Below are 60,884 nucleotides of genomic sequence, written 5' to 3'. Positions count from 1 at the left end.
TATTCACAGTTTATTCTCAAATTGCTCTGTGGCTCCCTCACACTGATGTGAAAGCAAAACCGTTCGTCCAATAACACAATGCTCGTTTATTCGATGTATGTTACTCTGGCACATGGATTAGGAGGTTTTGCGCAAGAAGCGTCACATACAAATAGAGTGCTTTCCACTCGTCGCTGGACTGATGGTGTTGTAGAAGAGAAGGCATCGTACAGCGCGCTCCCCCCGCGCCACTTCTGTAGTACAGTGTTTTCAATGCTACGCTGGGGAGGAATCCTCTCCTCCGTCACAGATGTTGCCGGAGATAATTTTCTACCCGCAACTTAGTGCGCAGCTCAAATGTTGCTAGGCGTTTTGGCGTACTTTAGCGAGCAGACCACGTCCAGATCATCTCCGTTTACATTGGCCTATACTCTTCAAGATACATAAGAGTTCCCGTTGTGTCGGCTGTGCGTCATCCATGGCTGATTAGACTTGTAGTCTGACGTCGCTGAGCACCATTGAAAGAAAAGCACCTCATACAACGTTGAAAATCTAAATTGAAGAGAAAAGAACAGAAAGAAAGACAACCACCACCTTAAAACGCGGATCAACAAGTTGCCTCCAGTGCGTAACTTCCATCCGAGCGGGCTTCAACCGTAATCTGCGACGCACGTGATCGACAAGATCGCTTCATCTGCAAATATTTATCATTTGTCAAGAGAAATAAGACCCGTGGAGACACATCTTGTCCGATTACGTCGGGAATCTACAGGAGCTGACCGGCTCCATGCCTCGCTGCGTGTCCAGGTGCTCGGCTGGCCACCACATGGTAACTTTGCGCTCACAGCAGGCTGGAAAGAGGACATACAGAGAAGGGATCTGAATGAATGGGACTGAGATTCATTCGCATTTCTCTTCTCGCCTCCTCCAGACTGTTGTATGGGTTGTATATCCTGCCGGTTGAAGGTGTCTCACGTTATCAGCAGATATCGATTCAGCGGTGGATAAATCCATCACTCGAACAGGGAGCAGCAAATGTCGAAGAAACGGAAAAGTCCTGACGACCAGGACTTTGAGGAACCTCCGCCTGCAGGATGCAGCGACCAAGGTAGGAGTCATGATCACAAAATAAACTGTGAAAGTTGAATTGTTGCCAAAGTGCAGGCATGTGATAATCTCCAGGGACTGTTGGATGAATTGATATTTCTACAGTGCATAGGAACCACATGTGTATTATTGCAAAGTCAGAGGCACCATGACTGGGTCATACCTTCAGAATGCACAGCCACTATAGCTGATGTAATAACTAAATACATAAATAGAGTATTGCACCTGTGCAGTGACATGTTGCCATGCAATCACCTCTCAGTCTCCACTAAACTAAGTATTTTAATCCCTTGAAAACAATCTTGTTGAAGATTACTTTTGATAATCTCTCATGAATCCTCAGTGGAGTCACATCTGTGTGACACCAGGTTTGGTTGCAGAACAGACTTTCATTTACAGCTACGGAAGGAAGTATAGGAAGTGTGGCATCAGAGTTGCTGAGACTTGGTGAACTCAGCTTGGTTGGTAGTAGGGCTGGCATCAAATGGCCTAAAAGAAAAGCCATGATTGGCAATATTAATCTACATTTATAACGGTTGTATTGTTTATTCATTGGAAATAAATGCCAAATAAACAATGTTAAATATTCTAATATGACACAATATCAATACATAACTGCTACTTGTAACTCCAATAGTCTACAGTCATGGATGGATTATGAGTCAATGTGCGCTGTCATGTTAAAGCAATACTTCACCCACAAAATGACCATTTGTATATCAATTACTCACCTCGTCTAACCTTGAATTCTTGAATAAATGTTTTCTCGCATGCCTCTACGGTGAACGAGGAATCCAAAAACGGAGAAAAGTTGTGATGAATTAAAGTGAAAGGGTGTGTGTGTTTAACAACAGCGAAACTTTATTAAAAGACCCGTTTACAAACTCTCACACAACTCGTGCAGTATAATCCAAGTCTATTTTATCCAGCCGTATGCTCGCTACTTCCCAAACAGATGCGTTAGACATTAGCACATAGTTTTACTTTTCTCAATTTTTTGACTCTTCGTTCACCGTGGAGGCATGCGAGAAAAACAAAGTATTCTTCAAGAATTCAAGGTAACACGGGGTGAATAATTGATGTACAAATGGTCTTTTTCTTACAGCGGCAGGGGCATTGGGCCTGTTCAGTAATCCTTCGATGGTAATAACATCAAAATACCTACTGACTCTGGTAGGGGGTTCACCAGAGGGAGTCCCTCTGGCCCCGCCATTGGTTGGCTCTTATTGATTGATTTGGGTCCTGCAATGAGTAGAAGAGGGTTATTGTCAGTGCTACTTACTTACTGCTCTCTGCATCAGGTACACTTAACAACAGACTCTAAACGAGGCCACTACACACACTAACTGTGTTGTTACAGGTCAGATCCCTATGAGATTAAACACCCGGAAGCGGAAGTCTTAATCCAGTCATGGCGATGATCACAGTGGCTTAGTATAAAATGTTAAGGTGGACAAATTGTTGCGTGATCATGAGGTGGTAAACAAAAGCCAGTAATACAAATCTGTCCTGTTCTGATGAATGTTATGCTTTACTTTCCTCAACGTGCCTGAGATCTGTGACCTGTGTCGTTGAAAACACTTGGTTCAGCTCATCCTTTAGTTGGAAATTGAAGCATTCCTTTTTTTCAAGAGGGCGCTTTTGAAATACCTCGATCGGCTGTTATTCTGGCAAACACATGACATGAGTTGTAAGTTCAAGGCCAAGAACAGCATCACCTTCAAGCAGAGAGTCGTGCCTGCTTGCATGAATAGTGCTGTAGCAATGGAAATGGCTTGCAATGAAGACTAGATATGAGAGGGGTTTTCTTATGATCACATTATACAAGTTTAAAGCTGCATTTGTCATGTTTACATTTGGAAAATAGTCACCGCAGTTTTACAAGCGTGTCTGAGCACTATGGTGACCTTTAGGTAACTTAAAAGTGCAAAAGTAAAATTTAAGAAGGTAAGTGGGTCCAATAAAAACTGTTTGCGGTGAGCTCTAAAAAAAGAATCCTGAAGAATTAATTAATCCGCATGGTTACATATCACTGGAGGTACATTTGTGGTAACTTCATTGACCCTTGAAGACCTCTATATAAACTCACAGATGCAGTGCAGGATTTACGGTAAACATTATGGCTTCCTCAGGCCAGCACACTTGTTTGTTTGCACTGAAGACGTGACCTGTTTGCCTCACAGTCTTTGGCTCTGTATATATTTGGGTCCGTGCCCAAATGAGAGTTTCCCTTGGCTAACACGGAAGGAGAGCCGGGCGCTTCCTTCCCCAACTGTGCCTGGCATCTGTGACTACTTAGGGGGTACACACCCACTGAACCCCTCCCACTCAAGATTCTGCATGCTTCCATGCAGGGTGGCAGCACTATATCGTACAGCACACGTCATAGCAAAAGAACACTAAGGCTTTACAGACACTATGAAAAGATCAGAGAAAACCAGGAAATATATCAAGACAATCAGTCAGTGATGCATCATTTTTAGCATTCAACAAAACAAATGAAATAAACAGTTTTGTGATAAAATTGTTGGTCCAAACTAAAGCTGCTATTACAAAAAAGCAGAAAATTACAATAAAGACATGATATATTTGTGCATCAAGAACAGAATTGTGAAAACTAGCTGCTACTGTCGCTGCTTCATTCACTGTCGCCTCTGAGGTCTCGTATTTCCTCATGGAGATCGTTTTTGTTCACTCAGATATCCCCACTGAGGCCAGGAGGGGAGGTGTAGAAACAGGGGCATTGAGATTCATATCAGAACCACAAAGCGGTTTTTTGTCTTGCCTCTTGGTGAGCAGCCTGGAGCTGTTGATTACAGGGCCGCTCCTGGGTGCCCCCTCCAGCCCTCCGCCTACCAACAACCACCACAGCTGGTCAACAGGCCTTCAGCTGTGCAAAGCTCTCTTCCATTACAGTAAAGATATCAGTGCAGAGCTAGGCATGAACCTTGATGTTTGAATCTATTGCTAATTGGAATAGTTGTGAGTGGAAATGTGAGACAAGGTGATAAAGAATGTGAAGAAATATGGAGATTTCCAGTAGTATCAAAAAATAATAATAAAGCCATCCTACAAATAATAAAACAATAAGAGGTTATGTATATATTTGTATAACTGCCCAGCCAATTCAATGCAGCATTACAGGAAGCAGTGGAGCAACCAGTAAACACAACATTGGCATTGGCATGTCACTGTATAAAGTTTTTTGATGCCGAACATGTGAGCAAACAGTTTCCTATTTACACATCCAGCAGTTACTAAGCAATATTAGCATTCATTTGGAGTCGTGTTTGTGTTTTATATTATTATATTATTATTATTATATTATATTTAATATTGATTTGTGTAGCTTTGAGGTATTTTATATAATTGGATGTGTTATAAATATGCACATTATTTATACTATAGAATTGTATAGTACGTAATAGATATAATACAAGTTTCAAATAAAAGAAACAAAAAGTCCAGGTAAGCTCAAGTATAGCTATAAAATACTGTCATTAAGACACTTAACACAGCGCTTTATTACCTGTTAAATGAAACCAGCAGAGCTTGAAAAAAGGGAGTTGATATGAAAGGTGGCAGGATGACAATTTGACTGTGTCGTCTTTGTTTTTTCTGCATCAGAACCATCAGAGTAAATAGTCATATATAAATGCCATATATCTTCTCCACTGTAACAATGATGGTGTTCCCACCTCATTGACAATACATCAAGAAGAACATTACAAAATGGCCTCCGCTCACAGGAACAAAAACAGCCCTGTTCCTATGAGACAGAAGATCAGCATGGTCAAGGCCAGATAGAGTTTCTCTTTCATTTTCAATTGAGACTGTTGAGAGAATAGTTCCAGATCTTGTGGATTGGTTTATCCTCACAAATTAAACGGAGGGAGCAGCTCGGCGTCATACACCGTCATGGCTTTCCAGCGATGCACCACGTGTATCTCTTTAGCTTGGCTTTGTGCCCACGATGCTGTGGCAGTGCAGCAGGGTTGCTCGCTCTCGTGACGCCACAGAGCACTTAGTGTATAAACCACATGCAACTTCACACACATTCAAACACTTGCGTATCCTCATGAATATTCTCATCCATGTTCTTCTCCAGAGACAACTATGAGGGTCGGAGCTGCAGACAGTTTGGAACAAGCTCAACTTGTACAAGAATACCACTTAGTGGTCTTAACTTGTATTGCATTTCACAACAGATTTGTATAAGGATATATTCAAAATGTCGTCATTTAGTCATATTGGTTAAATGTTTACATGTATACTAAATGTTGACCTTTGCCCTCCATGTAATTTGACAATAGAGTTTGACGTCACTGTCTTCAGACAGACAGACGGACAGACACTAGGTGGGGCTAAAGTATAAAGCAGGGAGCGGGCGTCAAAGAAATGGAGCAGGCAACCCGTAACTCTAGGTTAATGTTTTTATTTTCCTTTGAATTATTATGATCATTTGCAGACTTTGTAATAACTGCTGAAAGGTTTCACATACAATTATAGATTTAATAATAAAATAAAATAAACTGATTTCAATGTTAACTAGCAGAAGGAAAAACTATTCAATTCTATTGTTTAAATGAAATCCTTGTCGCTACATTACACTGACATTATTGTTTTTACATTTTTACAGCTTCAATGTACAGTGCTGAATAATGTTATGTCTTCTCGTTGCAAGTTTGGATAGAATAATTGGTTTCAAATATAGTTTCAAATTGAAGTGTGAGTAAGGGCTATACGAGGCTTGAGAGTGTGTGTGTGTGTGTGTGTGTGTGTGTGTGTGTGTGTGTGTGTGTGTGTGTGTGTGTGTGTGTGTGTGTGTGTGTGTGTACATGCGTAAGTGTGTTTAGTTCATGAATGGATTGTGTCCATGTGTTATCAGTAAACAGTCAGACCTGACGTCTGGCTGCTCGGCCGTCTTGGCCTGTTCTGATGTCTGCTGTGCAGAGAGATTGACAGGCCTGTACGTCAGCACCCATATTTCTCACCTATGATTCATACTGACTTTGTTTGGCTTCTGATGAGGGCTGCAGGCAGCCAGCTACCGCTCGTCCCCCCCAGCCACTCCCCAATGTCTTAGAGCTCAATAGGGAGCTCTCTTTCTTTCTCTTTTTTAAAAGCATTTTTTTCCTGAGGCACAATATTGATTTATATAAACTGGTACAAATTAAGGGTAAAGTCAGCTACATTTCATTGACTCTGTTTTACTCTTGCATCAGTCACTGGGTTCCCCCCCCCCCCCCCCCCATGTAGCTTCTGTTAACACTGAAGGGAACAGAAGAAGCACAGTTTGAACATTTGATCTTTTATAATTTTTACAAAACATTTGCACATTTTGAACAATGCAATTATTTAAATTGAAATAATGTTGAGATAACAGATAAATATTTATTTTGCTTTGTACTTCTGGCAGGTTTGGGGGTAAAATCAAGGTTGAGGTTAGAAAACACAAGCATCAAATGTGATCTTTATTTATTTATATATTGTTATGTTAACGATAACTTCCTCTTGGTGTGTCTGTGTGTAATGCTTGCACAAGGCACAGAGTCAAACATTCGGTCAGCAGCGCCTCACTGTACACACACACCGTACAGCGTCACAAGAAATACATCACTCAGCTGTAAGTAATGATCCGACTGAGTGTTTGGCGGTTAAAAGGCTTACGTTTGACCAGGACGTTGTTGGCTTCTCAGCTCAGAGATCAGTGTTCAACAAGCATGAGCACAAGAGTGGTAGCATCGCACAGCACTGAGGAAGAGTGTTTGCCTTTTGTAAAGCAGGTAGAACTCAACATTGTGTTTGTGTGTGTGTGAGGAAGAGAGCAGAGTGATGGTTTGATGCAGCGGTGGAAACAATATCCAGATGTTTTACTAAAGTAAAAGTAGTAATATCACACTTTTAAATATTATTATTTTTAAAAAGGTACATAGTATTAGGATTGAGATATACTTAAAATACAAAAAGCAAAATTATTCATTATGTAGAATTAATCTTTTCAGAAGCAATATATATTATATATATTATGTGTGCACTTATAGTAAGTTGGTTTGGACAAAAGCATCAGCTAAATGAAATGTCATTGAATGTAAAGTAATGTATTACTGAATTATAATTAATGATGCATTAATATGTAAGTGTCACTAATGTTGCAGCTGGGTTATAAGGTTGAAGGTGGGGTAACTTTATGTACTACATCTATATTATAATGTACAAATTGATTATATTTCAGTATATAGCTGTCAAATAAATGTAGTGGAGTTAAAAGCACAGTATTTATAAATAAAGCAGTATAATATGTTTAACACCCAAGTAAAGTACCTGAAAATGTGTACTTGAGTAAATGTATTTCGTCACACTCCCCCGCTGGTTTGATGGGGAGCTGATGAGGTCATGGCTTATGTCTCCTGCTTGCGTCATCACCTATAGGATGTGACTTCTGCCAGCAGAGCTGCAGCTGCTGCTGCTCTCATTTGTTCCAACAGTGTCAGATGCAGGGGAAAAAACCTACATCGGAATCATGTTTTAATGGACATATTGATAAAAAATGATCTCACCAGCAAACCTGTGGTGAAAAGCAACATTTCCCTGATGAAGAAAATAAGATGAAACAATAGAAGGAATGTTTTTCAATTCTAATTTAAGTATAGAACAGTGTTTGCAGCTGCCTCTATGTTTTTTATGCATGTGTGCGCAACACAAGATCACACATGCCCCCCCACTCTCATGCGAACATTTGAGGAGACACATCTGACCTCCTGTTCTGCATGCAGTTTTACAAGATTGCACAGTGAAGCATTTCACATGGCCGAGGGATGTCAGCAAAGCGAATGAGCACGGTTTTGTTTTTTTTGTTTTTTTGTTTCCCCTCCACTGACCTCTGACCACATGTTCATCATCATAGTCATCCTCTAGAATTACTGATGTGATAATCTAGGTCAGAAGTGGTGCCAACAGAAAACAATGCCTGCTAATCTAAATAACCAGGATCTGCATGTGTAAGAGATGAATGTGTGTGTGTGTGTGTGCATGTGCGTGTGTGTGTGTGTGGGTGTATCTGTGTGTGTGAATGAATATCAGTCTGTGTGTCAGAGACAAAACATTTAAAATATATGCTTCTTGTGAATTTATTTCTGAATTTGTGAAAGAAAAATATTTTGTATTTGATCAAGACTGCACTTGTTTATTTTTTACCAAAAGAACAAAGAAAAATCTCTAATAAATCAGTTAATGCTAAGTACACCTCAGAGCCAATCCTCAGAAATACTATTTAATGCTTTCATTTTATTATTAATATTGAAATAATCAGAATTCAAGTTTTTTTTTAAGCCTATTTAAGTGTGTGTGTGTGTGTGTGTGTGTGTGTGTGTGTGTGTGTGTGTGTGTGTGTGTGTGTGTGTGTGTGTGTGTGTGTGTCTGTGTGTGTGTGTGTTCTGAAATGCAAAACAAATTGAGACAATTTATCAAAACAACACTATGTTGATTGGCATTCCCTAGATAGCACAAAAGAAACATGATTTAGGAAAATAAATATAACGAAGATATCAATTCTGGAAGTGAACCCTTCACTTCAAATTAGCCCTTTTCTCTTGATTTGCGTTTGATATTTCATTTAGGTACAGTATAACACTGTCTAGCAGCTAATTGAATTGATGTCAGTTGCATTGTTTTATGTATATTATGTGTTGAGCATAAATATTTTAAATACATGTCTAATATCTTTCTTATACATTTCCTTGTGTTGTTCTTTCACATAACTAGGACTAAAAAAGTGTAAAGATTAGGTTACGTCAAATTATTCCAGGGGACATACATTAGGGGGTCCCTGGTATATTCTCTAGTAAGGACTCTTTGACTGAAAAACAATTGAGATTCTCCGGCATAAATAGAACGTATAATGTAATTCTGCGCCGGTTGCTTTATTAGCAATGCCTCCTTTGATACTGACGCAAGAAAGCCATTTGGTTCCTCTGGAAATATCGGCAGTTGCATCAGCTTCCAGGCTATATGCATTTACTTAAATACATAAACATTAGCTTGATGCTGAACAGCTGAACGTTATGTAAGATGCACAGAATAGTGTATGTTGCTTGATGAGGAAATGTAAAAAGCTTGCACCTTTTTCAGCACTGTATATTTTTCGGTTGTGCTTCGAAGGGAATAAAATGTATGTCTGCTTGTGCGGTGATTTAAATGTCATTGAACGTTGCAGTATATGTGTTTAATGCACATAAATTACATCGAACCGTGTGTGTGTGCATGTGTGTGCGACAAATGTTCAGGCAGGCATAATTTGTGCCAGCTCTGTGACGTAGAGGACATGAGGCCCAGGCGGGTGCTGTGAGTGGCAGTAACAGCATCTCCTGCTCGAGCCTGCCCCATCTCTGACTTCATTGGCTCCAGCTCTGACGCAGATACACGCACCACCCCCTCCCTCCCCCTGCACACTTCTTTCATCACGTTTTTTTTCACCCATTTAAATGTTTTTTTCTTCTCTTTTTTTTTTTTGATTCATGTTCTTTTTGCAGTTCCCTTACTGCAGCGCTCCACACCACATATCTGCACCACCTGTCCGTTGTGCACTTTCTCTGTTTTCTCTAATGCATCGATATAAACCTTATCAACATTTATTTCTCGCCATATTACCCAAGTTAACCCTCTTTTCTTTTTAATTCAATTGTGCAGTGCGAGGTCTGAATTAACGGTAAGCTACTGAAAGCATTAGAGCTGTGATACGGTCACATTCAATTTGTCAGCATGTGGCACACGAGCAGACAACGTTTCAGCTAACTGCTGCATTAAAACTGTTCAAATGTGCAATGAATTACAGTATGTTCATCATGGATTACGTCATTACATTTTGTCTGGCTGGCCAGTGTGAACAACCTTTAAATAAACAAACTATATATATTTCGTAGGGAGAGCCTTTTTGCATTTGGCCAGGAAAATTAATTTACAGTTTTTCTGTTGACAAATTTACTTATAAACCAAAATAATTTAAAATGAAATAATGGAACGCAATATTGTCCAATCACAAAGGTGTAAGTAGTCATTTGGCGAGGTAAAAACATCACATTTGACATGGTGTATCAGTCTCTCCTTAATAAGAAGAAACCGTATCGCCCACAGTTTAGCTCTAAAGGACTGTATTTTTATACTGTACAAGCTATTTAGCATGATACTATTTATTCACAGTTGTAGCACAGTCGTCCACATTGTCTGCTAACAGCGTGTCTGATGCTCTGAATTTAGGCGGAGGAATTCTGGCACTGCTCTGACTTTACAAACGTTTCATTTTGCAGTCAGAGTAAGCTCTGCTGCTCCGAGTGTTACCTTATAAACCTACGATGGATGGATGCTTTTTTTTTTTTTTTTTTACTGTCTAGAGTGACCTTCTGCAGGCTGCAGTGATGCACAACAATACCTATCAGCTGCCAGGGGGGTGCTACAGTTTCCCCTGACCTTTGACCTCCATATAGATAAATGGGAAATGATATGAGACTTTAAATATTTAATCATTCAGAATAACATTTGCTGCAAATGAAACATTAATAGTTTTTGGAGGTGTGCTACCATACACTGTATATATAAGGGTGTTACACAGTACAGTGATTACTAGGTTACAGTAGTAACATGTATACTTTCATGAGTTTTCGCTTTTTTTCTCCAACCTTTCACACCTAAGATTTCCAGTTCTGACCAGTTTATTCTCAAATAAATAATGTTTAACACCACAGTTAGACAGTTAATCTATCCTACATTATGTGTAATAATGGGAATCTAATTACAAATATGTATTTATTTATTTACTTACTTGAATGTTAAGTCTTTTACATTTTAACACTATAAAACTGTAGCCTGTTTATTTTTAAAAACATTTATGTTTCTCTTCTTTTGCCTTTCCAACCAATGTGGAATGGTAATTGTCTTTGCCCCGCAGTCTTTGTTCCTAATATCCCACTGTTGGTCTTGTGAGGGTGCAGACAGCCATGTCACATGGAACGGCTTCACTGATACAGCTAAAAGAAAAAACATAGTTTATTACATACAAATCTTCTTTTTCTTTTTGTAGCTCTGGCCATTTATTTTCTTAGTTATAATAACATTGTACTCCGCAAGTTAAGGGAACAGTTCCGTTGAGCAACAAACATGAGACGTCAGTTTAGCTAAACTTAGGTAAAGTAAAAAAAACTGTCCAATTTCCCAAAATGTATTTGTATAGGGACAGGTATATAATGATGCAATGCCCGTCCCTACAGGGGCCTTTAAATACATATACATGAACAACAAAAACACAAACTCAACAACAAGTACGTTCATTAAAACACAAAATTCTAAAACTCTCAATACAAGATGAATAAACCCCTGGGTTTTTTCCTTTGCTGCCATCTTGACTGTAAGGGAGCCAGGATAGAGAATTTAGTGAGATTCAACTCTCGTTTGTTTGTTTGGGAGGGTAGACACACCGGGCAGAGATCTGCTGAGTGCACTTCTCTTGTTGCTTTGGTTTGACTGACTGAACCATTCTCGGTTTTTGGGGTCTGACAATGATTTGATTAGATTATTGTCAGACTTCAATTAACCATCATTACCCAACAAAGTCCTGTTGTAAATAGGATCCTTTTAGTTTCAAATAGAATATCTCAATGTCACGTTACAATACAGCCTTTCAGCAAGATCAGTTTAACAAACGGACTTTTGGAAGAAAGAGTAATTAAATGTCTAGCCCGAGTTAGACTCTGGTATTTACTGTATAAAGCCTTCACCAAATTGGGTTGGATTATCCAGTTAGTCAGTCCACTCAGCGTGCATGCTGCCTGCTGACCTTAGCAAGAGGCTTGACATACTGGAGATGCTGGATGTGCAGACCCTGTGTCCTTGGCCTGCTGCTAAGAAAACTCCAACCATGATGTGTCTGAGAAACCTGCAGATGAAGCAGAGCAGAGCTGAATCCTATATCAACTACACCATAATAGAACAAACAGGTCTGTGTTTCAAATGAGAACGGTCAAAGGTTACCATCATCCTCCTGTCAATTAGTCCATAAAAGGCTAGCTTCACCAGATCAGCCCTTTTCCTGTTGACTGCGCCTCTTCTGGAGGGACATGCAGGCAGCTGAAGAGCCAAGTTTTATTAGTGGACACTTGCACCTCGGCCCCTTGGGGACACAAGATGAAATCCCTGCCGTGCTTCCACTGATGTGACAATGCCGACAAAAAAATCATCCTGTCTTTAATGGTTCCATTGCATTGGACTCATAATTTCCCCTTAATTTTGCCATGTTCAACATGTGGAAGGAAGTCCTACAAGTTACAGTCGAGGCAGTAAATGTGGCAACTGTGGGCTCAGTCCTACTTACTGTATCCACTGAGAAGATGCTGAGCTCAGACAGACTCATGGTCCTCATAGGGCAGACTTGACCATGTATCTCCTTATCTGGAACTGAACAAACCAGCTAATGGGTCATTTTGGGCTGTCCAGGTAACTTGACTGATGCACCTTCCACATCCCCCAGGCAAGACACATCATGGTCATGATTTTGATAATCCAACACCCTTTGGATGGACTTTCCTATCAATTTCAACAGACGTGAGTGGCTGTATATGAAAGCCAAGACTTTGATGCGCTGTATTGACACAAACCACAGAGTGAGGAGTAATCTCAGGAGAAAAGCCTTTCCCAACACTAACATATTAACATGCTTCCTTGTATTCTCCCTTTTGCCATTTTCAGCGAGAAACAAATTGCTTCAGCTAACAAGCTACAAGCTAATGGCGGAATAACTTTATTGCACTTGCATCACAACAATAGTGGGAAGACAGATCTGATAAGTGTGGTGAGACTCAAGCTGCACTTTTTCTCCACACCACTAACACTTGTTATGTTTAGTATTTATTTGTGTTGCTTATTATTGTTTGATATAATGTTTTTTCATGTCACAGCAATCTAATGACCATGCTGATTTAAAAAGTATATATAATTGAATTGGTTAATTGCGGCACAAATTATAGTGTCAATTGTGTATTCTTATTCTGAGATCTGCTGCAGGGAGAAATTCAAGTCTTTAATTTGTGGAAAGGTTATTCACTTTGTAATAAAAATAATAAATCTCTAACAAAGTATGTTCAATGGACAACATCTGTGTATTTTTGCGACTAACTAATTTGAGTACTTGTATTACTGTATTAAAAATATAATTATATTTACCCACTGCTATGTTTCTTCTTACTTTGTGATATCTAAACACACACCTCCTCTCTCCCACACTCCTTCAACGTAGTGACCCTCTACTGTATCACTAACAATAGCCTCAAATAATCTATAGGGTGCTCTACCCATTCAGAACTAGATTAAATTAGACACAAGCAATTTTATTTTTATTCTAGTAGTCGTGTGTTATTTATTTTTACAAGAACACACATAAGACCCCAGCAACACATACTGCATGTGGTTACATACAACAAACCCAAGACCCATGTTACATAATGTGCCATAGACAATCTCAAAAAAGGTGAGGATCAGGGGAATGAGAGAGAACAATGAGATTAATGGCTCTGATGTCCTAATGATGTTTTAGAGGGAGAAAAAAAACAGAAAGAGGTTGAGAACATTGAGCGGTAAACAAAGATGTCATCTTCTCTCCTGGGACTGTGAGGACGTCTGAGCGAGCAACAAACCTTTCCTCTGCTTCAGTCTAATATACTACAGTCTGACAGCAGTTATTCAAAATGGCAATTATTAAGACGACAGAGGGCAGGCAATGATGTGCTGTGATTTGTGTTGCCATTAACCTAAATTATGCACCTATCTCACATTTGTCCTAATGGATCACAGTGCAATGACGTCCATTGACGTCACGTTTCAGACGATCCGCATTGCAGTCGCATGCAAATTTGTGCATGCCAGGCTTTGTGTAAATGTGGAACTCCTTTTTTCTTTTTTATAATTGCGTTTTTCAACAAATAAGAGTAAACAGAGGCAGTAATATGCTCATTGGTTGTTGAACTAGTTGCGAGCCAAGCTGTGAAGATGTGCATAACTCCCTCAGCCCCCCAGGGACCCTGTATTTTCATGGGCCTGCCTCTGACGTCAATGCTCCGGCTGTCCTGTGGATTGTCAGAACAGACTATTCAGTTGGGGGGAGGGGACTGAAAGTCTCTGTGGTGTGTGTCTGCCGCATGTGATGTGTGTGTGTGTGCCTATGTGGATGTAACTATGCTCCTGTATGTGTGTATATGTGTTCATGTTTGCGTGTGCTTGCATGGGATCTGTCAATGTTTCACTTACATCTGGGGCGTGTGTGAGTGTGTGTGAGTGTGTGTGTGTGCAGAGTGCAAAAAGCTTGTACAGTGCCTTGAATCAGAAATGTGCTTAAGTGGATGAGGTCTGTAATGTGGGGGTAGGGGGTGAGGTTGTGTGTGAACAAGCTCACACATGTCTGAAGATGTGCAGCTCTTATGTTGGGAGACAGAGGCCGTAGTCATCAGGAGGTTGTTTGCTAAAAAACAGCCGTGAGGGGAGAACATTTAAGCATGGCTGCCGACCACTTCGCTCTTTAGTCAGCTGTTGATCCCCCAGCGGACGATAGTAAAGCTGCTCTTTCACCAACAGCTATAGGAACCCTCTGCATGTGACACACACACATACCATGTTAAAACACATGAGATTTCAGCTTCTTTCATCATCACCTTTAGGATTTCCATTAATATTTCTGTAACACACATGCTATCCATTTACTGATGGATATAGGGTTTGGTGGCAGGATAATGTTGACAGAGAAAAGAATGCGCACTGCCTTTCCAAATTGATACAGATCAAGCCGGGGAGAGACATTTTGAGGTTTTCTTGGGTCTGCGGTGCTTAGTTCATTTATTCCAAACGTATATCAAAATAAATAAAAAGATACTGTGATGCCAATTAACAAAATCCATCTGTCTGCCTATGATCTATCCTCTTCTTTAAATACATATGTTTGAATTATCCTCTATGCAGCACAACCATTAATGGACTCTAACAAAGTATATTTACCTAAGTACTATACATGAGTACAAATTAAATGTACTTTACATGCGTATTCCCGATTTCATAGGGAAATGTTGTACTTTCTACTCCAGTTATTTGACAGCTGTAGTTATTAGTTACACTTTAATGTTTAAATACCAAACATATGATGAGCTTATAAAATATGATGCACTTTAATAGATGTAATTACCAAACAGTAAATACAATTAGAACTCAAACAATTCCAGCTTACTTGGGGAGGAAACAATTTGAAGATGTCATTTTGTGATCTCATCGAAAACAATTAGCAAATTAATCTTTATTGCAGGCTTTTATAAAATTGTCACAATGTGTTCCACCATCAATGGAGAAGCCATTCAGCTGACTACGACTACCACAATTAGAAATTAATGTCTGGGTCACAGCAAGTTGATAAACTAATCCTTAACTTGTCCACAAGAGATGCCAGGCGCCTCCCTAGCAAACATCAATGCGTCCCGAACAAAATGCAGCTTGCTTTGTGTTCTTAAAATAGTGTATGAAACATGTGACAGCTCAAGATTTGCTGGGATCATTCAGTTGCTTCTGTGTCATTTTCTATATGACTCCCCTGTGTCATCTATGCATACATTCAAACAGAATACATTTTAATGCCACTATATGCAAGGGCAAAAACACTGCTTTCTGTGTAGATAAAAACCATAACTTAAGTATAATTAATGTTTCTTTTTCCTACCTAGTGGACTTATATAAACACAGTTGAAATATGAGTTTGATTAGACAGGTCAAGCTGGTCAGTTCATTTCCTGTTATGTAATAATCACTCAAACTTTAAAGCAGTTGCTCTGCCACTTCGGAGAGCCGTGGATCAGAAGGGTTCACTGGTGGGTCACAGACAGAGTTGCGGCATCCCTTGTGATCTACTGCATTTCCCTATAAGTTCTTCACCCATAACCGTCTCACATAAGCTCATAAACTTCCAGTCATGAACTTTGCTGGGAACGTTTGAAAGCATTTGTTTTCTATCTAAATTTCCGTGCATAAGCTACTTGAAGTGCAGGGAGGACGCACAGTGGTGAGCCCTGAAGGAGCTGACAGAGAGCTCCTTTAACTCGGAGCACTGTCTCGTTTTTTTGTGCGTTTTGCAATGAACAACAATTTTACAACACCCTTTATTTATTCTCATTAGTCAGAGTAAAATACCATCAATGTTAATAGGATGAAAATATTTTATGTGAATTTTCTGATGAAAATGGTAAGTTAAGGATGTGTATCTATCCTCCAATAAAAGGCCGACAATGTGTTGCATGTTCGTTGTTTTAGTTCACCTAAATGTTTGGATTTATTTAGCTTTCCCTTCATCATTCAACCTCCTGGGCATCAGAAAATATTATTAGATTAGTATTTCAATAGCACATGCATGCTTTATTGCAATACTATTATACTTCAAATAATCAAAAGGCAACATTATGCATGTGAAATGAACTGATGTGTCACCGTGAGACGCATTCCTCATTTAAGGGCTTTTCTCATCGGGCAGAAAATGGAGGGAAAAGCGACAGAGTGTGTCAGAGAGAATCCATTATGTTATACGTGACCTCTGAATGGACCAGCTGCTCGAGAGTGTAGGAATGCCAGTGATTGATAGCGCGCGTGCTGACGCAATCCGCCACAGCTCCCACACCTCTCTCTCTCTCCCGATATGATCAGTATGTAATGCTGCGGCCGTGAGGGAGTCTGGCACACTGTATGCTGTATCATGTTGCCGACTCAGAGCTGTTGAGGTGCACTGTGAGCACTGATAACACGAGCACACATCTACAAAGGTTGCAGAGATAGGGAGCTCACTTCATTTGGAACTTGATGTGGGATCCTCACTTAAACTATTCACACCAAAAGAAAAACAGATTAGCTTTTTTTTTTTTAAACAGGAACCGTTTACACACATGTTGATGCTTGCTGACACTTTGTATCTGATCTAAGATCTTGTCCTAAGATCTATTTTTGCTGCATGATGTGTATAGTAACACAATAATAGTAAATAGTAAAATTAGTTCCACGTCAGGATTGTTTTGCTCTCTGTAAATGAGTTATGCGTCTCTTTTCTACATGGATATTATAAGTGGAAATATAAACATCAGTGGCGATGCATTCCTTTGCTAGCTTTAAGCCAAAAAACGGTACAGTTAAGAGGAACTAAGTGTGGCCTTAAAGACGTCAGAGACAGGACAAATTGACTTTACAGGAAATCCTCTGACTAACACTTGATTCTGAAAGTAACAAAAAGAAAAACTTGCAGTGGGGTTATTCTGTCTTAATTGTGCCATTTTCTCATCTCAACCTGAAAGAGACCAGAGGATTGTTCCGCATTCTTATAATTTTGCATCTGTGTATTCAGCTTCTATTGTTTTTTCAGCAGATTGTCTTCTCCAGTCAGTGCAGAATGTAAAATGTTCATGTGGTTGACCTGAATTTGAGGTTAATTAGGTTATTTTTATCATTATCATTATGGGATTGGATATTATTAGTATAGGATTATAACTCTAGTCTTAATATTTCCGTTGCACTGCAGATGTGAAGTTTTTGCAGTTAAGCTTTTGCTAAATGAATGGACTGCATTGATTTATTTTATTGTTCCAATTCAAGGCGATATTTACAATTATAATTTATGTAAATGTTCGCCTGGTGAAATAAATCAATTGAATACATTCTCTTAGTAAATGCAAGTCTTTGCACATATTTGAAGTCAGGAACTGGAAAAGGCAGAGAGACTAATCTTATACACTTCACACAAAAGAACATTGTGTAAAATCTCACGATAGATAAGACACGAACTAGGCCTTGAATGTTTAGAGTCTAAACTTTGGACTGACCCTGCTTGCTTGCTCACTCTGACACATACACATGTTTTGTGTTATCTGTACATTAAATATGTTTCTTTATGCTGCACCATTATGAAAGGGTGTTCAAATGTTTGACATTTATCTCTGCAGACAAATCTCTTTTTGTCTATCTGAATATGAAAGGTTGTTGTAAAAATGATCGTGCTTCCTGGACACAAGCCATTCATAAAATGCGGTTTGGTAGTACCCAACCTAACTCTGCAGATTGATCCCTGTTTCTGAGGAGGTCAGAGGTCAGGGAGGAATTTGGTGCCTTGCTAAATGGCACCTCAGTACGACAGCAAGATGCTCACACTCTGTACTGGGACTTTTCAGTCATAGCATTCGATCCAATTATTTGTCCTGCCATGCTGTACATTTGGAGGTTGTCGCCGTCTCCTCCTTGACCACTGAGCCGTGGATCAGGAAACAGCAGCGAGTCTCTGGAGAGCGCTGGGGCAAATGGCTCTGCCCCTTTCACGCAGCCAAATTCAGGAACCGTAACAGCAGTTCAGCAGCGTCAATAGTGCGCTTCCCAGACGCGTCAAATACGCTAAAACACCGGAAACAAGGACAATGTACCTTTCAAAATAACCGGTTGGTGCGTAGAAAAAAGCTAATTGGGTGATTGAGGTAATCTTTGCAAATTGTAATAATCCGTTTTTTTAGAAAATGAAACACATTCTGTCATGGTGTTTGGTTTCTTTGTGAATGTTTAGAGTAATATCTCACATAAACAATGGACCAAATTAGCCACAGGCATCAAAACTGTTTGTCTGTTTAGATAAAATTCCTGAAAAAATATTGTCGAACCTACATAAATTCTTGAAATATCATTATGTACATTATTCAGTATTAACAGTAACAACAGTAACAGTATTCCTCACAAGGCTCCTTTCACAAAAATTGCAGCGGTTTGGCTTTTATTTTGAAAATTAGAGTGAAAGTCGTGCTCGATAGTTGCGGCTGGCTTGACACTGACGCGCTCCTCTCTTTCTCCGCGCTAGCGTGTGTGTGTGTGTGTGTGTGTGTGTGTGTGTGTGTGTGTGTGTGTGTGTGTGTGTGTGTGTGTTACTCCCGTCTCTCTCTCTCTGTCTATACGTCGTCGTCTCCGCTCCTCCAGTCTGTTGCTGCACATCCACAGCGGAGGAGGCGGGCCGACTGTAGCTACACCTCGGCCAGCGGTGCTGGGTCATAGCGCTGGTGGAGGGGGGGCAGTACACTGCTCTTCTTGCCCTTCCTAAACCGTGCACAGCCTGAAGCATTGAGGACACCATCACCTCAACGCGTACTGGAATAGTTTTGGTTTTTGCCGAGACGCACCAAGTTGCAGCTGCAGAGGCGCACTTTTCTCCGTGGCTCCTCTCTCCTTTTGCGCTCACTGTCCGACATGGAAGATGGCCCGTCTTCAACAAGCTGTTTCAGAAGGTTAACAGACTGTTTCCTGGGTGCAAGTAGGTGTTTTTGACTAAAAAAGTGAAACAAAAATCTAACTGAATTTTACGCAAAATATAACAAGGGCGAAAACACATATTTTGGTTCTGCAGGCGTACGTTTTTGTTGCCCATGTGTCTACCCAACTTTGTGAATGACAGATTGATAGCTGATCTGGATGGGTGGGGACTTCATTGGACGGGGACCAGACAGGATTGCCATTGGGAAATGTAGCTTCTTTTTTTACAATCTTTTTTAATGAAATATAGAGCGGGTTTATGAGTCCCATCTCGGATATGAGCTGGCCCGGTCTGTCATGGAGGGACAGTCAGCAGTGCTGCAATAAGACATGGCATCAGAAAGCGAAGCGAAGTCTACAGCTCGCGCCGGAGTGAGGATAGAAAGTGTACAGTAAATACTGTTGGAGGAAAATAAAATGTAACAATATTTCTGTAGAAATGTGAGTTCAGGGTTAGTAATGTTATATAAATTAGTTTATTATTATAATAATAATAATAAAATAATGTGTTCATGATTATTGCAATACCACCAAAGCTGCTTATCTTCATATAACACTCATAATAAATCTTATCTTATTCCATGGCTGTGATAAATGTCCTACTAAAACTCATTATGGCTTTTATGTCAGTTGTTTTGCTTATTTGCTCATTTTTCATATACCTTTTTTTATTGTCAGATACAGATATAACCTCCACAATTTAACATTATTCTTATTGAAATATGTTTTTATATATTGAGAAATTGGTGCCAGAATGACAAAAAATATGCAGACATTTTATTGAATACATTTAGAAGTTCACGTAAATATTCAGCGTTAATATATTTCTTTATCATGTCGGTGCCACTCAGTAGTGAACGTGCGGTCCATGGTGCATGTTTTGTCATTTGATCTGTTTTTTTATCTTTGAAATGTTCCTTTGGGAACTTCTACTTTAGGAATTATTGTGATTTATAATTTCTGTGATCATAACTCCCACTGTATGTGTTGCCATATGAATAATTCCGTCAGTGGATCCAGTTGTTTAAGTGGCACCTCAAGTGACCTTTAGTGGCAACCCTGTAATAACAAGTTAGCAGTTTGGAGCTTGGGATACTGAGTGATGCCAAAATACACACATAGCAGTAAACTACAGTCATGGAATGTATTGTTTAGGTACAGTATGTACAGTAGGTATCCCGCCCTCATACTGACCAAAAAAGGACAAGAATTTAAGATTATACACAATTTACACACTTTTTGAATTTACAAAAAAAGAAGATGTGGGTGGTTGCAGCTGAATAAATATTCAACTATATTAAACTATTGTTTTAATACTTTAAACAAGTCGACAAATACGTCGACCAGAGGAAAAGTTTCACATTGACTGCCTGCTTCCACTTTTGCTATAATTGTCATTATGTGTGAGTATCATAGCTCACATTTATGATGTAATGGTGTAATGTACAGCTGTCAATCTAGGTTAAATGTAGGATTAATCTGACACACTGTTAGCCTCCCCACTGCATGTTTCCCTGTGATTGGTTTGGGATCAGGGAATAATTTGATTATCCAAGGATTTTTGTTTTTAAAACACATGAACACATAATTCTGTTTATATATACGGCTTTCTAGACATGTGATAAACAACTTTAAATGTTTCCAACTCACAGTAGTTCTGTTTTGTATTCTAGCAACTGGTACCATGTTTATCATCCCATCATTGTTTGTCCTTTCTGACTGTCCAACGGTTTGTAAAGACGTGTTGGCTCATTCACTTTCTGGTTGCTCATGTAATGCCAAGCAGCGAGTTAGTCCTGGGTTATTATAAATAGCTACTTGTAGCCTCATATTGCAGGGAAAACATATGAGCGTGTGCGTGTTTGTGTGCATTGCTTGTTGATAGTTGTGGTCAGATTCGGAGGTCAGTCTAGGCCAGATCTAATGTGATCTCTCAGGCATTTCAAACCCAATTGGTTGTCGATGAATTGCTTAACTCAGTGAAGAAGGCTGTATTGTCAGGCAGGAAGTGCTCATGCTGGACATTTCCTGCCCAACCGCACGGCTTCTCTCTCACAGTGAGGACTCCTCTCAGCACAGTCACTGAACATATACATACATATAGTGCTTATATGATCTCATTTGAAAATTAAAGCTTGATTGGAATTTGAATGGTTAAATTATTCCAGACCGGGCTGAGCACATGCCAAATGGTCTCTCTTGGTGATTTGTCTTCAGTGTTTATTTAAACTCTCAGGAAATTCAAGCCAAAGAAAATTAGCTTGTGATGCAGTTTGAACTCATTTTTTATATCAAGATCTGTGGACCAGTGCCAGTTCACAGTACGCATTCTGAACGGAGAAACAGATGACAAACTCATCGCTCAAGGCGTCCGTTGAACCCTAGTCAGCTTGTCGTGGGTTGGTATCTGAGGGGATGGGAAAAGGCCACAAGCATTTAGATTTCTTTACAACTTGTCCTTGTGTCAAGGCTCATAAAAGAACAGGGCGCCGGAGAAGACGCACAGATCTGTGGTTCTCATTACCAGCTCCCTATTGGCCACTCTGCAAAGCGGCTGCAGAGTTCAGCATCAGCCCAGATGTGGAGCGGGGAACATGACCCCTAAACACTGATGTGGCTCTGTGGGAAGGGGGGGGGGGCTACATCAAACCACCAGTTGGGATGAGATGTTAACTCCAAGGCAGCAACTGCAGCTTTCCTGGTGTAGAGCTGTCGTTCAAGGTATGCGGCAGAAAGTTTATAACTTGAGTTGAAGGTGAAGGTTGACCTGATATGTGTCTGTAACTGCAATGATAAAGTGTTGCTGCTTGCCTGTGTGATCACACTATTAGGCCGTGGATCAAGGGGCATGCCTTATCTACATCTCAGTTTGCCATTTATAGCCCTTACCCTTTACGTCTAATGACCTGGGCCATGGAAGTGGAAATAATGCAAATTACATTTCCATGGAAATCTCTCTCTCTCTCTCTCTCTCTCTCTCTCTCTCTCTCTCTGTATGTCTCTCTCTCTCTCTCTCTCTCTCTCTCTCTCTCTCTCTCTCTCTCTCTGTATGTCTCTCTCTCTCTCTCTCTCTCTCTCTCTCTGTATGTCTCTCTCTCTCTCTGTATCTCTCTCTCTCTCTCTCTCTCTCTCTCTCTCTCTCTGTATGTCTCTCTCTCCTCTCTCTCTCTCTCTCTCTCTCTCTCTCTCTCTCTCTCTCTCTCTCTCTCTCTCTCGCTCTCTCTCTCTCGTGTGAGGTGGGAGCTTGTGTGTTTGTGTAGTGGTGTTTGTTTTTGTGTCTCTGGAAGTGATGGGACTGCAGTTAAAGTCCGGGGTGAAACAGCGTTTTCTTAATATGATACCTTTTCACTGACTGACTATTGATTTGGCCGCACCGGTCACCTCACCCTTGGCTGCTGTGGAATGTAGGGTGTGTGTATATATATATATATATATATATATATATATATATATATATATATATATATATATATATATATATATATGTATGTATGTGTGAGTGTGTGTTCACCTGCATATGTACACACACATACCAAGGTTCACCGGCACAGGCTCAATGAATAAATGAGGTGAGCAGTGGGAGAGGAGTCAAAGCGTTTTCATCTTCGGTCTTTTTTCCTCTTTGACGCTCACTGAATGTCAGTGTTGGACGCCGTGCTCCAGCCCTCCCAGAGATAAGATAAGAACCACATGCTCTTCCCACCTCCTGGCAAGGGAGTCCCAGGCGGACCTGCTGACGCACGCACCCCTCCTCCGCCCCTCCCTCCCCTTTCCTGCCTCAGCCTCATGTCAGGAAAGTGAAAAGTAGTACCTTGGCAGCTTGCCCTTGACTCCCTGCCAGAAGGAGTGCGCTTCAAGAGAAGTGGTCTTTTCCCTTCTTCTCTCATGTGCATTTTTCATCTATGGGTTGAAGAGGAGGAACATCTTGCTCACTAAACATCAGCACCGCCGGGGTCGGCCTCTGCTGTTAATCGTCTGACGGGAGCTCTGAAGACACACAAGTTCACTTCTGTTCAGGGACTGTCACACACATAGTTGCTTCATGGGAAATATAGATGAGTGACGGAGATACGGTGGAGCTGGCTGCTGTTTTTAACAGCTCTTAAAATGTTCTGTTATCTGCAGATGTGAGTTTATTGTTTCAATGAGTCCCTCCAGGAATTTGCAACCTTTGATTGCACTTGTGTCTAATTTTTTGCAGTATTTCAGCAAAAAAATAAAACAAATTTTGCAGATGATTTTAACAAATCTTCCTCTAAACTGAGTCAATCAGTGCATTTCCATCCACCTGTTTTATGCACATTTTCGATTTGTGCATAAAGAACGTCTGTGGAAACGCTTGTAATCTTGATATATCGCAAAAAAGGTTTTACACTCGGCTGAGGTGGAAAAGTTGCTGTACCGTTAAAGTCCAGATCTACTTTTCTCTTCTTCTTTTGCACTTAGAAAAGCAAAATCTGCTTTTTTTTTCATCATTTCAAGTTTGACTAGCGCTCTTTTAATTACGTCATGGATGAAAGCCTTCATTTTGCATTTTCTTGCTCATTCTTTTCTTTGTTTAAAATGTGCGATACATTTGGATGAAAACCTGGCTAATGCCTCATCAATTTTCTCTGAGCTGAGAAGCCTTGTTAAACAGCCCTTTCCCCCAAGGTGTGTACCGGGCATATTTCAAGGTCAGACGTTCAACCACTGGAGGCTGAAAATCGTCCACTATTTTCGCCAATTTTATAAACGATTATTTTTATAAAAAATAAATAATTCAACAGATTAATCGAGGATTTAAAAATCATCCTTTCGCCGAAATTGCAGTGAAATCTTTATGGGATTCCCTAAGCAGACCTTGTGGATGATATGTGGAAGAGTTTTCTCTCATCACAGACACTTATATTGAGAAGTTTACATATTTAAATAGAATCAAGATAAAAAGAAATAAAAGAAGGAGTTGATCAGTGATGATCTGAAGTGATGACATAAAGCAGACGTTGAATCAAAACAATGGCAGACAGGTTGTGGAAGCTTGAATCAAACAACATGTAAATTGTAAAACAAGGACAGACTAAGGCGAAATGAGGCTTCACGGTTATTTTCCTATTTTCTGAAGGATCTTCCTATATGAGATGTAGCGTCAGATAAACTCTGGGGCTTTCCCTCTTGGTGTTATTGATAAGTGTCGACCTGCAAAGTGTCTTTTTATGACCTATGACTCATATATAATATCTCACAGACGCTGACTCATCATTTAAATGCCGATGCTTGTCTCGATACTTTAAAGTTGCTCTACTTATACAAAGCATGAAATAATTACATACAGTTTACAGCATCTCTACAAGCCATTTACTTTTCCACATGAAATCAGACAATGTTTGATGCCTTAAATTCCACATCAATAACACAAACTGTTGCACCACACAATATGGATTCCCGGCGCAGGCTGTATATGAAGGCATTCCCCGTCAAACAGAAACGTGTTCATGCTGAAACTTGGATGTGCGACCCAGACAAACTCTGACTGGTTTGGCCTTCCCTTCCCAGTCCCAGGGTGTGGTGTGCTGTAGTCAAGATAAGTGTTATGCAACAATAACTCACTGAACATGAACTCAGACTTCAGTTTTTTTGCACAGGAAGCGCAAGTCTGAGTCAGGCACCAACATCTCTGCCTCACAAACACGCTGCACATCAAACTGCTTCATTTGTCTTCATTTGGAATCATTTAAGCACAGAGGTGGGAAGTACATTTCTGAGTATTGTATTATATAGTATGAGTATTTCTGAGGTTCTTTACTTTCCATTTTCTGCTACTTTATACTTTTAATCCACTGTCAGACAGAACTATTGTACTTTTTACTCCACTACATTTATCTGATATTACGATCTCCAAGATTGATCTTTTGACCTTTGGAGAGGGCCTGACCCCTATGTCAGGAACCCCTACACTAAACTAATGTATATAAGTAGACAAATGTAAAATGCTACTTAATCATCAATGCATCAATATTTACAATCTAACAATGCCATAAATGATCATGTGTCTGCAGGGAGAGTACTTTGACTTTACAACCTTTGTACTTACACTTCAGCAGGATTTGAACGCAAGTATATTTTAATTAAAATACTTAAGGTACTGTTACTTTTACTTAAGTACAGGATCTAAATTCTTCCTCTAATTTTGTTTAATTAAGCGTAATCACTATCATTTGAAGTAAATGGCAATTATCCCCTGCCGCAGTCTTCGCACAGCCTACATTATACAGACAATGTAACGCTGTAAACATGGGAAGACAACTTGAAAGTTAGTTCATGGACTGAGTTAGATGATGAGGACTTGGACTTGTTTCATTTGCTCATTTTGATTTGTGTATGTTCGACATGTCAGACATAGCGTTATCTTATCTCGATGACGCCATTGTCTTCAGCATCGTTGGCCTCAGTGGGAAGGAAAATCTTACTGGGGTAAAATAATAAAAACTGGTCAAACCAGTGACCAAGCGTTTGCTTCTACCACAGCAGTCTCTCTTCTGATTGAGTGAGCACATGTGGTTCCCAGTTGGGTTAACCATGCTGGACCACAGCATGTCGGACAGATCTGGCTGCTACCTTTGATTAGCCGTTGTAGTCCCAAGCCCGGGACACTGACGCATATCCCACAGCTCTGAGTGTCACTGCGGTGACATTAGGTTGAGCTGTGGCTCGAGAGACTTCGGAAGGAATCAGAGGGAAAGTGTGTAAAGTCGTCAGAAAGTATCAGGAATGTTGGGTAAAAAAGTGCCATCAATCATCATCATGCTGCAACATTGCATGATGGGTAAAACCGCTCATTCTTTGTTTTCTAATAACCAAGGATTTCTTCTTCGAAAATGTGACAGATTAATACTTAATGAGATAATTGTGATGCTGAGAGCATATTTGAATATTTTCAAACTTTGTTCTTACATTTCCTCGAGAGGAATTCGACCTTTGAACGCTTTCCTGTCATGTGCACTGCCTTCTGTTAATGCATCATGATATTGTATTTCATTGAATCATCACAACATAGTTTAGTGAAAAGCCAACCTACCGTCTTGCTGCCTGAACTAATCACCAGAGCACCCAATATGTATTCATCCGCAGCTGAAAATAATCCCCAACAAATGCACTAAATAATGTTTGATGAAGCCCAGCTGTTTTAGGAAATCATTTAGCATTTTTCTTTAATTCGAAACCTATTTTTAAATTGATGTCTTCAGTAGGAACAAATGAGCTTGGATGGGACAGCCACAGATGTGTTGGGGAAGTATTGGGAGACGGACTAACACCTTTTTGGTCATTTTATGTGATTTGTTGACATAACAAATGATTGAATATGGCCAGCTTTATCCCTACTCTTATGATGTTAGTAAAAACAATTTGGTCATACTTTTATTCCACATTCTTGTACTTTTCAAATGTCCATCGGGCGAAGCTAGAAAAGTTAAAGGTTGAGTTAGTGGTCAGAAATAAGTGTCTGTTCTAAAAAGCCACGGTTTGCTCTTTCTTTGCCAATAAGGCTTCACAAACTCCCTTTTTCCCCCCACATCTACTCGTGTACGCTGGTCATTTTAAGCACAGAGATGTACCCAGAACACCATTTTAGCAACTATAAAATGCCCACTGTAACTGTATAAGCACTGCAGTTTGTTTTTGCCCCATGGAAATAGGACATTTGACTATTTCTGTTCATGTGCACACATATGATAGCTAAATAATTTTCGACACAAAACCTGTATTCATAAATTGTTACAGCCTACTTGTTTTTTCATGTTTCTCTAGTGTCACTAATCACAGTGCCTCCTTTGTGTTTCAAATAGGACAAAGTCGTAAGGGTATTTTGCAGCGCTCCCATTTTACTCCTCTCTGTGTGTCTTTCTGTCCCCTGCAGCTCCATCCACTCCCCGCCCCCCCCCCCCTAACTTTGTCTGATTTATTAAGCCGTATTCTGCCGATGTGCGTCAGAGCTGGCCAGGAGTCTCGTGAGGCGTTCCGCTCCTGAAGATCTGTGTCTCGTGTCTGGACAGTGTCAAACCGCAGCGTCCTCCACCCCCTAAACTAACCCCCACCTCTGTTTGCCTTATTTGCCTGCAACCACAAGCCTGCTTGACCTACACACACACACACACACACACACACACACACACACACACACACACACACACACACACACACACACACACACACATGCATGCAATGAGCAGATGTTCCATCGTAACTGCAGATCAAATTATTTTCTCTGAGAGAAAAGATCAAAGGTCGTAGGTAGCTGCTCAGACTGTCTCACACATAGTTGCTTCATGGGAGAGATGAGTGATGGAGATAGGGTGGAGCTGGCTGCTGTTTTTAGCAGCTCTTAAAATGTTCTGTTATCTGCATAAGTGAGTTTATTGTTTCAATTAAAGCGATACTCTTGCAGTCCCTCCAGGAATTTGAAACACATTCATCCATTGAAATAACATTAAAATTAAAAGTGGAACTTATTCCTCAAATGCAGTTTTTAAATACTTGTTAAGACATACAAGCGTTACTGAAGTAGATGGTTCTCACTCCTGCATTAAGTTTGTAGCCATTCACTGCCCTGATATCACACAGACATACCAATTAGTAATATTTTCATGGCGTGTGTGCATGTTTGTGCGTCTGACGGCAGAACACCTGCCTTCCAGCTGCATGTCCTCCTGTGATTCATACTTAAAGGGAGTCTACACAGATGCTGCTGATAACCAGACATTTCGTGAGAAAGTGAAATAATAAAACAACGAACAGGGTTGTCTGAATACAACGGCCTGCTTTCTACTCTTATCGGAGAACAGATACAATTACTTTGGACCATAAATTAATGATTTAGCACGGGCGTAGGATTTGTTTTTCTCTTCCAGAAATTATTACTTTCATTTGCATTTCATGTCAGCGTTGTGTCGGCGGTCTCATGATGCAATGATGCATTTCTTTGTTTTAGACACACACTCTATTTGTGTGAGTGACCCTAACATGATGGTTTCCTAGTGCATCTTGACGGCCTCTCAGACGCCAGTGGGTGTATTAAAAACAACTTTCGCTCAACGATCGTCTGGCAAATGGCTTTTTTCCCTGACAACAAAGACAGTAAACAGCAGCACTTAGCGAGCTCTCAAGAACCTAATTGCCTATTAAGCACAATCGAGTCCTCCTTTATCCTGCTGCCTCTGTTGGGGGCTCCTATCCCTGGAGACACAGCTTTACAGTAAACATAAGCGAGCTAGCCCGGCTATCTGACAGCTTTAGCTGGAACATAGGTGCTGCAGTAAAGAGAAAGAGATGACCTCCGGCTGTTTCTAGCCTGTGCATTTGTTTGGGTGACTGTCTGGAACACTGTGGGCCTTCGGCAACGTGTCATATGACGTTGTTTCCATCCTCTTGTATCGTATGTTTCTCTCCTCCGTACTTTTCCAGCATTTCCACAATTTTGTGCAACATCTCCCAGAATTATTATTTATTTTTACACTTTGCCTAGACATAAATAAAGCTGTGGCGTGTGTGAGCTAAAATAAGTTTTATTTCTGTGCTCCTCAGGCTTGACAGATGAGAAAGTGAAGGCCTACCTCTCGCTGCACCCGCAGATGCTGGACGACTTTGTGTTGGAGAGTGTGAGCGCAGAGACGTTGGACAGATGGCTGAAGAGGAAGACCAGCAGCAGGCCTGCAGGTATACCTACACACACACACACACACACACACACACACACACACACACACACACACACACACACACACACACACACACACAGGGACACACATGGAAACACACACACATGCTGCAGCTCTCTGGAACACTATGTAATAATGACTGGATCAGTGGACGCAGAGTTGTAATGTCTGAGATATTTTGCTTTGGTTAATTGTTTATACTTTTTATCAGTTCCAGATTAGTCCACCACATACACAGGCTGCAGCCACATCAGTCATTTGCCTTTATTGTGCTGAATAACAAAAACAAATGATCTTAAAGATTATGGAATAACCAGCCTCTGCGGGTTGTATTTATTATCCGGGCCATTTCCAGTACAAATCACTCATCTTCACACGTGTCTCCTTTAATCGTCAGTGTGTGTGATAGACAGAAGAAAGGGAGCGGGAACGGGCCTGTCGGGTGTTTACGGGTCATTAGATGTGTTTGAGCGGGATGAGTTGAGTCTGTTCCGTGCACTCCACACACAGCGGACTGTTTCTCAGACCAACCAAATCCATCAAGGGCCCACAGGGCTGGCACTCTGCCCAGTCGAGCTGCTGACGTCAGAGGCGACCTCCAGAGACATGCAGCCGGCTGAAGGGGGCCCAGGGGAGGGGTAGGGATGGTGGTGGTGGTGGGAGGGGTTGCGCTGGCTCAGGGTGTGGGTGTGTTGAAGTGAAGGCGGAAACTGGCGGAAGATGGATTTGTCACATTTTGGAGCTGCTTCCTGCATGAGGTCTACAGACAGTAGTGTCCGTTGCTGCCATGCAGAGACGTTCATTTCTCAAGTCTGAGCCTGCATTTATAACAGTGTTTTGCTTTATACAGAACTAAAGAGCAAAACACTCAACCAGTCTAATATTCACCTGTGTGTGTGTGTGTGTGTGTGTGTGTGTGTGTGTGTGTGTGTGTGTGTGTGTGTGTGTGTGTGTGTGTGTGTGTGTGTTTGTGGTTGACAGGTAAAGAATAGATGCTCTTATGTTAATCAACACATTTCAATCATCGCCAATTCACAAAACTTCCCCAAAGAGCAGAAATTCCAAAGACTTTCGGCTTATGTTTCTGTGTTTTTCATCATTTTTCAGTTATCATGTGACCTATTTAACTAAAAAAAAGTTTTTTCAACTCCTGATTGGCAATTTTAGTTTTCCCATGCTTTTCGAAGTAGGGCTGTCACAGTATCATATTTTCCCTACGCGATTATCGTCCCCAAAATGATTCATGATATTGATGATATGATATTATCACGATATCTAGCCTAAAGAAAATATTTTTAAAAAAAATGAGAACTTAATATCAATATTTAATTTTCCTAATTTCACCGTTATCGTCAATACCGTTATGTGGCAACACCCCATTTCAAAGACTTAAAATTTGAAAGTGGTTTTGTTTACTACAAATTACATATTTTTAACATGACAAAGCACATTTTAGCATTTCAGTACAGTCAGGCCATCGCAGTGAACAAAGTCAGTCATCAGTGCGCTGCTCTACGCATAGCCATAACATATATTAAAACAAACAAAAGCAGACATGACGTTCATTAAGATGGATTGCATGTTTCAAGTTTGAAATTTGAAATTTGATTCTCATGTTGTCCGGAAATGCCTTTGTCACTGTCTAGGGTGCAATGAAACGATATATTACGGTAACTGTATTACTGGTCTCCTAATAGGTGTAATGATCCTGGTAAAGTGGATGAGGACAGTTTTAGCTATGATAACAATATTATTTATGCATGGCAGAGAGAATATCAGGGATGTACTGCAGCTTTTGCCATGTGGAAATGAACAGCTACCACTTTTACAATCACGTTGTAAACAGCCTTTACCAAATTGGACCAACCGCATTAAGTGCCTTTACTTTCTGATTAATGACGGTCATAATTAGGTATGCAAAATTCTGCATCTATACTTTTTCTCTTAAAGAAACCATGTCAGTGAATGACTGATGGAGCCCATATTGATCATAATAAAACAACTTGACATACAGTAAATATTTATTTGATTTTTTAAAAGCTTTTCTTTTTTAATTACATTTGATAATTTGATGCATTTATTGGATAGAGAAATTACAGTGAATGAGGCAAAAGAGACAAATGGGGACCACCAAGGTACCCATATTTCTTGGATTTTAATTGTATGTTATTAGTTATATCATGTTAAATGCATGTTGACCCCCCCAGACTCACACTGGGGTTGCTGAGTTGTTCATAACCAAGTTGTTCGACTACTTAACAAAGTGCAGGTACAATATTCAGCCACTAGCTCTGTGCAGTCAGTAACAATCAGCCTGACAGCTGTCTCATAATGTTGCATGTCCCTCTTTGGGTTGATCTTTACATCACATCAGTAATATCACTCCAAAAGTCCACTTCCTCTGTTAGACCACTGTTAGAATACAATAAGGCAGCGCACTGAAGCCTCTCAATGCCTATATCCACTCATATGACAAGCGCTGTTTCATTTCTGGTTCATCACACAGGCTGAATGGTCACTGTGTTGGGATTATGGCCGGGATCTTACTTGGACCTATCCTGTATACATATATTTAATTTTGTACTGATAAAAGTATCCTTTTTATTCTAAATATGCATTCCTATTTCTATTTTTGTAGTGAGACCTTTTAGCGATCAGATTGATCTTATGTTCTTTGAGTGTAGAAGCAGCAGCAGCAGCAGGACCTGTGATCATGTGATTGTCACTGAGATAACCACTGCTTCCTGGAAGCAGTCCCTGCAGCCAGTCCCGTTCTTACTTATCATGTGATGGGCTACATTGGATTACATAAATCAGTTTGTCTGTGCAAGTGTGTGTTTGTGCAAAGGTTGTGTTGCAGCTTGTGATTCCAGAAAAAGGAGCCTCCACATTTGCACATTTGTTATTGCGTTGAATCGACTTGTGTGATAATATTACCAATGCGCCTTCTCGTGATAACTGAATCACAATTATCTTCTATTGCCTCTGTAGTTTTTTTTGTCTTATTTTGATCCAGATCACAGCTTTAGATGACTTGTCCAAACTTTTTAAAATAATATAAAACAGGGAAAAGTAGCACACACTCACATTGTAAAGGCTGTAAACTGAAGATATTGGGATTCTTAATCAATTATCAAATGTTTGTTTATAAGCCGCTTGTCTGAATGGAGAACATTGTGGATGAAGTGTGAGTGAGTCTCCGGCCTTTCTGTCCCGGGCTCCGGGGCAGGAGTTGGGCCGAGCTGTTGAGCAGCTGATGCTGTTTCTCAGACGCGTTTGGACGGCAGTCGCAAGCAGACAAAGATGTACTTGTGTAGCAGAACCTCACACCCTGCCTCTGTGATACGAGAACTGTCTCACCTGCAGGGCTTTCCATCAGGAGGGAGGAGGGGTCCCCCTACTCAAGGGATGAATGTTTAAACTACAGGGGGAAAAACATTTTAGATCCGCTAGCTTGTTGTCGGAAGTGCAACTAAAATGAAATGCCAAAGTCTTATGAGTTAAGAGGTGTTTTCTCACTCAAATGTATCTTCAGAATGCCAAAAAAAAACTTTCTCAAAGTTGTTGATAATTGTCCTGAATTTACTACTAGAGTTCTCTGATCTCTGTTTAAAGAGAGACCTGTGTCAAGATAAACATAACCTGTAAAAAACACTGTGTCAAGTGAATGCACAGAAGAAGAAGACTGCTGCTTTTGGCAGCTGCACGTCCTCCACGGAGCAGGTTGATGCAGGACGGCCACGAGGTCGACACATGTTGACCGCTGAGTCACTGCTAGCTGACCGTCCTGTGGGAGTCTGTGGGAGGCTCTACATCTGTGGCGGCAGATCAATAAAGCGCCCATCAAGTATCGTGCACATTAGACCCGGCTGACTGAGGGATATTTTCCCGGTGAAAGGCCTCAGCCCGGGGCTGCTGATATGTTCTGGGTGCTTCTCCAAATCATTACTCACCAAGTCTCATCAAACCGTTCACCAGAGATCTGTGTGCTTATGTGAACTGCAGGCCGTGTGTGTTGGTGTGAATGTTCTTGAAATCAAGTCTCTCTTCTTTGACTGTGGTTTGCAGAAATAATCTGAAAGTTTTATAAAGCTGCATGATTTTGTCACAAATTAATCCGATTAATCATTATTTGTCCACATTTCAGTCGTTTTTTGTACTTAAGATATCTAATTTTCCTGACGTTTTTCAGCAATTATTTCTGAAATGAATCCATTAAATCATCAAGTATTTATCAAAATAACAGCAGCCGATCTTGTTTTCTTTTTTCACTGCGATGTATTAGATAATACTCCACACATCAGGACACAGTGTAATAAACACATAAAGCAACATTCGGCCACAGTAGTGGATGATTTAAGTTGAATTTTAATAAATACTATAGACATTCAGTCTGTGTATGCTAGTGTTTGTCAGACTGACAGCGGATCAGGCAATTTGCTGAGAAATGACAGGGTATCAATCAGTAAAGAAAATTACTTGTGACAGTTTGAATCTGCATATTTTTATGTCTGCTTGACTCCTTGTTGCAGACTCTGATGAGTGTCTGATGATTTTATTGGTTGAACCTTCACTGAAATCCAAATCTGCAACAACTATTGTGGGTGCTGTGTTGTTGTTTCTTTTGTCTACTGCACAAATGTCCCACACTGACGGAAAAGCTTACTTTACACACCATGAGAACAACCAATGTACCACAACAGAACTTTCTATGAATACCAAAAACAACTAATAAGATGCACATTTTGATTTATGATTTACGACAGTAACCATGTCACCCCCACCTCATGCCGTTAACAAAATATGTTAAAGTTGTTATTCCTTAAAATGTTATGTAGGATTGTAGGCAATAAACAGAATCAGGAAGTGTTGACCCTATTAACAAAATATTCAAAAGACAGCTAAGCATTGGTTTACAAGACAGTGTAACACATATCCACCTATGATACATGTCAGCCTAAATCTGGACATCCCAAACATTTAGACTTAGGTTTTTCCGGTACAGGAAAACCTTGAATGGAGGGATGAATTACTAGAAGAGGTCTGTTTAGCCTCTGCTGCTTTCAGGAGTTACTTGACAGTTTTTAGTGTTTGGTGTTCACTGCTCAGTGAGCTGTCAGTATATTTTCTAAGAACATGTCGGCCCGCTCCTCCTGTGTTTACTAAAAGCAACAGCAGGTCACTGAAAATATGGGATGGCATTAGAACAGGCTGCTGGTATCTGGCACTGTGCTGACCACATCGTATGGTAATAAAATACACGGACATGCACACACACACACACACACATCTGTACACATACCTTCCCTCTTGGCTCCAGGGGTAGCTGTATCATTAGGGAAAATCCCCAGACACACACTCTTCAGCAAAAAAAAAGAGAAGCATTGTCAAACACACAATACAGTAAGCTATTTTCTGGTTTCTAGAAAAACCACGAAATGAGAGCCATGCTGGACCTGCACCTGCTGAATGTATGCACACACTGCATGCTTACTTTAAAAAACTCCTGGTACTGGTCCAACCAGGCAACTGGTTGAGCAAGACAACAGATTTAAAGGGCGCTTGCTTTTGTATCTCTGTGGTTCCCAGGCACAGGAAGATTCTGCATTGCACCCCACAGGGCATAATAGCCTTTTGGCTCCTTACTGACATTTTCAGTGTGTGGATACAGAGCTCAGTGATTACCCTGTGGTTCCACTGGGACTGCTACACATGAGATACCAGCAGAGGTGGTTTGCCAGACTGTAATTGGACACAAACAGTGGCTGGTGAATCATACCTCAAGGAAGTACTTTGAAGATTTGGGGGAACCCACACACACTGGCAGAGGGAATACCTCTGAGACTCTTACATAGGACTGATTGATGTGATTGAAATGTTACTAATACTATTTGTCCAATATATGTTTTTTGGAAAATAATTCAAAATCATATATCAAACAATGAAACTGATGTTCTTGCAACAGATTGTGCCACACTCTTATGCTTTACATCAGACTGATTTTGATTAATCATTAATGTGTGTAATTTTATTTTTAAGATAACATTATATGATCATATCATCACAATACTTTTTTACTGATATGATGTACTGTGTTGCTGGAGTCATTGGCACTGCAACACCTCACAATAATGTTAAGTGGCAATGATGTGTTGGTGAGAATCAACAACCGCATTATGGCAGCCTTCACCAACAGGCAGGGCGGTGAAACCCTCGACCCTCTGACCCAAGCGGTAATCTCCGTACCTGAACAGTGAAGCCAATGCGGATGTGCCTCAAACCTGCATTATTTCAAATGGCCAACAGGGGGCGATTCCTCTGGTTCCAAAAATAATTCAGATTGTATAGAAGTCTATGAGAAAATGACCCAACTTCTCAGTTGATTTATTACCTCAGTAAACATTGTAAACATGTGTTTATGGTCTCAATCACTAGTTTCAAGTCTTCTTCAATACAGCATGATGATCATTTTGTAAATTGTGGTCCTGGTTAGAGTCAAATAGACGATAAAGCAGGGCATGCTTTATGTTTTGGCTACTTTGTGATTGACAGTGTGTTTTCGGTTCATGAAACTTAATTGTAACCCTTTGGTTTTAAACTGTCAGTCCTGACCTAACCTCCTCCCCCCCCACCTCACCAGTGAGTGCTCCGCCCCGTGGTCGAGGAGAGATAGAAGGGGCAGTGCTGCCTCTCCCTCCGACAGCCAAGTAGATGAGGGGGGTCTGAGAGCGGAGAGTTCAGGTCACGAAGGGGGGAAGAAATAGTTTAATGCCGCTCATAGCTTGCCGTTACATAGGCATCTGCACATGTTGCTATCAACCCCCACAGACCCACAGAGCCACTGTTCATAGTGTACACTATAAATTAAATAATCTGGTAAAAATCCAATAGTCAATTTCGTGGTGTAATGTAACTGTTATTTGTTATCCATATTCACTATTCATGGCGTCTCTTCTTACATTCAGCTCATGTATTTAATAAAGAGTAGAGTATATACTATGTGTTTCGCTAATTGAAACATTTGCCAAAAATCATTCAATGACTTTATCATAGTGTTAACATGTGTGGTGTTAAGCTGCTCTATGGTAGGAAATAAAAACGTACACTACTCTAACAGGTAGTTGGCCTACTATGTTTGCCAAAATGTGTTCTTCAAAGGCGTTCATGTCTGAATGTCTTTGACCTCAGCAAGTCATTATAAAAAGATATTGTCTATATGTCTCCTTTTATCAAAGGGGTTTGAAGTGTTTTTCAGCGCAGCTCTCTGTCCTCTGATTGACGTCATGCCCGGCCAGGGGTTCACTCTAAAATAGCTCTCATGGCTAAGTTAGGAAACTCATAGCATAGAGGGGGAATGTTTAAAACAACAAACAATGTAGCTGGCTGAAATTTCTTTCTTCATATGTACAAAGGGGTTCGTGTCAAAAGAAGACCAGCTCGAGTCAGCACTTCACTAGATGTTTCTAGAAATTTGCCCCGCTTTTTGGATGGTTTGATCACATGAAACGTTTCCAAAGAGCTCTGAGCCATTACTGTTCTTGTGTGCTGTTGACCTCGTGTGTAATGAAGAAAGCGCTTGTAGCTGTGTGAATGGGTTTTATTTTCATCCCAAGTAGCACTCCGAGACTATAAGTCCAGAAACTGTTATGATTGGCTGAGGCTTTTTATTATTATCACATACTTCAGTGTCTCCATCCAAAGACAATAGTCATATGTCTACTGTCTCTCCAACAGTCTGAAATCACACCAGGAATTTGTACTCGAGGCCACAAGAATTTGCACTTGTCAAGTTAGATTAACACCTCTCTTAATTCTGTTTTAAAAGGAACATCATTTATGCAAATGTCTCCCTGCATCAAAAGTACATGAAATATGTATACATAATTTATACATAATGCATATTAATGTTTTAATTTACCATTCACAGGATGGATAGGAGGATAACATGTGGTTTTGCTTACTGGATGCTTGTGCCTTGTGTAGAGTATCCACCCAACCTTGAAACAGCTGGGCCAGATTTCTGTGTTGCTTTTCAGCTTTTTAATGCACATAAAGTCGATTGTTCATACTGAAAACTACAATCTGTGTACTGCATACTGCGTACAAAATGAACGATGAAGTATGCCATTACCAGCAGAATGTTGTCACTCAAGCAATACGTCTTCTCTGCATCACATGACAGTATCGGTTCCCGTTCCGAGCTACCGTTGAATAAAAATCACAAATTAAAATGATTCAATATTTTGTTGTTAAATACATTTTTTAGAGTACATGATATATGTGAGCTCCCACACGTTTCCTTTTAACTGAGCTTTAATGTCACTCGCACTCATACGTCATTATTTTATCCATCTGCCTCAGTATGTCCAGTAAGTCTGTCACATACATACATAAACATCCAGGCATTTCTCGCACACACAAAATCCACATACGCAGTTGGAACGCTCTACATACTCAATTTTACATCATAATGTGTATGAATAGTATGTAAATATACTATTTTTGAACACAATGTGATTCTTCATGTTTCATCCACCTGTTGATAATATGAGATCTGATCATAGAATCTAACTTTGTTTCAAGTTGTATTACATTGTGATTTCTCTCTTTACAGATGACACATCAGCTAAAGCAGTCAGCAGGGTAGGTTTTTCCTTAATTGTATGTGTACATATGTTTGTGTTGAGCTTCTCTTTAGCCTAAACTTCACACACTGTAGATATTTTATTACTTTATCACCTTGTCCCCGAATTCCCAAAGCTAACCTTAGTGACTAATTAAGTTCTTATTCAAGAATGGACACTATAGCTGAACTAACAGTTGTGTTTGTCCTTGTGCTTACGTTCAGTGCCATTTGTCTTTGTATCATATAAAAAGCATGAAATAGTTTACGAATTCATACCTGTGCATTCTTCGGTGTGATGCCTGTGATGTTAACATTGGGGTTGTCCAGAAAAGGCCAGGCTCTGTGAGCGTTCAGGTCAGCATCAAATAGATTAAAGAGAATAATAAGCTGCTGCATTGTACACGTGTTATGTGTGAGACAGGAAGTAATGGAACAGAGTAGCTTCCCTGTGCTGCACATACGTACGTTCACACCTTTGTCATCCTGACACTATCATGGCCCTAGGAGGCCGAGTGTCAGCGCCCACAGCAGGGCCCCGGAGCTTGGTTGAAGGGACTTCACACACAGAGAGAAAAAAAACAAGCGCCACTCGACCCCTCGGTGCGTCATCTATACGTCTGTGCAAACGGGATGTGGGAGGATAGAAGGCTTCCCGTGGGGGAAGCTTTCTAGTACGCCACTCTCCCTGCCGTCCTGCCCTCACCCTCTCTACAGGCGCAGAAATAGACTGCTCTCTGGCCCCGTGCAAGGCAGGAGGTCTGCCTCTTACATAACCACACTTGTAAGCTGAGGCTGAGCAGCGGAACTTGCCAGGGCTCTAATCAGAGCTGTGGGGCTCCGGTGGCCTCCTCTAGGGACTGAGGGGGATCCCTGGGCTAGATGCAGCAGTGAAGGGGAGTGTAAGTGTGGGATGGAGGGTAATGTTGATGAATGGCTGTGTCTTTGTGAAAGGCAAGGGAAGACACTCCTCTTTCATTCAAAAAGAAAAAGAATCTTCCAATTTGAGTAATAGACGACTGATTGCAGGTTTTTGTCACGTTTTTCTTTGTCGTGGCTCTTGCTGATTTTTGGAAATTCAATCTCAGTGTTTATGCAAAGCTGCGGAGTTGCAATTCTGTGTGTCTTGTGTCCAGCAGTACCAGGACACAAATATGCAGGGTGTGGTGTACGAACTCAACAGCTACATGGAGCAGCGTCTGGACACTGGAGGAGACAACAAACTCCTGCTCTATGAGTTGTGCAACATCATCAAAACAGGTAAAAGCAGACATTGTCCAGCTTATTGATCCTCTCAGCTTCAGTTCATGTCACACTGGTGCTTTCAAACATCTCCCTCTGAGACTGGGATGCAATACTCTAAATACCTATTGAGGAAAATTAGTTTTTAAGAGGCAAAATAACCCCAGAAGAGAGTTTTGTCACTGTAAAGTAAATTTAGTGCACTTTTCTGACATTGAATATCATTTTCTGACCCCAACTGACCCCAAGCACACCCGTATTCTGTTTCAATGAAAATAATACATAAATACAATAAGCAGTAAGAATTATTTATAAAAGAATCCCAGTTCTTCTCCCCATTCAGCTCAAACCAAAATATATGACTATGTAAAAAACTAGTAAATTCAACGATTTATATATGATATGATCAAACAATCTTTATATTTCTTTTATAATAAATGCATTCCTTATTAATGTTGAATATTAGATTGGTTTAGTGTTCATATGGTTCCATTTTCCAGCATTTTAGTACAAATCTTAGATTTTCCAAGACTTTATCGTTCTCCTCCAGACAAAATCTGTTGCATTTTATTTTAGGGTTTTCAAAGAATTAAACCAAAGCATAAGTTCACCCAAACCACACCACTCATTAACTTCTTGATCATCTGTGTATTCACTGACGCTCCACCGGTCCCCCTGTCGTCACATTGTATGATAACATGACCTATATATCAGTGTGAAAAGAGACTGAAAGGAGGAGTGGGAATGAGATGAACTGGATGGTATTCAAAGCCCTCTCGGTCAGAGTGCCCTTGTTGTTATGTGGGACATTGTTAATAGATTGTTATTAGATTTTAACTGCACTGTTATGTCCTTATTGCACCTTTCCTCGAAGGTATCCCTGCCATTTATTGTTAGGCACATCTATATGAGAGAATCTAAACGCGGACAGCTAATATCAGTGAGCACTGGACTGTCTAACATGTGTGTCTCTTATTTCTACAGCAACAAAAGCTGATGGATTTGCACTTTACTTCTTGGGAGAATGCAACAATGTAAGTGCAGAGGACTTTTGCTGAATACATTTTATACACAGTTGTGTTCATGTGTTTGACTTTTTTTCTTGCCATTTCTGTTTCCCTCTCTGCTCTTTTCTATGCTTCTCAATAGAGTTTATGTATGTTCACTCCAACGGGGGCCAAGGATGGCCCTCCAAGCCTCATCCCCTCCGGCCCCATCGCATTTGGGACAACCATTGCCGCTCATGTTGCCAAGACTCACAAAACACTGCTAGTAGAGGACGTCATGGGGGTGAGACTGCTCGCAACCAGTACAGATTTACTCGTCATAGGAATCTTAGATCTCTTTATGCCCTTTACATATGTTTCATCAAATGATCTTTGCTCATCACCACCTGCTTTTGATGCATTCAGTCAAGCTAAAAATAAAAATAAATATAGTTGCAACAATTAGTTGATTAATCAATTAATCGACAATTATTTTGACATTTTGATTAATCATCAAAGTAATCTTTTAATGCTAAAATGGCAGATGAGTTTTGGACAAAACAAGACATCACTTTGAGAAACAGGGGAAAAACATTTTTCACTATTTACTGAAATATTCTTTTCTGTTTTTTATTTTCTATTAAGTAATCAAGATATTGAAAATAATCAATAGTTGCAGCCTTACTTTAAATTAGAATCTTTTGAATTTTCTGATTACGGGCAATTGTTATTATATGTCTTCTTCCTCATCTATATCAGTTGATGTACTATGCTGACCTCTTTTGGTGATATTGACCTTTACTGATCTGTGTGTTGCAGGACGAGCGCTTCCCCGACGGCACAGGGCAGGACTCAGGGATCCATGTTCACTCTGTCCTGTGCCTCCCCATCATCACTGCCATCGGGGACCTCATTGCCATCCTGGAGCTGCATCGGCAGTGGGGCAAGGAGCCCTTCAACCTCAGCCACCAGGAGGTCAGTCTGACCCAGACAAAACACACCAAGAGTGGGAGGCTGGAGCAAGGCTCACAGAACTACAGTTAGCCTGGTATTCACCTTAATCTGGATCTGTTTAAGATCTCTATTAGATTTGTGGGGTTCAGTTGATTGTGGAAAAAACGTTATAATGCTGTGTTTTTGTCTTCAAGCACTTTCTACTAGTTGCTAATGACATACAATTAGTAAAAATAACTTACAGGTTGCCAAAGCAAGTCTAGTCACAGTGAATAAGCTTTAAAGATTTACATTTGAAATTCAAAACTTTCCACAAACAAACCATCTCTTGACAGCATATTTAAAATTACGTAATGATTTCCAGATTTGTAGTTTGTTTTAAAGACATCTTTTATATATTTACCTTTTTTGTAAATAAATTAAATATTAGGAAGTGTAATGACTGACTTGAGAATTATTTGTTACATTTTATAACATTTTATTTAAACCTGCATTTCTTTGGTCAGTTGTTGGCGGCACAACAAGCATTACACTGATATAAGGTGATATGGCTTAGGTGTTAGCAAACAGTCGCTTACTTACACATCTTACAGACACAGAGTAACGTTAGTATTATTTTTAAGTCGTGTTTCTGACCACCTGACGAGTCCAATATTCCAATAGTCACTCTACGTTTAGCTCTGGTTTGGTTTACACTTACTCCTGAGGGGAACATGTGGCTTGTAAATGTTCCACAGTGTTCACCAGCTAGTTGCTAACTTTGTCTGTGTGTGTTGCTTGGCAGGTAGAGTACAGTGTGTTCATTAAAGCTTTTGCTGAAGACAGCTGCTGGAAAAGAGTTTGATAAGCGCGGTGCAATAGTGAATCAAAACAGTAAAGTTGCAGTCAAACCAAAGCGATGAAGTGAAAGACAGTTAAATCTCCGTAGAGCTGAGGGGAAGTGCAGAGCAATAATTCTCTGTGAGCCTGTCACTTCAAGTGACCCCCTTCAAATTACACATAGTCATTTGATCATATAAAACATCTATTAGTGCAGCTTAAATTTTTGATTGCTTCATTTTTAATCTTTGAAATATGCAGACGCAGCAGTGTTACAGGTGTGAGTCTGTGTCCCCGGAGTTGCTCTGAATCTGTAGACTAACTGGCTCTTCTGTGATAACGAGCCTAATGTGCAGAACAGATCATTATGTTGAAATATACAAAAGAGGAAAAGTGATAAGAACTGATTAAACATTGTAAATGTTGTGATATATTAGTTTATATAAGTTCTTTGGAGCTAATCTTTACTTTCTTTTTCAGGTTGCAACAGCTAATTTAGCGTGGGCAGCAGTTGCCATTCATCAAGTACAGGTGAGCCGGCTGAACTGTAACATATCACTAAAGGCTTAGCAAGGTGAAGCCTACCCGTCCCACTTATTATGATGATAGTGGATGACTTTGTTTGTTCTGGTGGTTTTTAATGGGGAAATCCACTGTGTACAGGAACTGGGTTGTCACTGGGCCCAGTCCAATCAACTAAGCCACAGATTCAACAAACAGCTCCCTGTGGACGTCATTATGCCCGAGTGTTTTTATACGAACAGATAGCACAACACCTCAGAGAAGCAGCGTCCCACTGCGGCACTGGCCACAGTGGACCTCTGAGTCTCAAAACAGCTAAGCAAAACACTCTTTTCTCCCAAATATTCATATTGTTTTCTTTTAAATATATCAGCTCACATGCAGAATTATATTCGTCTGTAGAGATAACGGCCCCTCTATTTCTTTTGTATATTCTTAACAGGTTTGCCCCAAATTTCATAGGTTGCCTTTTTACATTGTACATCAACTTTTGTGAGTGAAATATGACTGTAGTTCTCTCCATTATTGTTTTATTGAAGGTGGGTGCAAAGACTTCCAGTTAATTAATTTTATTGATATATTTTTGCTGCTGTCATTATTAATAGTAGTCATTTATTTTCATTGTTATTTTACACTTTAAGCATTTCTACGTGTGCTAATATATAGATATTTGGGTGTGATAACTTTCTGTTGTGATTCAGTCATATTTGTAAATATTTTACGCACATTAATACAATACTCCATTACACATTAAGTGTGTGCACTCCCAGAACATGTGTATGACATCCCATTATCTGAGTTACATCATGGGCATTTAGGAGATGCAGTGAGGCTGAACTGATGTAGCCTATGTGGGGTATAATACATACAATTAAATATGGTGATCTGCATGAGTCTATGTTTTTGTAATAACCTGAATTTTTGTGACTTTTACGGTTCATTTCGCTGTTCCTCTTAATATCATTTTGATATTAATCCCTATTGTGAGGTTGCGTTCAAAGTGTAATAGAGTTTCTGAGATGGAAATTCTTGAGTGTTTTTTAACCCAACAAGTCTTTTATAAAAGTGAAGTCACCAGATGTTTCATTATTCTGCAAAACACTGTGTTGTTAGTGAAACTCAGGTGGCCCACACCCAAGTGTGTAGACAGTAAGTTGGTTTGTTGACAGTACACGTAGGACGCTGTATGTGTTCTTTGAGAAATGTGTGATACTACTGGGTGCCGGTCGTGACCTATTTCTTTATTGTCGTTTGTTTGTAGGTGTGCAGAGGCCTCGCCAAACAGACTGAGCTCAATGACTTCCTTCTAGATGTGTCAAAGTAAGAGCTTCTCTTGGGACAGTTTACCTAACTCTAAATGAATGCTGATGAAAACATACTGAAAGTGTATTTACACCATGTTCTTATTTTATTAGTATAACAAAATTAGTAAGTATCTTTTCTCATATCAGGTCAAATATAAATACAACTTTTGGTAACACTTTATTTGGATAGTCTGGACTACAAATAGTTTACAGTATTTGTAACATTTCAACAGCTCTGTAGTACAAATTAGAATTGGGGGATTGAGTAACTTTAAGATATTCAGAGAATATTTAGGAATATTCATGAATTGTCACATATACTATATAGATACTATGTTAAACATCTACAGACAAAGCAAAATAGTAACTAATAAGCTGTTAAAATGTTACAAATACTCTATTTGCTGGCAGACTATCAAAATAAAGTTTTGCCAAACCTTTGTCTCACACAATAGAAAGAAATGACTGCATTTTAGTCAACTTAGCTTTCATGTCTTGAATGTGAACGTCATCAGAGCTTCCCATTTGTCAACATCTCAATGCGCCATTTCTTCTTTTCGCACAGAACATACTTTGATAACATTGTGGCAATAGATTCTCTACTTGAACATATTATGGTGAGTGTGATTTCTGCAAGTATGTGTTCATTCACATTGTCTTCAAGGCTACACATCCTGGGAGTGTGTGTTAGGTTTATGTGTGTTAAAGAAAGAGTAGTAATGCTGCTGTGATACAGATACACAGGCTTTCTTGATTCCTGAGGGGCACTGCTAATATTTCCTGACAAGATGTTTGTTGCCATTAATAATATATGATAATAGTAATACTACTCCTCATAATAATAATTGTTTAATTAACATAATAGATACATAGACATACTAAATCAATGTTTAGACTAGGCTCAACCTAAAATAGGCAAGCTTTTCAGCTTGCAATATTTTAAATGTGATCTGGATGAGTGTCAAACATGACTTTCCTGTTTTTCTACTAAAACCCACCTCTCTGTTTGTATGTATTTTGTTGCCTTGTGACATTGTCGTCAATCTCAGGTCATTCGAGTCATCTGGTTCAAACACTAAAATGAACTGGAATGACCTGTAGTTATACTGTGTGTGTGTGTATTATCTACATTTAACTGTTCCATTCAAAAGAAACAATTCAAACTACAGTGATGTATCTGATTTAATTTAGTAGGAGGTGCTAGATGTAATTCTCTTAAATGTTTTTATTTTCCAGTTCTTTCAAACCATCAGTATTGCTAATAAGGTTTGTTCCTGGTGTTGTTTTGCAGATATATGCAAAAAACCTGGTGAATGCGGACAGGTGCGCACTCTTCCAGGTAGATCACAACAACAAAGAACTGTACTCTGACCTGTTCGATATTGGGGAGGAGAAAGAAGGCAAACCTGTCTTTAGGAAAACCAAAGAAATTAGGTGTGTACGATTTATATTTTCTCTTACAGTGTGCTAAACTCATTTTTAAATGTTTTCCTTTGATGTGCATCTCAGTTTATTTTGAAAGAGTAGAAAGGTTTTTCAAAAGGCTTTTTTTCTCCACGCATCCAAAAGTGTGTTTCCTGCCCCGAGTTAATATTATTCACCATAGTGAACATTACAACATGGTCCTCTTGTGACAAATACATCTCAGAAAGAAATGACTCATAGACTAATAGAAAGTCAATAGAAAAGCAAGGAGGAAATCTAATTACTTTAACTAGATTGTGTGCCATTACAGTGGAACATCATTTTTACCCTCTGAATAAAAACTGTTAATCTACAAACTATTTGTGCTGTAAATTGCATTTTTTAAATCAGGTTTTCACATGGATTTTCATATTATTGATTTTCACACATCCATCCACCCAGCTATGACAGACTGACAAAAGCTAACTTGTGTCCTCTCCTCTCCTCCTTCTCTAGGTTTTCTATAGAGAAGGGAATAGCTGGCCAAGTGGCTCAGACAGGGGAAGTCTTAAATATCCCAGATGCCTATGCAGACCCCCGGTTCAACCGGTAAACTCCAACAGACTTTGCGATAAGCCATTTTTACTAATCTGTTCGATTATGTGATTATCTACCATCTAATTAACTGTCTTGAAGTTGTGCTATGATTTGTGCTGGACGATGGTTGTGCAGTTGTCTCACATTCTGTCCTCGGTTACATGATGAATGTTTCATATTTGCGTATGTCTTCCTCAACAGAGAGGTGGACCTCAAAACCGGCTACACCACGCGGAACATCCTGTGCATGCCCATCGTGAGCAGGGGGACCGTTATTGGTGTAGTGCAGATGGTGAACAAGCTAAGCGGAAGTGCCTTCACTAAAACAGATGAGAACAACTTTAAGATGTTTGCTGTCTTTTGTGCTCTGGCCTTACACTGTGCAAATGTGAGTAAACTGAATCAATGTTAAAATATTTAACCCACTAACTTGTATTCACAGCAAAACTCCATTCTTTTTTGTATCTCTCTGCACAAGCCTGCTCTTTATCTTTTGCAGTGTAGGCAGATTATATAATACCTCATGGCCATGAATACTTTATTCTTATTTTCAGAAAACTGCACCTTTGACGTAGTGGCCTCATCACCGCCCTAAATTCATACTGAAGCCTGAAGGCTTGTTTCAGCTGTTACTAGGCTGCGGGTTTCCCTATTTGTGGGAGAAGTAATTTCATTTTTCTCCAAGAATCCCAGAAAATGAATAAAAGATTATTTTTTGGTGATGATGATTATCCCTTACATGGAACACAGATGTTTCATGAATCAACTCTCGAAGCCTGCGTTTGTGTGGTCTGTCCGTCAAAGCCTCTCCTCTCCGTCGGGGCCTGACTCACCATCATCTCGTGCGACAAACTTACGCAGGAGCAGCGTCACAAAGTTGGTTTTAAAATTGATGAGGCATGTGTTAATATTTTAAGACAAGCAGTCTGCATCCGTCCACTGACAGGATTTATGTTTAGCTGTAATTTATGCCTCACGTCTCGAGGAAACTCACTTGGGCCGACTCCTGATTTATGCTGATTTATGGTGGAAGGTGCGAGGCTCGGCGCCTGTCCCTGTCGCCTGTCTTATCCCTGTCTGTCTGGGAAGGGGACAGGGATACAAACCAGATGTGGAGACACTTTTTTATTAAATATGATGCAGGACTGTTGCCTATAACTTAACTTTGTCTGACCCTTTTGGAAATTCCATCTGTGATACTTAAAGAATTCAACAATATATAAAATACTCTCTTGGTATTTTATAGCGCTGGAGTGTTTACTTTCTCTCTCTCGACTTTTTAAAGACTGATTCCTATTCTGTGTGTTTCTGCAGATGTACCACAGGATCCGGCACTCTGAATGCATTTACAGAGTGACGATGGAAAAGCTGTCTTATCACAGCATCTGCACATCAGAAGAATGGAAGACCCTTACCCAGCTCAACCTCCCTACACCCATTTATAAAGAGATTGAAATGTGAGTGATCTTTCAGGTTCAAGTGTTGGTGATTATCTCTGCTGTGAGCCTGAGTGTGGTTGGGTCTGTGCCACGTGTCGGTGAAAGTGACAATGACAGAGTCCAGAAGCTCTGTCCCTCTGTGTGCTGTACATGCTAATTTAAGACTCTCCTCCTCCCTCCTCCAGGTTCCACTTTGACATTAGTCCCTTTGAGGAGATCTGGCCTGCTGTCTTCATCTACATGGTTCATAACTCCTGTGGAAAGACCAGGTAAGGTGTTGTCAATGTCAGCTCTTCACCAAAGCTCAGGATGATACATTGTTCATCTTCCTTTCTTTCCGTGTGTGTAGCTTTGAGCTGGAGAAGCTGTGTCGGTTCACCATGTCTGTACGGAAGAACTACCGGCGTGTGCCCTACCACAACTGGAAGCACGCAGTGACGGTGGCACACTGTATGTACGCCATCCTACAGAAAACATCCGGGATGTTCACAGAGCTAGAGGTTTGCTCCTTTTTGGGTCTGGGTTTTACTGCTCCGAGACAAAATCAGCATCCGGGGTAATCCTTTGTAATTCTTGTCTTTCTCGTCTTCCCACTCGGGTTTACAGAAGAAAGGTCTGCTGGTCGCCTGCCTGTGCCATGATCTGGACCATCGGGGGTACAGCAACTCATACCTGCAGAAGTTTGACCATCCGCTGGCTGCTCTGTACTCCACCTCCACCATGGAGCAACACCACTTCTCTCAGACCGTCTCCATCCTGCAGGTAGAGCTCCACTATGCAGAACTCACTGTACCATTAAAGTTGACATTTCTTAATGAATTAATTCTCTTTTTTATTTTTTTATAAATAATATGTTGGTATGTTTCATGATAGCTTCTTATCGCTCTCTTCTGTAACATTTGATCGGTGATTGTTTTGTGTGTATTTCCACTTCATCAGCAAAGCAGAAAGCAGGGCACAATTGAAGCCCACTAAAAGAAAGACTGATGGCCACTCAACACACATTGTTTTACAAAAAGATTTAGGACATTATTGCCTTCATTTGACAATGGACAGTGTAGAAATTGGGGGAGAGATAGAGGGGTATGATATACAACAACGGCCCAAAGGCTGGAATCAAACCCGGGACATTGTGGTTATATGGTGCTGTAACTACTCGGCCACCAAGGCACGCCCAAAAACTTAGATTTAATTTGAAACTAAAACCACTAAAATAAAAAACAACCAGAATTTTTAAAAAATGTAAGTCTTCACATTTCTAAGTACATGTATACATTCTTCTAATTCTTCAATGAACATATTGTTTCAAGAAAACCGATGCTTTCACACACACACATTGTCAATTACAGATACATCATGATTTAGTTCTGAGTGCCCTCTTCTGTTGCGTCCAGGTTCTGCGTGAACCTGCGATGGCCTGAGATGAACGTGAGATTACAACCTGTTGTAATCTAGCTGAGCCGAACGCCTCATAAGTGGAGCTTTTGCTTTTTTATTGATCTCTTTGTTTCCCATAGCTGGAAGGGCACAATATTTTCTCCAACCTGAATTCCAGCGAGTACGAGCAGGTGTTGGAGATCATCCGGAAGGCCATCATCGCCACGGACCTCGCCCTGTACTTCAACAACCACCAGCAGCTGTCGGAGCTGCTGAACTCGAGTGTGCTGGATTTGAAGAACTTCACACACAGGTTAGATTCACAACTCGCACCAGCTGCACACGTCAGGTCGGGTCTCATAGCATCACACGCGGACCTGGTGCAAATAAACGGCACATTGAGTTCCTCCTAATGGCTTTAACGAGGCTTTGCTCCCCCCCAGGGACCGTGTGATTGGTCTGATGATGACAGCATGTGACCTGTGTTCTGTTACCAAGCAATGGCAAATCACACGACTCACCGCCAACGACATCTATGCTGAGTTCTGGGCTGAGGTACAGTGGGATCCTGCTGGAGTTTAAACAGCTTTTATGTCATTTAGTGCCTCCAGTACAACAGTCAGACTTCTGTTATTACTTGGAAATGCTGCTACTCCTAGCTGGCCTACAATTTGTAAAGCGTGAAATAGTGTCGTCTAGTGGTCATAAGATTTGTCACAGTTCTCTCTTTATTTTGTTCCTCCACAGGGAGATGAGATGAAGAAGATCGGATTGCAGCCGATCCCTATGATGGACAGAGACAAGAAGGACGAGGTTCCCCAAGGCCAAGTAAGACCAGCACTTTACTCATGTGCCTCTAAGCTCACTCTCTAACTTACACTCTCACTCAAAGAGTTCGACATTTCTGCATTATGAACGTATATAGAATAACCACAAAGGGGAAGCTAGTGGTCATATAAAAATGTAAAGTAGTTGACTTAAATAACCTAGTATCACTATATCTTCAGATAACAATATAATGTTTTTAGAATAGCTTTATTTTTACCATTTTATATTGATAAATAATAAAGGTTAAACCATTCACCAGAACTATGTTTGGCCAATTTGTGTGCCTGTCAGGAAATCAGATCAGTTAGCTACTATAGTTATTTTTAGGAGTTTAGTTTGTAAACATTTGTAGTGTGTTTTTTGAGCATGTGTAGCTTTTAAGACCGCTCACACCCCCACACATCATACACTCATTGAGTCACTTCTTCCTGGCCTAAGAGACACCCCACATGACAGCCCTTGGTCATAAATAAGCTATTATCAAAACACAAACAACAGAGAGTATCAAAATCATGAGATGTGTGTTGCATTTCTGCATTATTACATAATGCATCACATTAATTTATTATACTGTTTGTGAGAATGTTAATACAAACTCTATAAAAACTTCCTTCTGTTGCCTAATTATTCCTGTTTGTTTGGTCGGATGGTTTTTGTATTTTTTTAAGGTGGGATTCTACAATGCTGTTGCCGTTCCATGTTACACGACACTATCAGAGCTTTTCCCACCATCCAGTCCTCTTCTAAAAGCCTGCAAGTAAGTATTCAAAGCTGCAGTTTTACATGTATTAGGGAACGTCTCCGCTGTGTGCTTGGACTAAAAGCATGAGGTGACAGAGAATGTATTTAACGTATAACAAAATAAATCACTGTATAAATGTTGGTGTTTCAATTCATGTTTTTAAATCTTTCGAACACAAAACAATCAAAAAGTTACCTCACACAATAATGTCGTACTGATTTCACAACTTATGTGGCCAACAACTTGAAGTGCAATGCGTTGCTGTCCTCATCTGACCAGCAGCAGTTGGCCAGACAAATACGATTCGAGGTGATAAGGACGTCCGTGTGAAAGCAAACATTCCAAGAGTTCTACTAAAAATACAAACAACAAGCTACTGCAGTGATTTTGGATTAAACAAACTTCTACCAACTGCTAAAACTTCAGACAGGTTTCAATACAGGATGCAGTTTGCAAACCGTTTGTGCACCAGCAGTGGTGGAAGAACTATTAAGATATTTCTTTTTTTAAGTATTAATACCAATTATTAAAATTAATACATTTAAAAGTATTAAAAAGTAAAAGTATTTAATTATAATCAAGAAAATGTACTTACAGAAAAAAAAGTACTCACTATGCAGCCAAATGGGCTCTTTAGTGGTTACATTACTATACATTATAAAATGATATTATTAGTATTTTTAATGCAGTAACATGTAAGATGCATTTTAATGTTGCAGCTGGTTGCAATAGAGCTCATTTTATAATGTTTTATACTATCGGGTGGATTTAATTTACTGATACTAGTTTGCATATTCTCGTTATATGTTTTTAAAATCTTCATCTGCAAAGTTACTCAAGTCATCAAATGAATGTAGTGAAGTAAGAAGTACAATATAAGCAAATCTTTAAGATTAAATCCTACCGCTGTGCACCAATGTGTGTGTTTGACTGCTTTCACATTTGATAAGAGTGTAAGAATGTATTTACATGTGTAATTTCTGATTGTTGAACACGGTCATATGGCACATTTGCCACTGGTCTTTAAAACGTTGTGACCTTGATCTGCGGGAATGCAAACAAAGTGAGCAGTTTAATATTTAAGCCCCGGTTGTGCGTCATCACTGGGCCCTGGGTGGGCAGCGGGCCTAGACCTTGCGGAGCCCGGCTGCTTGTTGTAGTGATCTGCCACAGACGTGTAAACTGCATCAGGCTGGCTCAGTGAATGGAATGGCAGCAAAGGGCAGCACTTTCTGCACTCGTATGTCAGGCTGGATTATAACACAGGTGGCAGGTGGTTACCTTTGTGACAACAAGACCTGATGGGAGCGCTACTACAGATGACTAATGAATTACACCGTTGCTGCGCTGACATGTGTTTGACTATTGTTCATTGCATCATTATTGTTGACAGTCTTGTCTTGAATAAATTGCCAGTCAAAATGATATATATTTAGTTGTTGTTACAGTTGGGTTTGGTTTAATGCAATGTGTTGACATTTAATATGGATCTTTTCAGGAACATGAAGTGATATTATTCTGATATGTTTGTCCTTATATCATTGATACACTTACATATTTTTCTAAAGAAATTATGTGCATACCATTTTTAACATCATGTGCACCCCCTTGTGGCAGCAAAGTGTTATACTGTTGTGTGCTAACTAGCTAGTCCCATCAGTAGCTACAGTAGAACATTTAATTTTCACTCAATACAAGACAACTTAAAGGCCATTTAATCTAATTAGCATTAACATTAAATTAAAACATTAGAATATAAAATTGACATTGTATTTTGTTTGAAATGTATGTAAATAAATACATAATTTTGTCTTATTATTGAAGAAGTTTTCAATGTCTTTGATTCATGCTGAAATAAAAATATATTAACGTAGAGGAATAACAAAAAATAGAAATAAGTAATAAATATGTAATATTATGTGCTTTACTACAATATATGACAACAATAAATATGGAATAATATGAAAACTACATATAACAACTTCCTCTTATTTCAGATTGTAAGCCATGTCTTTGCAGTAAGAAATGAAATGTCTGCGTTAGTGGCTCAGCCCTGATTGTAACGGCATGTGGAGTCTGAATCTAATGGAGGTGTTTTGTGTTTGCAGGGAGAACCTGAGCCAGTGGGAGAAGATAACGCGGGGAGAAGCGCAGGACGTCGTGCCCAGCCGGCCTTGTGATTCAGGCCCTGTCAAGGTGGACAACTGACTACCAAAGGGGTTGCTGGCACACCAAAGGAATGCAACTAGAATCCTGCCACGGACCTGGATCTTCGTAGGGGGAAGAACCCACATCCTGTGTTAGCAGGAGACGGATCAGCTAAAGGCGACTTGACTTTGAAAACACACAGTAACCTCATTGGGTGACGGAGGTGTCAACACTGACAGTTTCACCGATCCCAGAGACTGACAGACAGCCGATGGGGAGGGACTTCAACCCATCACTCTACATCCACTCAGCTTGGGAATTCATTTGGTAGAATGGACTTGTGTCGTTTTGGTTGTTTTATTTTGGCTGTGTTATATTTTATGATTTTTATTTTATTTTATATGAGCTGATTATTTTATGGTCTTGTATTTGCAGAGGCCTTACTCTGAACCTTTCACAGGCTAGACATATGTGAAATCTTGTCGTTGGTTCAGGCTTTTTGTTTTTTTTAAATGGTACTGTTTGCCTTCTGTGGTAGGTTTATCGTACGTGCACTACTTCAGCAAGGTATTTCCAGAGACAGAAGGAATGTGTAGAGCAGATGTATCGTTTAATGCCACCTTACTGAGAAGGTGGACGTAAGAATGTTTTTTTTATTACTTTTTGAGCAAAAATCCTTTGCAGTACTTGAATAATTAAGACATACAGCCTATTCTACGTGGAGAAATCCCCCGCAGCGTATTCTACTAAACGTGGATGAACTGTGACGAGCAGAGTTAGATAATGTGGACACTTGTGAACACAGTCACAAGAGAGTCACAATGTTTCTCCTTGAAGTGGACCCCACAGCACTGCCCTCGGCCCCTCCTGGCATTTAGGAACCTGCTCCATAGTACATCTAACATCTTCTGAATAACAGGATCTGATCCCCGGCCAGCAGTAATAATATTTGCAGGACAAAGAAGATGCACACATAGCATCAGCTGTAGTATAGTAGTGTGCAGGCTTATAGTATAGTAAGGCTGTATACTATTGAATTTTCACTGTCATTTTTCACGCCACTATCACCTCAATTACACAACAATCTGGTTTCTCCTCATTAATCAGTAATCATTTCTACAACCATGAATAAAGCATGAGGGTACTGCACAAGTTGGTTAAGTGTCTCAGCGGATTCTAAAGATTTCTTTGTTTGCAGTGACACAACAAACTTGGTACATGTTGACTACCTTAGGTAATGTCTAGACTGGCACCCAGATTTATAACAACATGGTTAAGGCGCAATGAATTATTGAGTAATAAACGTAATAAATGGTGAGGGGTGAAATAAGACGATACAGTCACTTTCCATTGCTGGGTTAAAAGCCGCAGTGTGAAACATCTATGGCAGTGAACCCTTTCTGCGGTTGATGCCAGGCAAAGCAGCTCAAGTCTCAACGACGGTCAGCTTCATATTTTCTCAAACCTGTTAAGCTAAAGTGCATCATATGTCTATCTCTGGGATTGCAACTCAACAATGTTTGGTTGACTCTCTGCAGGTGTGTAACAGATGTTCCCTTCATACCCATGGCCTGTTGAAGGAAATAAATCATCCTCTCCAACGCCATGCAATGGGGTACATTTGGACTCTTTAAAAATGAGTTTCCGAGATCTTCCAAAAGACATTTTTTCTGTCTGAAACTGTCATTCCAGTGGACATTGTCCCTCCAAGACTGAAATTACCACTCAAATAATTTGATTTACAACTGGTACTGTGGCCCCCAATGGTGTGAATGTACATTTTGATGAATGTTTTGTTGATTGCAGATCGATAGTGGCATGTGGGTCAATGCGCCATCAGTTTCCATGATGTGCTCTGTCTCACTTTTCAGAATTGCTTCCAGTAAGCTTCAACCAAGAGCAACAACTAGCATGCACCTAAACTGATGTTCATATATCATTTTGCATATACGGTGATTGGTGTATACTGTGTGCAATCTAGGAATTAGTTTGTACAGACTGAGATGCTCTGATGGCTCGAAACTGAATGGCGGTTGTGCACTTTCAGACTGGGTGTGTACACTGTGTGTGCGTGTGAGAGAGAGAATGCTTTTGACTGTCTCTTTCCCCACTCCAACCCCACCTGAGAACATGGTTAAGTCCATAACACTGCACTGTCCCTTCTACTTTTCAGCACCAGTTATATACCATTGTCTGCACTATGTTTAGCTTATGATCTTTATCATTATTATTAATATTATTGATGATTATTATTATTGCTATTATTACTATTGTTATTTTCTTAATTAGAGTTAAATTTAAATTAACTTATATTTTTTATACAAAGAAAAATAATGTTGGCCTTTTTGTTTTGTACAAAGTAAACATTAAGATAAACAAAACGGTCTTGACATGTTACTGTTATCCAGAATAATTGCAGAATGTCTCAACTGTAAATGTAAGAGCAGTAGCCCAAATGACTTTTAATAAATACCTGAAAACTACGTCTCTGTGGTTATTCTTTATTTCCTGTGTGAATGAGCAGCATTCATTGTACTCTTAATGCATACTGTTTCATTGATACAGCTGCAGAGACAGTGTTGGCTGTCAATGAATCACTCTTGATTTGTCAGCAAGTAAAAGTTTGTAAAAGTCCAAATATAAATAAAAGTTTGGATCTTCATAATGACTGCCAATGGTGAAAACATTCTCCATATATTTAGTGTTGGAAAATGAGAGGACTGCAGTCTACTTAATGTATGTGTTGAGCGTAATGTAAAATCATCGAAGAGATTTGTAACATGCTTTTGCCCCATTTTAAACCTGCGTTATTAGTACTACTTTTTATTTTTTAATCACCATTTTATGCTGTATGGTGCTATTAAATGCAGACAATTCCCAAATAGCAGCTCTTCAACAAATACCTGATTGATGGAGTAACATTTTTTTTAATCTAATGTCATTCAAGTCACTCAGGTTTTTGTATTTACAATATATTTATTTTTGAAATTCTTAAATTAATGCCAATTAAGCAAAGAAACAAATTCATCAATCTTTTTTGGCTCTATAGGCTGAACAATTATTAGTTCTGACATTTCCTATTCTCTGCCATCAGCAATGCATCCTCAAACTTCTGGCAAGTAAACTTCTGGGAGCCTCCTCCATCCTTATCATTACATCAAATGTTAACGGGGGACACAAGAATGAAAATGACTGCACACTCCATCGTATAGCTCTACTTGTTTCATTGAAGCGTAACATGTTACACAGTCAGCTTTGCCATCTGGGTGCCTTCCTATTCTGGCCGTTCCAGCCCCGAGGCCGAGTTTCACTCTCCTTCTCCTCCTCCCTCTTCTTTGCTTTGTAGACTACTAGACTACTGGCTGTTTACTTACACACTATAACCTAATTATTGTGAACACCCAGATTAAGATAATAGTTTGATTAAAGCGTTTTCAGGAGTTGTTCAGTAACAAGATTTCCCCAAAAAACTAAATTTAAACGATTTGTCTGGTAATTGGATTACTGTGTGTGTGGCAGTCCACAGCAAACAATTTGAATGTCACAAAAATCAGAAAGCCTGAGGGAAAAGGGGGAATTTGTTGGTGTTTATTATTGTCCATGGTAAAAATGTACAGTGCAAAGTTTTGTTATTTGCAGCGTTAGAAACGACAGGTCACATAGTAGGCTATTGTTTCTGGCTCATGACTGAATGAATGAAAACTTGCGCCCAACAAAGTCAAACCACAAAAATGTGGATGTGTTGATTGTTTTCGGTTTTTTTGGTAAGAACGCATCCTTTTCTATGAGACAACAGTCGTCCTTAAATGCATAATCCTTAACTTTAAACTTTAAATGGATAGGGCTGCAAAATCAAGTGGAATGGGGTTTGGAAATGATCCATGCTCATAAATTGGAATTTGGGATTCAGGGACGCCTTTGGCCTCGAAATATTCCTGCTTTGAGATTAATTTTTACACATGGTCAGCAGTTTAAACCCCATGCCTGCTATTACTCATACATACCACTTTTTGATTGTTTGTCTTCTTGTTTCTTTTATGTTTTTTGACAGTTTGCAAGAATAAAATAACCCAGAGTAAGGAAAACATCAAAACTAAATGATTATTAGTTGGTGATACTCTCCTACTTAAAACTTAAAACTCTGGATTTCAAAATTAACCCCAGTTTCTCTGATTGGCTGAAGTATTATTATTATTATTATTATTATTATTATTATTATTATTATGACTGATGTCTTCATTTTAAATAACTAGATCACAAAATGTTATTTTCATAATGTAAATCATTTTACGAAAGCTGTTTTATATTGACCTAACAAACTAATTCCCGAATTTCTCCATGCTAATCATTCTAATGCTTGGCTTTTGAATAATTATAAACTCAAACCTACACAAATAGAAACATTTAGTACTGTCTACATTGTACAGTAGCCTACACGTTAACTTCACCTATCTGCCTGATCGTGTGTTAATGAGATCTAGCACCTTAAACCTCATGAGTACGATTATTATCCAGACATTGAACGCAACGCAGACATTACGCACTTCGGTCTCCCTGGCAACCGTGTAAAGAACAGAAAGTTTACTTTGTGTAGTGATTCCGCACAAAAGAACAATTAGCTAAAAGGTAAGCTTGTTATTTAGGGTTTCTTTGTTCACAAGCTGCAACTGCTTCTTAGCAATATGTTAAAGTAATGTAAAAGCAAGCACTGTTGATTCTGATTAGTGTTAGTTAAATAATAGTTTTGTTTAACTTTACCTCAGTATGTTTTCATAGATTTTGGTTTTTAAGACTATATTATATTAGCAGTTTTTAGAAATATAATCTCATCTTTGCTTACATGTATTTAATGGTAACATCACAGTTCTGCTGTATCAGAACGTGTCTTTACAATAACTTGTTTTGTGCCTTCAAGGTAATGTCCAGCAGATTTAAGCCAAAGCCCGGCGGCTTCAGGAGTGACATCCACAGACTGCTGCTGGCTGCTGAAGCTGGTCAGAAGACTGACATCCTGACCTACTCCTCAGGTCATCTGGGACCCCGCTGTCTTAACCAGAGTCAGATTCACAGGGAGACAAATAAGTCTTTCTGGAGGATGTCTCAGAGCCTAGAAGAAACCCCAAACCCTCTGGCACCCCAGCAAACACAGACAAAAGCACTGACCTCTGTGAAGAAGAAGGAAATGAAAGCGTGTCTCTCAGAGTTCTCCACTGGCACTGCTTTAGTAGAGTCGGAAGTCTCAAGGTCAAGACAAGATGAGGCTAATTATTTCTTATCGCATGCAGACAAAAAAGAAGATTTAATTCTACCTAAGATAGTTTACTGTTCCTCAAACTCTCAGCAGAAAGCCTTCACCCAGAAAAAGTCGAACTCTTCAACTGATCCGGAGGAGAAACAGCATCCTGACCAGAAAGGCCTGAATAAAGAAGGCCGGCTAAAGACCAAACAACGGTTTGGCAGGCAAGTCATAGCCAAGCAGAACCTCTGGGCTGGAATAAATATTGCTGAAATGCATGACAGGAAACTACAAAAGGTTAGAATGGTCACTCAAACCATGACATCACATCAACTAGTTTTGTAATTGCACTTTCAGGCCCATTAATATGTCAATTGTACATGAGATGGCAATTCTGAAAAGCCTTCTCAAACTCAGAAGGTGCATAAATAAAGACATGCACAGTCTCTCACACACATCTTAAATTGCTAACGTGTGTGTGTGTGTGTGTGTGTGTGTGTGTGTGTGTGTGTGTGTGTGTGTGTGTGTGTGTGTGTGTGTGTGTGTGTGTGTGTTCCTGTCATACCCAGGAGCTGAGGAGGTTGTCAGCGCAAAGCTGGCCCAGCAGAGACCGCCTTGCGGTGTTCAGTGACGTCTTTGATGATGTATGTGAAGGCTCGCCAGTATTTGGACGCATCCTGAGGGAAATTAAGGTTTTTCCATTTCCTCTGTACCCACTAGCACATTTTTAGCATGTGCCGTCAGACGTATTAGAGCCAAGAGAGAGTGAGTCCCCGGTGTATCAGGCGGAAGTAGAGCAACGACTGGAACCTGGTCATAATGCATCTGGGAGCAGGTCATCAGGGGGCAACGGTTACATTACTGCTCATCCATAAGAAACGTCTCAGGCTCATGCAAGTTTTCCTTTTGCACACAATAAAAATAAATAAACAAAATTGAGATTAAACTGATCATTGCGTGACATTCGTATGTTGTAATAAGTAGTGACAGTGAGGTCGCAGCCAAAAGCTTATTATTATTGTAAAACTACAAGAATTCTCTTTATAAAAAAGTTGTAACAGTAAGTCACCTATACTACAGTATTCTACTGCTCTTTATATGACAATTTAATGAAATACTTTATGACTTTCTATATTATTATATGGCATACTTTGAGCCGTACATTTATGTATATTATTATTCCCACAATTTCAGTAAAGTTTTATTGTCATCTACAAAGACACATAATTATAAAATACAGTGAAATAATGTTTTATTTTTTTCTTCCAGACAGATTATGATTCGTATGTCAACCACTTGATGGCTTCCCATGGCATGGTAAAGCACACTGCCCATACTGTATTCAAATGCATACGTAAGACATATAAGACGAAGAAGCAGAACATGTAGTAATGCTTCATGTTTCGTGTGATGGGTCATCACTCAGGCACTTTCAAAGTCTGGGAATTGCTTTTTTATACTGTGTAAGAATGTTTCAATCTTCTAAAAGGAGAAACTTTAACTTTCCAAAACTGCATCTACGATTCAGTCACAGCTCAAAGGGTCAGAAACAACGCTTGTCACAGGGCCTGTCATTAATTTTCATGCTAATTTGTTCATTAGCAACTGACCTCAGGGCTGCTTGCAATGTGATCTTTTTTTCAGTGAAAAGAGAATAACTTCACAGTTTCACATTACAGTAAATTAATATCTTGGAGCCTAAAATAATTTTTGCAATAGTCACAGAACAAGCATTTCTCTCAAGCATCTTTTTTGAAGTTTTAATATTTTTGTGTTGTTGTCGTTCTGTTTCAGTCACTGGATACTTCACTCAAAGATCTCGCCAATGGAAAAGTGAGCCAAATGGAGTTGGAAGATGCTGAAAAAGAGGTTTGCAGTCTGGAGCAGGAGGCCGGCAGAGCTCTACAGGAGAATATACGGTACTGCAAGGATCCGTCTTCCAAAAAAACTAAAGTATATATAATTATGTCTCATTATTTTAAGCATGTTTGTTCTTTTTTAACCTCAGAGTCCGAAATAAATCACAGAATGTTCCAGCTACCGTAGGCCCAGAGGACAGTGACACGAAGAGTAAGTCTCAAGACTGCATCGGTAGATCTAATCAATGTTAAACCACTTCTAAGCATTTGCTGTATATCTCCCAGCAGGCAGCAGCACATGCTAACTTTTAAATGTCCTGTGTCTCTGATGTGGACAGACTGAACAAATAATTACTTTGTCATGCCAACAGGCATAAAGACAGTTTTGTAGTTTGAGTGAGTCAGCTGTGACTTTACAGCGCCTGCAGGAGTGTGTATGTACGGTACAGATACATCTTACAGTGCATTCACGCGAGGCTCTTCTGTGTTTGGACAGATACGTGTCTGTCAGGACTACAGGACAGAGGGACCAACAGTGTCCAATCCAAGAGGCTTCAGGTGTTGAACACATGGAGGGAGATCCAACACCTGGAGGAGGAGATGAAGGAGACTCCGGTGTCCTCTGTTACCAATATGGCCACTGAAAGACCCATCAAAGACCTAAAGGTACTGGGAGATACATTTTTTAAGAGAGCTAAAAATACATATGGCTGCGATTTTTATTTAGCATTTTGTTGCCTATCTCCAGACAGAGATAATCAGACTGATAGCCTCAAATGAACGTCTGAAGATCACCAACAAGGCAAGAGAGTTTGACCTTCTTTCCCACCAGATCATCATTTTTTCAAATGTTACAGATTTTAAATGCCCGTCCTGCTATGTGATAGTGGGTCATGTTTTTTTACTCTGTATTTTTCCCTCAAGGATCTGGAAGACAACATCAACATGGTGCTGAACAGAGAGAAAGCAAGCGAGGCCATAAGACGGTACATGTTAGATTGCACAGAGATATTTGACTCGGAGACTTGTGACTATTTTTGTTTTACCTGCTGCTTTGTTTTACCCTCAGGATGTTGTGGGATGAAATACCTTGTGATCTACAAACAGAGAGCTTCATCGGCGAGTAAACCAGAGGATCCCTTCTTGAGATGTACATTGCAAAGTTCAATAAAATAAAGGGACATGTATTTAATAGTCACATCTTTGACCAGCAAGCAACTTAATTCTATCACTTTATCTTTGTCGTAGCCCTTCAGTTTGGGACATATCATAACCCTATAGATCATAGCTTAAAACTACCACTAGTATCAGCAAGCAAGCAATAACACAAGTGTCCAAATACTCTATTACAAGTTCTGCATCAAAAGGTATTGTAAATATCAACAATAAAATGTACATTATATTTAAAAGCACTCACTATGCAGATTGGCTCCTTAAAGAGTGTTACTCTATTTAATATATATTTTACCATTTAAAGTTACTGATGCAACATCGTAGTAGTATTTTGATGCTGTAGTAGGTTGAGGCAAATGTAATTTTAGTTTCTTTATATACTGCCAATATAATCTAAAATAACTCTTATTTTAGAAGATGATCGTGTTACATATTAACTAGTATTCTAATATTCTTCTTCTAGTACTATACAGCATCTGTCAAATTGTATGTAGTGGTGTAAAAAGTACAA

General features: G+C 39.8%; 2 protein-coding genes across 8 annotated transcripts; both read left to right on the top strand.

The window, feature by feature from the left end:
* The first annotated feature begins 277 nt into the window (after nt 1–277).
* Nucleotides 278–53,171, top strand: pde10a (phosphodiesterase 10A). 5 transcript variants are annotated; one of them, XM_029450352.1, is made up of 23 exons: nt 278–808; nt 911–1,087; nt 28,987–29,118; nt 37,735–37,763; nt 38,883–39,003; nt 39,970–40,019; nt 40,135–40,275; nt 40,791–40,946; nt 42,225–42,275; nt 43,528–43,586; nt 44,136–44,187; nt 44,862–45,004; nt 45,491–45,583; nt 45,773–45,959; nt 46,886–47,028; nt 47,196–47,279; nt 47,360–47,510; nt 47,617–47,772; nt 48,528–48,700; nt 48,831–48,942; nt 49,135–49,215; nt 49,884–49,972; nt 52,066–52,165. In XM_029450352.1, the coding sequence occupies exons 2-23, from the start codon at nt 1,015–1,017 to the stop codon at nt 52,163–52,165; spliced, it is 2,376 nt and encodes a 791-aa protein (XP_029306212.1). In that variant the 5' UTR covers nt 278–808; nt 911–1,014. The 5 variants fall into 5 exon arrangements, with proteins under 5 accessions (XP_029306212.1, XP_029306214.1, XP_029306213.1 ...); XM_029450354.1 differs by having other exon boundaries at nt 278–1,087; nt 48,531–48,700; XM_029450353.1 differs by having other exon boundaries at nt 281–1,087; nt 52,066–53,171.
* A 3,488-nt stretch (nt 53,172–56,659) lies between these two features.
* Nucleotides 56,660–60,382, top strand: LOC115020381 (uncharacterized protein C6orf118-like). 3 transcript variants are annotated; one of them, XM_029450370.1, is made up of 10 exons: nt 56,660–56,731; nt 57,021–57,638; nt 57,911–58,033; nt 58,611–58,658; nt 59,136–59,260; nt 59,350–59,411; nt 59,697–59,866; nt 59,949–60,002; nt 60,125–60,186; nt 60,270–60,382. In XM_029450370.1, exons 2-10 carry the CDS (start codon nt 57,024–57,026, stop codon nt 60,325–60,327), a joined length of 1,317 nt encoding a protein of 438 aa, XP_029306230.1. In that variant the 5' UTR covers nt 56,660–56,731; nt 57,021–57,023; the 3' UTR covers nt 60,328–60,382. The 3 variants fall into 3 exon arrangements, with proteins under 3 accessions (XP_029306230.1, XP_029306231.1, XP_029306229.1); XM_029450371.1 differs by lacking the exon at nt 59,949–60,002; XM_029450369.1 differs by having other exon boundaries at nt 59,949–60,186.
* The last annotated feature ends 502 nt before the right edge of the window (nt 60,383–60,884 follow it).

Source organism: Cottoperca gobio, chromosome 15 (assembly GCF_900634415.1).
Source record: "Cottoperca gobio chromosome 15, fCotGob3.1, whole genome shotgun sequence".
NCBI classification, from domain to species: domain Eukaryota; kingdom Metazoa; phylum Chordata; class Actinopteri; order Perciformes; family Bovichtidae; genus Cottoperca; species Cottoperca gobio.
This window is presented reverse-complemented; position numbering and strand designations above follow the sequence as displayed.

What these genes read in the sequence shown, in the direction of transcription:
- pde10a (XM_029450353.1), top strand. Translation starts at nt 1,015, where the DNA reads ATGTCGAAGAAACGGAAAAGTCCTGACGACCAGGACTTTGAGGAACCT. An exon ending in TTCCTTCTAGATGTGTCAAA is followed by an intron (nt 43,587 to 44,135) that starts GTAAGAGCTTCT and finishes CTTTTCGCACAG; the next exon opens with AACATACTTTGATAACATTG. An exon ending in CCTCTTCTAAAAGCCTGCAA is followed by an intron (nt 49,973 to 52,065) that starts GTAAGTATTCAA and finishes TTGTGTTTGCAG; the next exon opens with GGAGAACCTGAGCCAGTGGG.
- LOC115020381 (XM_029450369.1), top strand. Translation starts at nt 57,024, where the DNA reads ATGTCCAGCAGATTTAAGCCAAAGCCCGGCGGCTTCAGGAGTGACATC. An exon ending in GCTCTACAGGAGAATATACG is followed by an intron (nt 59,261 to 59,349) that starts GTACTGCAAGGA and finishes TTTTAACCTCAG; the next exon opens with AGTCCGAAATAAATCACAGA. An exon ending in AGAGGACAGTGACACGAAGA is followed by an intron (nt 59,412 to 59,696) that starts GTAAGTCTCAAG and finishes GTGTTTGGACAG; the next exon opens with ATACGTGTCTGTCAGGACTA.